This window comes from Rhopalosiphum padi, chromosome 1 (assembly GCF_020882245.1).
Source record: "Rhopalosiphum padi isolate XX-2018 chromosome 1, ASM2088224v1, whole genome shotgun sequence".
In the NCBI taxonomy this organism is placed as follows: Eukaryota; Metazoa; Arthropoda; class Insecta; order Hemiptera; family Aphididae; genus Rhopalosiphum; species Rhopalosiphum padi.
In genome coordinates, this window is record NC_083597.1 from 41,481,296 (window position 1) to 41,542,243 (window position 60,948).

The window sequence follows — 60,948 nt, forward strand, 5'->3', positions numbered from 1 at the left end:
ATAAAGTTCAACCCTTTTTATAAAATCCAATGCCAAGTGATAAATATCATTCTGCGAAGTGCAGTGTTACTTAAAGAACAAATGACATAAAGCTACAGTATCGACAACGAATTCAGTTTACCTACCTTATTAATACGATTTACAACTTAAATTGTGTTTAATAATAAAAACCTTGGAATTTTATTTTATTTTTTATTTTAGTAATACATAGAATTAATAATTTTTATGTATTTTTAATATAAAACATACAATATATGAGGGGAAAAAACAATTTCAATTTTAATCATTCCTTTTCTTACCTCTATAAAATATAAAACATGACCTTTTGACCTTACGCTAATATTATTGATAGTCCCTACTCGTATTAAATCATAAAACGTGTATATTCAAATAAAAATGTAAATTGAAAATGCCTTACAATATTAAAATGAAATATATTCGTCCATTTGAGTACGTTCATCGTTACTCTAATGAACAGGACAACGCGTATAAAATGTAACTGTTTACATAATGCAAGATAAATTATTAAAATTGTATTATTCCACTACTATAACGTCATAAACATCGTAAACACTGTAGTAGTTTTCTAATTTAAAACGTTTTACGTGTCGTCGTCCACGAGTGTCGAACAAAATATGTCGATTTCAACTCCGTTTAGACGATTTTTTTTACTTTAATTAAAATTACAATAATATATTATTCGTTCTGTGAGCAGGAAATCATTTTTCGGCAAACTAGTTAAAGGTAAATTGATGTTTTACATAATCACTGTGTAACGATAGGCTACGAATATTCTGAATATATTCTACTGTGTATTTAATTGAAATTCTTCCTTCTCTGCAAGCGTTATATTAATTACGTTTTTAATCAAATTATAATACGGCACACCCATCTGCTTCTTTAACGATCAATAAAATGTAGAATATTATTTCAGACCACCATTTTCATATTACAAACAAAGACGTATAGTTGGATAAATTATTAATTAATTATAGTCTTTACAAATTACTAGGTAGTATAAATAATTAAATACGAAGTTATTCACATGTTTGTCTTTTAAAGAAAATATAAATAGAGTTTTTAATTTATTAATAGATTTTAGACATAGCATCGTTGTTTTGTTATTTATTTTGAAAAACTTTTCCATCAAGATATATTATTGTAACAAAAACATTAACATTGATCAAAGGATGCAAGAATCATAATAGTTGCTGAATTATTTAAAACTTTTTTAATCTTTTCAACATGAAATAATAAATGATAATTATTTTTTATGTCACACAATAAATTATATTTGCCATTTTTATAATCCTTCTCTTTCCCTAATATATTACTGTTAATGGTATAACTTATAAAACATAATTCAAAAACTTAAAATACATTTTCCATTATAATGGTACAAATGACAAATGTTTATCACAAGCTCTATAATAATTAATTTCCAAACTTAAATTATATTTTAAACTAATCGATTAATATTTTGTTTAAGTTCATTGTCAAAATATTAACTAATTTATTATATTCTATATAGTTATAATATTTTTAGTATAGAAACCTTGAATAAAAACAAAGACAAATAATAAATTGTAAAAATAATTATTGTATTCATTCTTTGTCCAACTATACTTACCAAGTTATATAATAACCATTTTTCGTTTTAAGTTTTCCGCAAATGTGATCAAAATTCTTTAAAAATGGAAAAGACAAAAAAGTAATAAAAATTCCTTGTTATTATTTCGAAGAATTTTATGGTTAACGAGTTTGGTCGGCCAAACGGGTCGATAAATATGTTTGTTTGAAATTCTCGGGAAATAGTTCTCTGTGTGTGAAAATAAGATTTAAGTTTCTAGCAATACTGTATATTTGTATTAAATCAAAATACTTTACCTCAAATTATATTTATTATTCCCTTTGTAGAATTGTAACTCACAACAACTAATACTCATAAAAGACAAATGATACAGTGCCATTGACGCATACAATATTTTCTAATAATGTTTTAATACAAGTAATTTATATGAAAATGCCAACTCGGGTAATCATGAATGTTTTATTCTATTCAATTTATTTATGCAACGTAAATAAATGTATTGATTGTTGAGCCGAACACAAAATTTTATGCATTACTATGATTGTGGCCATTGTTTCGTACAATAAAAATAAAACAGATTTATTTTGACGAAAACGTTTTTCCGGTTAAATACTATTCTACTCTAAGTACCTTAAGCATAAACAATTTCTATAATTTATTTTAATTACATATTTCATAAATAGGAATACTTATTATTATTATTTTTTTAATGATTGAGAACATATGGCAATTTGTTAGTTTCACATTTAAACCAGTTTTTTTCTTTCCAGTCAATTCTGAAAATAAAAATAAACTCAAAAATCACATTTCACATTACACAACAAACCCACATTTAAATAATACTAAACGACAATCCAAGCAGCTATTACCAGCTCATTCAAGAACCGTATGCAAAATAATATCTGGGTTACCAAGATAAAAAAATCGAATGTAGAAAACCTATAAATTTAAATATTTACTTAAATTAACCTGTTTTTATAAGAATTCCTAGAATATTGGGTCATATGAAAAAAAAATCCTATGCAGAAATTAAAACTACTCCTAACTGACCATTGCAGTATTATTGTTATAGTTAAGTATTGGTGAATATTTATGTCATATAGTTATTAATCTAATTGCAATACATTAATTCCAGAATTTATATGATTGAAAAAATTAAAAATAATTTAATAGCGATATAATTTATTATAAGAAGGTTTATATTATGTGATTTTATTTTTAGTATACATATAATAAAACATACTTATATAACTTAAATACTAGGAATATTGGAAGATTGCAATCCATTAAAATGTTGAATTTTAGATGATTAATCTTTATAAAATAAGATATTATTTTATATATATTTCAATAAGTTTATTATAAAGATTAAAACAAAATTAAAAAATGTAATTAAACTCTAGATTGTGTGTTATTTAGCAAAAAAAGATTCTGATACTAAAACGTTTTATAGTAGCCCTACAAATATATAATTTAAAATGTCTTGGAATGTTTGTCAGAAAACGACTGTAAGTACGGTCGTACAAGTTTACAGGAAATGACAATTTTGGCCGACCTTTTACGACATTTCCAGATTTCTATCGTATATGCTTTTGACCGTTGGATAGACATTAAATTGAGCCACAACAGTTAATTTGAGTTCAACACAAATTATGGGCGACCGTTTAGTGCAAAGTACCCGTTCTCTTTATGTATATATTTTACAAGTTAGACATAAAATAAAAACGTGACGCATGTAATAATATGTGTGCTGAAATTTGACACAAAATTATTAGTTTTGCTACGAACCTTGAACATGGATTGTGGCCGGGTGCAAATTTTTTAATAAATACCACGAAAACGTCACGAAAAATCCACGCAATGGCTAAACTTAAATAGAAAGAGAAACCTTAGTATTACACAAAATCGAGTGAAAATTATTTGTTAATTGCGGTAGTTTAATAATGCTATCATTCCATTTTATTCACCACTTTTTCATGGATTAAGTATGCAATAAACTATTGAAGTACCTAGTAGGTACTCTAATAGTTTACTGCACATACCAGTTCCATGGTATACGAAAACCATTTCCATGTTTGATTAAAACACCTATCATCAAATTATACACTTAAAAGGGTTTTAAATATAAGTGTTTTTTAAAAATAATAGAACATAATTAGCTATTGATTAATAATATTGTTGTCCAACATTTTAATATGTTATCATATATACAATATTGTACACATATAATATATGTTGTATAAATATATATGTTTGTATAACGTGTGTTATATACTAATAACAGCTAATAGTAAAATAATTTTACGCAGACTTAAATTCGAAACTACTTTATAATTGTTGAGTAATACTAATAGTTATACTACCATATTATATTATTATACGATGCCATAATATAACATAATATATCATGTCAAAAAAATATGTGAACATTTCAAAAATTTTGTACTCCAATTATTATTAAATAATTTATAGTTGACATTGAAGAATTCTAATAAATACTAATTTAAAGACAAAAATAGTGGATTCTCAAAATAAAATAAAAATATTTTAACGATACGGACTATTATATATTATACATTCATATATGAATAATAGGCGATTCGTGTAGACCATGAAATTAATTTAAAAATATTTTTGGTAACATGAAAACACTTTAATCTTTGGTTGTTAAACAAAGCGATGTTCTAACTTTTAATTTAAATTCTAACCAAACAAAATCATTAAAAACGTAAATAATTACTATATTATAGTCTGCAATTTAAAAATAAAATATCTTATTAATGATGTAAGACTTTGAATTTCTAATCTAAAAACGCAATTACTAATTAAATTGTAAGTACCTGAATTATTATAATAACTATAATTAAGTGAACACGAAGACAAAGTTTAAGTGTAACTTTTAAAGAAAAGTATTTCGGATTTATTGGAATTGGCTGCAAAATGTAACAAGAAACAGTATTCAGATAATGTATGTCTCTACCACTACCTCTTCTATATTAATTTAAAATATCTACAGCACGTGATCTAAATAGTCGAATTTCGATTATTATTAAAGCACACAACAAACATCATTTATTATTTCGTATTCGATAAGTGGATTTTTTTTCAAAGTCTTCGTGGCAATAACTGTTATTTATACATCTGCTAAACTGAACGAACGATGAATTCAATAATAGGGATGCACTATGATGGTATAAAATGGAGCGGTTCCCGTTTCTAAAATGCAACCCCTCGGTACATAGTGTTTGCAGATAAGCGTAATGATTTCTTTTGTCAATCGAGCAAAACAGTTCAATGGCGGCAGGGCATTGAATAATTACTTACATGTTGTACAAAAGGGTTAACGAGGGGTTTCTCTAATCCAAATTATAGACGGAACTTTTCGAATAATAATTACTATAATTATATTCGTCAGCATTACTGTGAAATAAAAAAGATATTTATATTTTTTATTTTTAGTTTTATACGTATAACAAATAATTGCTTTAGTAAATATAAAAATATGTGTAGAAATTATTTAAATTATTCAAACACTAAAGACTGGACAATTACAAAAAAAAAAACAGGTAGTATAAAAATAATAAAATCAATACTAAATCGTTAGGTTTTTTTTACGAGTCATTGTTTTTAAATACATTTTTAACCGGCGAATAGCGTTTTAATGTTATCGAATAAAATATAAACTATTGATTATGGCCTAATTTTGAATAACAATCAAATTCCGCGGCGTCAACGCATCAGCGGTGCAAAAATACTCTCGACAATTACAGTAATCATTCCCACGGTTTCTTGTGTTATACGAAACCGACCAGTACACCGATGGTTCAAACATACGACTCACGATTTTAGCCTCATTAATTCATTTTAATAACAATAATAACGAATAAGAAATAATATTAGTAGGTAATGTTCCTGTATGGTTTTCAATCTCGGTGGTCTGGAGTCGAGACGGCTGGTTTTAGAGTTTTTTTTCTTCCTAACGTCGACGTTTATTTATTATAGGTATACCTATATGTGCAGATATGAACAGAGGTATATAATTCGCAGACGGTATTTAATCGCCAGCTCGGTAACGGGGTTGAAAGTAATTGGTTAACCGCCAGACGGTCGCACGGACTGTTGTCACGCAAAAACACCGAACGTGTCAAAAGGTTGATTAGATAAATCGTACAAGTACATGACATTATAAATTATAATGCATGTCATATCATGATACATTTTATATGTGTATATATCCCCTGCGTATATGTTCCTACAATAATATATCTAAAAATGACAACACAAATTAATGTTGGTACTTTTCTACAGGCTATAGCTTATAATTTAAAATTTTAATTTATAATAAATCGCATCATATTATACCTAATATTTATCGCTAATTATTATTACAATATACATTTATTATAATATGTAATTTGCATAAATTATCATTGTTCTTTTTTTTTTGTCAATAATGAATTATTTATAACGTTCTATTTTGTATTGATCGTATTAGTTCATTATTTTATTTATAGTGAAATATCGTCATTCATTGCCAAATATAATTATTTAAAACTAATGAATAGTTTCATTCAAATGTAGATTTTTTTTTTTTTTAAATTTAATTATGATATAATTAAAAAGTTAAAAAGAATAACGCGAGTTGATGTTTGACAAACTATAAATTATACTTGTCTCGCTTTCACAATACATAAAGACTTAAACAAGCACTTCAGAAAGCACTCAACAGTAACTACTTAACATTGGAATATTATAATGGTATCTTCCCCAAAGGAGATCTTTCGTTACAAAAATAGTTCATTGTTTATAATTAAAATTAAACGATAATGTATAATAATCATTAAAGTTTTATGAAAAGTAAATTTGAAAAATGTATTGGTAGTTCATAATAATTAGTAATATTAAAAACAGGAGTTATTGAGAACATCAATTAATCTATGTATTTATTATAACTAGTACAATTTTTATTATTATTACACAATAATGAAATAAAATATGTATTAAGTATAAATTTCCAAACATTTATGCGAATGGTAAATTTAAAAATCAAATACTATGAAGATATCATCAAAATATTTTCCATAAAAAGATCATTTGATTTGTTTTTACGTTAATATCACAACATCAAAATATAAACATTTAAAGAGATATTATATTCTAAAGCAAGTAAACTTTGTACAATATACAGCATACAACTATGGAATCTGAGAATAATTATGATCTAAAATTAAATATAACGAATAATTAATAATAAATGCGATATCGTCCAAGAAAATACAATATCTTCAAATTAATACAACTAAAATAGTTGTCACATTCAACCTACACGCTGTAAACTATCGTTCATGTTTGATAAACTTAATATAATTACATATGTTATGTAATGATACTCTGTTTTTGCGTTGGTGGTTGTATGCTAAAAATATCGTTAAAAAATATTTTTGTAAATTATCAACAAATTTTGTGACGAAATGACAACTTTACTATACAATCGTATTTATTAATATTATATATTGTAATATATACTGACAACAATATACAAGTATATCTTTAAAAAATTATATTAAATAAAAAATTATTTTTAATTATTATCGACCCTGCAAATACATAATCTGAAAATCTGAAACTATATGTATATTATAGATAATATATTAGTATAAAAACAAATCACTAACGTTAAAATATTTTTATAAATAATGTTTATTCAGTATATTATTTTATTACAAAAGCAAAATTAACATTTTTTTCAATTTTTTTTTTCTATGAAATCCAAACAATAATATCGTTAAATAAATATTATTAATGTAATGTATATATTGAAATTGAAAGAATATTGAATTTTCAAATCAATCTTATGATACAAATTTTATTCAACTCTAGCGAAATGGGGAAGGAGAATAACAAATAAATAGAACAAAAATATATTTAGGGTTTGAAAAATAATCCAGGCAAACATAAATATATTACATACAACTTAGCCATTGGTTAATAAAAAATTCTTATAGTATAATTTATAAGGTATATGGCGTAAACCATAACATATGAATACATTTTTTAAAAAAATGTAACCAAACACCACATTTATAATCCTCACCATTTCCAACTCGACAAAGGACACCACTTAGATGCCTCACTCGGACCAGACCAAATGAATAATATCAAAATATTAATTTTTATAAAACAAATTAATCTCTTTGACAAAATTTAAAAAAAGTGTAAATTAAAATTTAAACTAATGACCATATACTATCCAAAGCTGTATTTAGGGGTACTAAAAAAAATAAGAAATAACACACATTATTCCAGTTATATGGGATATTAATAAATAACATTGCAGTGAAAGAGTACAAAATCATAAATAACCGGTGAAAACTAATTGCCAAACACAATAATATAATTGTGAACAATATTACCAATATTACATTGGTATAACTAATAAATTATAATTAATATGGAAGACTTTTTATACAATATATATATATATATATATTTGTTTTACTACTTTAATCGTTGTATTGGGCTGCTGAAATGTTATCTGTCAAGTGACGACGGCCTAGCTTATGATAATAATAGTGTGTATAATTTTTAATTTCTTGTTTATGTATTAATTTTTTGTTTAATATTTAAAACATGAAAATAATCAACCGTAAACTACATTTTTTCTTGGCAAATATAATATAATAATTCGCGTGTCGTTGAAATGTATCATAGCATACATATTATAATTTTACTTCTTATATTATTATATTCGTATATATTATTTATGACATAGGTAGGTAATATATTAATATGTACACAAACTGATTATTTAAAAAGGTAATAGATGGTTGTCAGTATTAGTTATGAAGTGAGCTTTTCCGTTTAAAGTTTCTTAAGCAAATCGATACTATACAAGTATAATAAATTATATCACTAGAACAATCGGTTTGGTGTTATAAAGTTTTGGATCTGCCAATCACTTAAATATTTTATACCTTCAAACGTGATTGTATAAACTATAAACATTATTATTAAATTTAAGATATTATAATTTATACCTATTTAACTTTAAGCAAAATTAGGTTTATCACCATAAATATTATTAAATAGTAGACTTATTAACAATTAAGTAACCATGTTATTAAAAACAAAAATTCATTTAATCAACTACAGAGAATTAACATTCTCAATTTTATAATATTGATTTTTGTATTTTTCAATATACGTATATTATTAAATAAGATTGCGTAGAATGTTACATGGTACTAAAATTATATTTAATACAATATGTATAAGGAATTCTGAAAATATTAAAAGCAAAATAATATTAGCTCATAAAAAATAGCTTTTAATATATTAAAAAAATATATTTATGTTAAAACAGTTTTATTATAAATTTACATTTAAAGTACTTATGAGTTATACAGTACTTAAATAGTTAATATTTTATAAATTAACTTTTAATAGTTATATATTTGCTTTCATATTTCTATTTAATATTCAATGAAATATTTTTTGATTGAGTTTTATTTATATGGTAGTTTGGTAGCTGGACAAATTGGCTTCTGACTTGTGACTTATTATTTATTTTATTTTAATATGTTTTATAATGTTTGATACAACTTAATATATATTAAAATCAAACTAATTTTCACATATTTGAAAATGATATTATTGTGTTAATACTGTTAATAGTTTCTTCTTCGTGAACAAATAGGTCATTAAGTTATTCTAGTATGTCATATTTTGTCGGATTTCTTGTGTGTCTTTGTAATTTTTTAATATATGTTTATTTTATTTTTATTGTAATTTTAATAGCACAAAAAATTATATATTTATCTGGCAATCCGATAAAGTGGTAATTATCGTATTCATAATTATTACCATGTAAAATATTCGTACGTTAATATGTTATAGGAACTTACTGTAAAACTACTTTTGAATTATTTTAAAATAGAATTTATGCCAGGAATTTGATTTTAATTAAAAAATTTAAATGTCATGTAGATACATATTATATACTATTTATTTCGAAAATATTTTGAATGTATATTTTAATATTTTATGCAAATAAATGTGCCAGTTTCCTCATACATTTTATACTTCATAATATTTTCATTACGAAACACCTATAGATGGTAACCATTTTCTACTGATCCAACTACAATAAATACGTTTTGATGTTCAAATACAATTAAGTATGGTATTGGTATTGGTAATTATGATTTACAGTATAAAAATTTTAATAGGGTTTAAATCAAAGTTACTTTTATTCATATCAATCATTTTTAAAAGAAATCAATTTAAAATTATTTTTCCAATTAGATGGTTTGTCATAATTTTCAAATTTAAGTTTACAATACTAATCACACGCCCCAAGTTAATTATTCTAACTGAGGTCTTAAAGTATGAGCGACAAATATTTGTGTATAATTTTTATTTTCTTGTTTGTTTTCTGTTTTCTCCCTAAGGATATAGCCTGTGTCAAGGGATTGCTACAGTCACAGATGGTCACCCATCTTGTGACATTCAACATAGATTTACTATAACGCGGCAATGCGCGTTGCACCAGACTTGTGGTTTAGATACTTTAACACACCCCCTATTATTATTTTTTTTATGTTACCATTCCAATGTATTTAAGTACGTTAGTAATAATCTTTTTTAAACTTATAAATTAAAATTGAAAAATTAAAATTAAAACTAATATTTTATTTTACACTCTTACACTACACTCTTACACTCGAAATTATAAGATTCAATAGAAACAAATAAAAAAATTTAATAAATATATATATTATAACAGGATACATTGTTTATTATTTTATTGTAATATAATAGTGTTCTAAGAGAATAATATTGCAGGTAAAAAATTATTTATTAAAGGTATGTGAATATTTAATTTTTTATGATGAAGTGAATTATATAATATTTAATATTATATGGCTTTAAACGGCAGTTTCTAACTTCCAAAATCTAAAAAACTCAATTATTTTTAAAATAGTCACCATTGTGTTCTATGTAAATTTAAATGTTGTAATATTATTGTTTTGTAAAGCTTCAGTCGAACGGCTGAAAACTTTCGTCACAATCCCGAAAACGATTTGTGCTGTACAAATTGAAATACCTTAAATACATTCAAGAAACAGTGTTTCGTCCTTTGGTCCCTTAATATTATCAAGGGGGAGTTGAAAGTTGTGTATAACTTCAGAATGTGGAATGTTTTCTGACACATTAACGATCGGTTCCTCCAGTAAAGTAAATGCTAAGTCTCTCTTTCTCTCCTCACACCCACTCTATCACAAACTCTCTCTCAGCACAACCTCCCCTCACCCTATCTAAGAGCTTGCATGTGTGTGTTTGTATGTGTGTTGGATATATTATGGCGAATGTCTGACAGTTCTGTGTGTGTGAGTTTTAGTGTACATTTATATACATTTATATGTGTTTGGATAATATATAACACAAGAGGGTTGCTATGGCGACGAATCATATTACTTTAGAGTTCTTATTCTTTGCCCTACCCAATGCACTAAGATGAAAACTGCCTCTCGCCCTCCACACATACACATTCTACCGAACCTCACCCTTCCTCATTATTACAACAAGCAACTGAAATGGCTTTCTTTCTGTCTTTTTCCTTTTAAAAGGCCTCGTTTGAATGCAAAATGATTCCCCTTTTTAATGTCCTCTTTTATGTACAATCGTGTGTATATAGAGATTGAGAAATAAGATTACGTACGAAAATGATTATCGAAAACTAAATTTAATGTTCATTTTCATTGAATAAAACTTTTATAATAATCGATAGTAAATTAAAAATAAAAACCGATTCTAAAGTGAACTTTAGTAATAAGGGAATGGCCAACACCAATCGAAGAATATTTCACTGGAAAATAAAATCCAATTAGTGTTGTGATGTCTGTTCCAGTTTCAATTAGCACAACTTCTAAAATGAAAATTTCAATTAAAACTTCACAAGTATGAATGATTGTTGACAATTTTACGAGTTTCATTCTGAAATTCAATTAGGAACTCGCTCAAATGTAGTCTGTGATTATTCATGTAATATATGTTGCCAAACTTGAATTAAAAACTAAAATATATTTTTTCTCCACCAATTATTCAAAAAATTATTTTTTAATAATTAAAATGAGAACGCTAATTCTGCCAAATGTTATTTATTTATTTATTTATTATTATTATTATTTTTTTTTTTTTTTGTTATATTTTATAATTAATTCTACAATTTGTTGTTTTAAAGAAGCGTGTTTTAAAATTAAACCCAAAGGTAAAATGTTTTAATAACAGTGAAATAGTAATATCATAAAATAAATATAATATTTCCATCGTTATATTGTTTGAATAATAATAATATCATTAATGACGAAAAATATACATACGACGTCGTTATTATTAATAACTATTAATTATTAAATTAATGGTATTATATTATATTATTATATACATTGTTGATAACGTACGTAACTGGTAACTGTACGTATAATAATTGCAGTATTTAAGGCTTACATTGTTTCAATAATAAAAAGAAAAAAAATTATTATATATTATTTTGTGTATACAATTGTTTATACTGATATTTTTCTATTGCGGACCCATTTAATATTTTTATGGAGGGTTACATCAATACATAAAACACTGATAAAATAATAATAGGGCTCTTTGAATTTTTAACAATTTGGTCTTTTCAAAACATTGATGTAATATTAACAAAAATGAGTCACAAATAATATTTGTATTATGATTAAAATTTAGTATATTAGTATCATAAATTTATAAATTATACACACGTAAAAATATAAAATAGATTGAAACATCTTCAGTTTAACATTGTTCAATTTACTTAAAGGAGTTTCATTTTAAAATTACTATACAAAAACCTAAAAAAATTCACTTATTCGAGCATCCCGAACTATAATTGATACATAAATAAAACAAAGCTTATAGTATCATTTGCATATTCTTTTTTTTTTTTAATTGAAAATAATAAAATATGGTTTATATTTTCTTTAACGACGTTTCAAAGGATCATTAAAAATACATCATTATAACCGATGTTACAAAAACTGAAGTTATATTTAATTATACTTTGTTGTATTAAAAAATAATAGCATATTAAAATTCTTAATTATATAATAATTTTCGAATAATATTAATTTAATTTCGTATTTAATTTAAAATTATTAATTTCACAAAATTATGAAATATCCTATTCAAATAAGATTATTTTTATTTTATTTTTCATACAATTCATCAAACTCTAACATAATATATATATTATGCAATTATACTAATTGGGTTATATAATTTTTACTTTTTATATTATACCAAAATAATTATTTATTCTTTATTTAGACCTCCATATAAAATGTTGAAAAGCTCATATATTACATTCGGAAATTGGGCGATGTGCCAGACACAATTAGCCATTTCTTAGTAAATCGGCAGTTTATTGAAGTAAATAATTGCAAAAGAAGCAAGATCAGTATTTAAAAATAATTATACAGCTGAATTAAATATTTTTTTAATTAATTTTTTGATTAGATACTTAAAACGTTCATTAGTTTTCTGTTTCACTATCAAAAAATTAGATTCAATATATTATAATATAATATTATTATATACACGTGAACATTAATTAGTTAATAAAAATGGTGTCGAAATGAATATAAAATAATATTATGCAGAAAATTATACTTATACTGTTTAACACTAAATATTAATAACAAGTATCTAATGCAATTTTAATTTTCATAAAATAAACACAGATATTGGATATTTGACTCGCGTGTTCATTGCGGATCATCTTAGGGCAATATAAGTCATTATTATCATTTAACGTCATAGTGCGTGTAAATCATTTAGTATAATTGCCTATGAAATGCATATCTGAGTGGCTTAATATTGTTTTATACGACGCAATTGAAACTTAAAGATAATAAAAAATAAATATTCAGAACAGCGATTTTCGATGTTAGCAGTATTCAGTTAGAACAAAAGCTGATGAACAAACTTGATTTACATAGTCTGAAAGTAAAACTAAAAAATGTTATAAAAATAAATATATATACCTTTATATATATATTTCTTAAAATAATCATATTATGTTGAAGCAAGGATCCAACGTTTTTTTTAACCAAAATATATAAACTTTAGAATTATTAAAAATTACTTAAAATATATAAATAATTATTATCAGCAATAAAGATATTAAAAATCATAAAATGATATTTGAATTTAAAATAATAAATAAATAATAACCAATAATTACATACACATTAATTTCATCGCATATGAGTATGACGTATACCTTTATGTAAAGTTATTTTTGTGCTTCCTCACCTTTTTTCACTAAAATTTTACTCGAATGAAACTACAAACTTTACAATGAGATGGTTTAAGATGTTCTACCTATGTTTTACAGTGAGTTATTGCAGTGAGCCATTTGCGTGTATTTAAAAAAATGTAAAATTATAAGCGCAATAAAAATAGTTTCTATAAATACCTACTAATTCATGTCATGTATAGTAGCTGGAAGTCTTGAAAACCCTTTTTGTTGCAATATAAATTATTACCATGACAATAATAAATTGGAATTGATTTTTTACAAAAATTATTCTCGCAAACATTTTATATACATTAAAGAAATACGAGTTATGCCGCCATAATAGTATGAATTATGCATACAATTTTATATTAATATCATGTATTATGAAACACAAGGGAGTAAAGATATTTATATATATATTTTGTTTTTGGTTGTACCTACATTACTTCTACTTAAAGTTTAGAAAACTGCAATTTATGTATTGATATTTCATTTTTACTTATACTATTATTATTTTTTTTTATATATTATACTACAACAGTTCAACAAGAACATGCATATATTTATGAGTTGAAAATTTACAAGAAATTTAATTTAAAGCAAATGTATTTATGATAATATGTTTCAAACTATGCATACCAAAATATATATAGATTATTACTCACTTGTACAATATTGATAAATTATTCAGGGTGTATGATATTATATTAATTACACTTGCTTTTATGTTGAAAACAAATGCAAAGGTTTATTTTCCTGGATAATATTATTATGAAAGTCCTTAGCTTTGTGAAATAATATTGTTATAATTAAGAAAGTTAAAATACTTATTTGATGTTTAACTCATTCAACTCATTGTACATTATATTCAACTTATTGTATTAAGAATTGAATAATATGTTGCACAACTATTAACTGAGTCATCGAGTATAATAATATGACCGTGTGTTCAGCATATTAAATTTCATCCGCTAAATATTCTTGGAAAAATCAGCTTTTAATATTTTATTGTAATAATAATATTATACACACAGCATGCTCAAAAAGTTTAGTAACTCTATTTAAACGGCTTACCCCCTTTAAATGTTTCAAAACTTTTTGAATACGTTGTATACATGTAATGTGTTTGCGTGTGTGTATTTTAATTTAAAAGTTATTTATGTACTTAAAGCTTTTAAAATCATGAAAATAGTAAATTGTATTTTTAGGATGAAAAAATACTTTTACAAAATACTAGTATTATTTCACTATATAACCTAATACTAAAAAATATAAAGTTTAACAATATCAATAAACAATTTTTTAATTTAAATTTATATAATACACATATGTATAAATATGAATGTATTATTAATAAGTATGTTGTATGAACTCATTGTTACGTAGTTTATTAATTATTAAAACTAAAAAATACATAATATTACAGTATTTAAAGTGATTATTAAAGTTATGTATTTAAATTGAGAAAAATGCTAATAACATTTTTTTTTTCTATTATTATTAATTAACCTTTTAAATATGTTTTTGTTTTAATGTTACTTAGACTTATTCTACATAAAGTAGATTTGAAAGAATATGAAAATAAAATTTTATTCCACAATAATAATTAAAAATAATGCGTTTTGACCTAAATAGAATTCTCAGTGTATAAATATAATTTTATAACATATAATATTATTTTTGTACAGATAACCCACGCATATCCGTAATACTATATTTTTAATATAAAGAAATGAATCATCATTATCGGTGTGGGTATTAAACTGTGTTTTTTGTTTTATGTAGCTAGTTAGGTAACCATTGACACCCGGGATTTAAAGTAAATACGACACGCTAAATATATAATGATATGGCGAATAATATAATGTAAAATATGACTATAAATCTACATATTTAACAGTAAGAAAATATGGGATTATAAGATAATTCTATTTTGTTCAAAACGTATTCAGTTTTATATATATAATAAATATATATATATATTTGTATTTCAATAAAATATATTATAATAGGATAGGGGGAATAAAGGCATTGTTAATTTAAAATCACGAAGTGATTTATTCCTTTCAATTTGTACATTTAAAACAATTCCGGGGACAGTAATCGCTTAAAATTAATTTAAAAAAATACATAATATTACAATATTAGGTTTTAACTATAGAAATAAAAAAAGTAGCCAATCAAAGCAACGCTTAGACATTTACTAACGCAATTATATTATTAGTTTACGGCTTACGCCAATGACGAATGTTCTGGTCTGATTCATAGTCTATATAGTAATAGGTACCTAGCTATATTAAACTCTACAAATTATATATTTACGTTTGCTACGATGACAATCTAATATTATGTTCAGCCATTCTTCATCAATCACAGAGGTTATAGAGGGTCGGACAAAGAAGCATCGTTCCGTAATTCTATCGTCTGTTGTTAAACAACTATAATTTCGTAGTAAGAACTCAATTGCAACGTAAGAATCATTAAGTTTCTATTATATTATATAACCATAGCTGACATAAAATAACCTTGAAGCATGCATAAATAAATCAAAAAATATGAATAGAAAAATATATTTAAGGTAATATACCAATATCTTATGAATTTAGAATTTAATTAAAAATAATTTTAATTTCATGTTGGGATTTTTTTTCATTTTATCTATAGTAATATTTTTTTTAATGAATAATCGTGAAAATATAAATAAAACAAATACAGCTGCTGTTTTTCAAAAGCCATGTATTTCATGTATGAGACATGACTTTTATGTTTAACTATAAAGCACTTTTATTAAAAAATGTTTGGCTCTTAGTCAAATATTAAATGTCAAAAAAAGGTCTATTGTAAAAATAAAATGAATCTCTTGTTTATCATTCTAACCATCCGTAAATGTATATAAATATATAATATGTTATTTGGCATAATATTAACGAAAATAGCTGGTTGTATTAATTTATAGTATAAAAAAAAATAAACTGTTTTAGTTATAGATAGAAAAAAAAGCACATAAATACTATAACACTATGGTCGTAGTAATAAAACAACAAAACGTTTTATTTTTTTTATGTACAATTCAGTACAATTCAATAACCCTCAATAAACGTAATGAAGGTTACATGTACGTTGACCCGTAGGTTTTACAAACTTTATAAAGTGATTTCATTATCAAACTCGTCTTAAATGTTGTTTTTATTTATTATATCAATGTGGTTATAACTGGAACTGATTCCATAATTTCCCAATAAAAATTTAAAACCAATTAGGTGAGTTACGTTTACTAGTCTCTGAAAATGTATGTTGACGGTTTCTATAATAAAATAAAAATATAAGATACCGATACATGAATGTTTTTCTATCATTGATTATTTTTAGATAATAAAATAAAACATATATTCTTTCTGCGATATGAGACAATAAAAATATAAACTTATTATAAACGTTATCTAGAATGAAATCTTGGATATCATAATATTATAAACTATGTACTAATAAATTTAAATTTAAAACTATAAAAAGGTATTTATTTAATTTATTCATCTGAAAATTCATATAATTTACATAGGTTAGTATAAATTTGTTTTATTGTACTATTAAACTTAACAAAAGTTGTATTACATTTGTATACTTTTTACCATCATAATGACTAATATAGTTCATATTATTCTAGTTGAATAGTTATGAGCCATAACTTATTATGACTTTAATACTTCTGTACCTACCTATAATTTTATTTCACAAAACCATTGAATTCGATAATATCGTTTTATAATATACTAGTTATAATACGGAAATAGAGAGATATTATAGTTCCGTTTTATGATGCAAATTTGTGAGCTTTAATAGATATTTTATATTTACGTATTTAGTTTTATAAAGTAACTAGGTTTATAAATGAACACGATATTATGTCAGTATGAATAATTTATAACAATATATTCTAGGGATATGAGTTTATAGATGGTCCAGCATTCCTCATACTGTCTAATGGTAAAACTATAAATCATGATATCCTTGTGATCATAAATTAAATAAAGAACACCAGAACGTTAAAAATGCTTATATTTGTGAATTTGTTTTACTTTTATTTTACAGTAAATATAATATGTAGGTAGATAATAATGAAATTCATTTATTAAATATACAATAAAAATATAAAACACAGTAGGTATTACTATAGTTATGTACGCTATTATTGAATAAGTCATAGTACTGTAGTCGGTACGTCATTAACTCTGGCTCCATTTGAATCAACTGCACATGGACAAAAAAATCTATTTTAATATGAATTCTAATTTTTATTTTTATTCTATAAAACCTTTTAAGTTGCATAAAATATTAACTCCGGGTATTCATTATTTAAATTTACTGTAGATGCTGTTGAGTTGTCATAGGAATAAAATTAAACACAAATTATAACAATAAATGATCTAAAACAAATGTATAATATATATATAATAATGATAATTTAATAAAATTATTTTTCACTGTTTATACTCGTGCATAATATAATATCTATTATAATTCATTATAATAACATTCGTGTTTCATTCGTCTAATTCGGTCTAATAGTTGTATGTTTTCACTTTTGAAAATAGGGGTGAGCGGTTGCAGGTTAGGTGGTGTGTGACAGGATGTACACTAGATGATGTGCGGCAGTGATGTTTCACATCATTTCAGTTGACCAATTCGTCACGTGAATTCGAAATATTATGAATAATAACTAAGAATGGACATTCGTATCTATTCTCATAGCTGAAAAAAAATATACGAGATACATTCAAAAAAAATTTAATGCAATTTATTATAGTAGATACTTGATCAAATTAACAAATTTCAAAAGATACAAAATACATTTTACAAATATTAGAAAATATAAGATACTCCAAACTTGTATCGATATTTACAACCTTTTTGTAACTTTTAACAATCAACATAAGAAAATTTCGTTAAATGCTTGGTGACCCAAATCGACATTTTAAAACCAGAGCAGAGGTTCACTTTATGCAGTCTACTGCATTTTTTTTGCTTATTTCGGATTGTTCCGATGCCAACTCGATGTACATATTAATAGCTGGGATCAATCGATAGAAGTGATCAAAAATATTGTCTGAGCCAATGCAAGGAAGGCATTTTTATTCGTGTAAAAAATACAGGCAATACAGCATGAGCCGGTGTAAAAAAATATCACCTCACGTGCAAATAGTTGTTAAATATCGACACAATTTCAAAGCCGGCATAACAAAGTCGGGGCTCGGGGGCCTATATATGAAGTTGGGCCCTTGGTCTTAACATGTCGACTTTCGCCGCGAAGGCATGCGCTGAAAATTTGTTTATGATGTTGGTCTGTAACGCGAACGCTTACATCGCGACAACATCATAACAGGACTGTTTAAGCTCGCGAGAACTTTTAATAATATGTTTAAATTTCTGTTGAATTTAAAGCGGTTTGTGCGCGGGCAAAAAACAAATAATGCACGTAAAGGTAATCCGCGGAAACGGTGAAAAACGTCACAGAAATAAAATACGTTCAAAGGAAACAATTACTGCGACATCCGCAGGAGAACATTACACTAAACACGACCACGTGACCGGACAACTACGGGTGACGAAAATAAAATAGCGGAAGTCGGCGGGGTGGTTATCCGTGTGCACCGAACGCGCCGAATACGAACAAGTGAAAACGGCCGGCACGGGACACACACTCGTGTTCGTGTTAATCGGCGTACATCGGCGCGTCGTTGAACGCTACGCGTGTCGAGTTATTGTATACAATGATATCGTATTAGCGCTGACCAACGATGTCGACGTCTAAAGTGTTTGTGTTAGGTTCCTGCGCACAATTCGTGAATACATAAATTGTCATCTCTGATTGACTTTGATTTCGGAATAGCTAAGATTATAATATATTTGAGCTGCTTTGGAACATGTATCGGTAATCATACTTTATCACGTCGACCGGGACATTAATGATAATTCAAATCGAAAACAAATTCAGCTGTCATTTAGTGTACTAGATCATAAAGTGTGGACGATTTTTTCTAATACTTAATCGAGTCGATGTTTACTGATATGATATATTATTATGTCGTCGACCATCGCCCACCGCACTTATAATAAATAATAATAATTGTTGTAGATAAGTTTTTTGTCGCGACCCCCGACCAATCTATTATTCGGTCATACGGAGTTACATAATAATTTTTTTCTTCTTCGAAAACGAAGAAATATGAGTGTATTTGAGTTAAAATTTAACACTCAAAACGATATAGGTACTCTTATTATTAAATCGTAATCGTAGTTAAAACCATATGGTGCGCCGACTAATCGACCACTCTGTACATTATTATTGTATTATTGTGATTCTTAAACGTCATAGTATTATGTAACAGTGTGTGTGTGTGTGTGTGTGTGTGTGTGTGTGTGTGTGTGTGTGCGGAGTTATTCCACGCAAAAAGCTTAAAAGTCAAAAAGTTCCGATCGACGTCGATAGCGGTATCCGATACGACGTTTAATATTTTTACGACGGCTGCGTTTCCTGGGAACGGAAGCAAACGTTTCGAAAGCGTCGGATTACACCAATATCATTAAATATCTGCTACATTGATGGTAAATTACGTGGGTGGCGTAAAAAGTAAATCGGTATACACTAATAGCAGTTATGATGAATATCCAGTGCGCCCGGCCTTTACGACCGTCGACTTGTTTTGCGACCTTTCGATTTACCCCGTCACCCCCCCCCCCTACGGCGGCGGTTGTATTTATTACCTCAATAAGCCGCACTAACGAGTGAAGTTTATCGGGTACCTATTCGCGATTACAGCCACCGGGAGTGGGAGGAGGCATTATAATGCTGAAATCTACAAACGTTTTTACACATCGAGTACGGGTACTATAGCCTTTTATATTACTACGATTTTAGAGGCATTATTATGCTCGGCAGGCCGTTTGATTGTTTCTATATTAGTTTATTCTTTTTTCTCGTCCATGTAATAGAATTCAACATATTATTATTATAATAGGTTTAACATTTATGCACTTAACTACTATTCATTGGATAAATACCGAGTAATACAATGTCGTAGAGAAATCGATTCTCAACTATAAATTTCAATTAATTTATAAACCGTTTTATTCGTGTGGAAACGATAAAAATACAACGATGGTGAATTTATTAATAGAGCTCTCAATGTAATGGACTAATATACGATAATATATAATAATATTCTTCACGTCGAAATTTTCACTATAAACAAATACATAATTATTAAAGTAAAAACATCGATATATACTAAATTATAAAGTAATTATTACAAATTATATATTATGCAAATATGCAACATCGATTTATGATAAGTAATTATTATTATGCTTATATAATTATTTTGATTATATAGTGTAATATCATCAATTTATTTTATATTTCAACCATTTACACCCACAATTATTTAGAATTCATTGAATATTCAATTAGTTTTTTTTTTTTACTAAAAATAAAAAACCCTATAATACTCGAATACTCGTATTCAAAACGAATTTGAACTTTATTTTTAATTGTATGTATCACATTAAAACTAACATAATATTAATTTAAAATTAAAATTTTTAATTTTTTAAATTTACTTTCGTTTATTTGTTATTTTTTTTATTTTTTTTGTAAAATATACCCTTACATGTTTTGTAAAAATTGTTCTGTGTTGAAAAATGATATTTTATTCCTGTAATGTTGAATTTTTTTAGTTCAAATATAGGTATACTAATAAATAATACATTTTGTTTGCTGAATAAAATAACTTTAAAGTAATGTAGGTAGATTTTACCAACTTTAAATCTAAATTTTGGTTGTTTAAATATTTTAAAATATATTTAAATGTCAGTATCATAAAATAAATCTTAATGGCTTAAAGCACACTTATTATTGAAATTAATAATTACAAACAATATTCATATATTATACTCATGCATACATAAACACACACGCAAAGCATATTATTATATTTATTTTAATCACAAAATTCCGATTAATTTTTGTGATAAGAATACATTATTTTTTATTTATACACGATTTTATCAGTAGTTTCACAAAAAAAAAAAAAATTATGTAAATTCTAGTAATATTATATTCCTTTTCTTACAAAAAACATTTGATATACATCAGTTACACGTATTGTATTTTTTAAATTATCAAGAAACTTATGTATTTTAAACAAAAACCAATATCTCATTTATTTGTACTTTTTGAATTATAATAAAAATTTATTACACGAATAACCAATGATGAATTAATATACACCTTTTAAACATGTTTGTATCTACTTTTCTTCTTAAACATTATTTTTCAATGGATATTATACAATTATATTACGATACATCTGTTCTATAATGATGACTACAGTACAAAAATAATCCATCTACAAAATTCCTTTTCATACGTAATATAATACATGATAGTTGATTTGATGTAAATCATAATATTATTCATCAAAATATTTAATTCCCGTAATTTCGTTACTTGAGTTTGAATTTTTTTTAATAACACCCTAAATCAATCCCCTCTGCATAACTTATCCATTAAATCCAGCATACATTTACAAATTAGAAAATCTGGGCTATTTACATATATTATGAAAGGGATTTATATTTTAATACACATTATTATTCTTATCTGATATTATAGAGTGCATCTTATATATGACATTTTATCTTTCAAACTCGGTCTAACAAATGAGTTAGGTACTCGTATTTACTGTTATTCGGACTATTGAAATCTAATATACCTGTTTCGGTTAACTAAAAATTAAATTAACAGCAAAATATATTATACATGTATTACATTTACTTCAACAAAAAAAAAAAATAACCATGTATTAATCTAGTATGGTATAGTATAACTTTTTTTGTTATTATGTCATCAATATTACAATATTTTTTCATAAATTTTAATATCAAATTTAATTTTGTGCACTGACGATAATATAATATATTATATTACAGTTTGACTGACTACGTAGTATTTACTTCTTTATCAATACATATATTTAAGTGATTTATATATATTTAAAATATAGGTAATTGAATTCAAAAATAACAAAATAATCAACCTTATGCCATTGGTTGGTAAAAAAACAAAAAAAAAAACCCTGTAGGAACAAAAAATAATTACGCCATAAAATATGCCTAAAAACAATAATTTATTACTATCAAAAAAATAAAAACCCTCAAGGTATAATTTAACCCGTTTGGAAGAGTATTCTGTAAAGAGCATTATTATTTTTTATTTTATTTTTAATATTTACTAAAATAATTTGTTCTTAAAAGCACCGCGTAGAGAATAAAAACTATAATATACAAAATAAATTATGTGCTGTATACATTAATTAAACTAAAAGGTATAAGTACACTAATGATTTTTAGACGTAAGACGTCATACATATAGAAATATTATTCACAGTATACTTATTTATCAATACCTACTCAACTCGTTTTCAAAACGTATTACACCCGAATAACTACTATTTAAATATGTAAAATTAATGGATAGATATATCTGTTAGTGATTTATAATATTATACTTTATTTTTATCAAATTTCTGAGAACTGTTTTTGATAAATGGAAACATCTATTTTTTACTGAATCTGATCTATCCGTTATTTTTTGACATCTATCGTTTTAGTAAATTAAAAACTAGCAAAGAGGTCGTGCTTGGCTATACGATAGAAGTACATTCATTATTGTATTAGTTATTGATTGGTTTTGTATATGTCTCGAGACGCAGTATTTAATAGATCAAATTGAACAACTATATATCTATATACGAACAAATATGACAACGGAAATGGAATAGGAATCACTTTCATTGGACAGAAGTATGTTTGAGATTAATGGGGGTGATTATATAGGCGGGGTTCGAACGAAAAGACAAAAAATAAAAAATAAAAAAAAATTACAATCGATAATGACAAAGTGGAATTATACGTTGTATACGTATTATGTTATTATAGATCACATCACTCGTCGAACCGCTACCTAATGTTATGGCGATAGGCGGCGGTCTACGCGCGCACCTACCTGTCTCCGTACCTAATAACGGTTAGTTGTTGTAGTAATACACCTGCTTGTTAACAGCTAATCAGGAAAACCGTACGGCGCCTTTGGTAGGTGTACGCGAAATCTATTGATGTTGCGAACCGTTAGACTCGAGTTCGAGGCAATTAAACATTCATACAAAATATACATAGTAATTTCGAAACGTCCGTCCAGATTATGCTATTAGCAAAATCCTTAATGCGCGATGTCAAATACAACTGCACCACTACAATACCGGCTATAGGTAGGTAGAACAACAAAACAATAAATACCATAATAAACACTTTAATTGGTTAGGGATTCCAGTGCAACTATTCAGGGAAAATGAAACAGTAGTTTACAATTAATTATTCCAAAACTAATTTCGAATTGAACTAAATGGGAAACGGCGCGCGCGGTTTCACTCCGTCTTGGCTTTAGTGGGTTAGAGGAAACGGTTTCGCGGCAAACGGCTGCTATCGGCACCGATTGCAAAATTGGAAAAGTACAATATTTTACTCGTGGTTACAAACGTACAGCTTTTGATGCCATTATCTCGTGCCTAATAATATATCAAATTGTAATATTATATAAGGTGTACATATTTTATCTATATACTTTACACATTATAATAATATTATGTAGCGGCTAAATATTTACATAGCTTTTATGTTTCAAATATATTTGAAATACTATTAATTTCTTATTACAAAACTAAAACGTACAAGTAAACTTTTGTAGTGATTGCCAAGGGGACTTGTCTGCTGACTTTGTGTCCGTACGATTCATATTTATGTACTAAAAAAAATTGTTGAAATAACCGTATAAAGTTGTACTGTCATTTATTATTATTTCTATTGTATGTCACAAGATAATACAAAATTATTGTGTTTCTAATATCATTATGATTTTCATTTTCATTTATGGAGAAAATCATTAACGTTCATTCAAAGTTAAACAGTAGGTTAAAAAAATAGTTTTAAAACATTTTAAATTAATTTTATAATAGCCTAGACAACTGCTCTTGATCGTCGTCTCTTCTTTATACGGACTTTATTTTATCACGCACTAAAGTTTTGGAATTCTATTCATGACGTAAATGTAAATCGTCAATTTGTTTTTATTATTTTCATCTATTTCAAAAGCGGTGTAAGAACCACTAAAATCTCGATAAACTTATTTTACATGGATAAAAATTCATGAAATCACTCATAACAATTTGTTGAAAATAAATGTGCAGACATTAATAATAATGAAATAACAAATGTACAATAATATAGTCCCAACCTAAATTTAAAAAAAAAAAAATACTGAAAACGTTTACAAAACAAATATTATATTTTAGATAAACAATATCGCTATTTTACAAATTCAATATTATTAAAAAAACAAGATTAAAATATATCTGTATAAGACATCTTAATGTCACTCATTAAACTACCTTAAATTTATTCAATCTTTAAATTAGTCCTTAACCTCTAAGTATTTAAAGAATATAGATTTTTATATTTTTATATTTTCGAATAATTTATAATAAACATAGTGTGAGGCCAAGGCCACAATGTTTTCTCATTTTCCTGTATAATTTTTGATTATAAGATACTAACCACCATATTATTATTTAAAATAATAATACAGCTATTTTTTTTTTAACGAATTAATATTAATACATTTTTGACCTTTTTAAAATATCAATATAATATTACCCTGTAAGTGCATAATCTCTTTTTAATTTTTTTTCACTATACTACATTTTTATTTAGTATAAATTCCTTTGCAAGAAATATTTTATACTCATTGCACAAAACTTCTATAACAATCATTTTATCTGATTAATTTTATTTACTTTGTACAAGTAGAAATAACATTACAAATATAACTTTCATTAATGAAAATTATTAAAACTTGAAAAGAAAAAACATTTCAAAACGTTTTTAAGAAATTGCAAAAACTTTCTAAAATTAATATAAAGGAGAATTCAAGTTTGGTTTGTTTAGTAAATTTACTTAATATTTAATACATAAAATATATTAATTTAAAATATATTTGTTCATGTTATTCTTAATTATCGTTTATTAGTAAGTTATGAAAGTTGTTTTATCGAGATTCATTAAGTATTTTTAAATTTAGAGAATTTAGAATTTATACAGCAAAAATATATAAAATGTAATATAAACACCTATCTAATATACCTTAATATACTTTATCTAACATATCGTATTTAGATTTTAATTAACCATAAACAAGTATGGCTAAATTTTAATTTTCGTTTACTATTTAATTTGTATAGTCTTGTTGGTATTATGTTCGATCATATTATTATAAATATCTACGTACATTGATGAATTTTTAAAACTTATTTCTACGTAGAATATATTATTTATTTAATCCAAAAAAAAAAACTATTTATCAGTCATAAGTACAGTTGGTAATTTTAAGATGAATTATATTTTTCTTCTTTAAGATTTAAATTACCTATTCTGAAAATTATATTTATCCGCGATCAGGTTGCTATTAATGGTTTATTGAATTGAATTAAACAGATGCTGAGTGGCTAAGGAAATTTAAATGTTAAGAACTATGAATAATTGTATTTGCAGATTGCTCGTTTGTGTTAATTAAAAGCGCATTTAAATAAAATATTTTATTTATAATATATTTTTTTCTATTTAATAGTTCATTGAAATACTACGTATAATATTGTGTTATTCTCGAGTACTGCACGTGAGTAAATTAAATAGGTATTCTAAATTTATTTTAACATGCAAATTTACCTATAGGTCACTAACTCTCAGAAAATATTTTATTTTTATTTTGACAATAATTGCGCGCTTATTAGTTAATAAACACAACACAGTCATTAAATTGGTTAACCATGTAAATAACAACCATTACACAAATTTATTAACTGTGTACGTGATAAAATAGTATTTTAATTTTTTGTAAATAATAATATTAGCAATAACATATTAATACATTATGCATATGATTTTTTTTTAGTTTAAGTTGTATGTACTTATTTAATTGCAATAATCATGGGTACGGAGAAAAAATTATAAAGTTTCAGGCACATTTATTTTTGTCTCCTTTGAAATATAATTTATTATACCAATGATAAGAATTCGAATTCATTGAAATGTGTTTTTTCATTAATAACAGTGCTGTATTCATTTTAGACTAACAAAATGAGAAAATATTTTTTAAGACATCATATTTTATTATTAAAACCTCAAAATAAAATATAATGTAATATTTTATTCCAATACAAACATTCAGAAAATAAATAACATTAAGTAGTGCCATTGTCTTATTATTTCCTGAAGCGGAAAAATCCTGTTCAGGATTATTTCACACTCTTTATAATAAACACGTCATAATCGTGGACTCGAGTATCGTAAAAGCAACACAGTTTGTGATTACGAATCGCTAACAAAATGTGTTTGTTTCATTAGAATTTATTTCTGTTACGGAACAAATAAAACTCTCTAAACCGTAGCTTTTAACTTTTATTCCATGTTGTTTATTATTATAATTTATTTTATTTTTATTGGTTTTTTTTTTTTTTTTTTTTGTTCCTCAATAAACGTTGTTATTACTGCATTAAATTGTTTCTACGTAAACCTTAAAAATAAAAATAAACGATCTTTGAAAAACTTGCATTTCAATGATCCTGGTTGGAAAAACAGAAAAAACCAAATAGCGTTCATTTAAAATTTAAAAAATTTTCAATTTAGACTGAAGCATTTACGTGTACGTTATGTTCAATATCCACGGTTTAGGCATAATAACAACACTTTTGTGTTGATAATTTAACTGGCAAGTATTCCAATTTTTTTTTTTATCGTGCGTAATACGAGAAAGTATATATACTATTATATTAGCCATTTGGTATAATAATGTACTATTATATAGTGTAGAGTCATTGATATATCGACGCGTTGTGTAATACTTTTCGTATTTTTCATTTTTACTAATTTTAATTTTTTTATTTTGGGAGAGGGGGATAGGGACACTCAATTATTTTCATAAAACATTGCTGAAAGCATGCTGTTGGACTCTTATAAACATGATTGACAACTGATAGATTTCACGGGCCACTCGAGCGCCAGCCCCATGGATATATTTTTTTTTTTTTTTTTTTTTGTTCGGTGGTCGCCAAGAGTACTTAACCGAAATATCTCTCACAGTAGTTGTACCTATGTAATGTTTTAGATTTTTCATTTTTATTATTATTATTCATTATTCCATTTATATTTTATACACATTGCTAATGCCACCAGAATGATCTTTTGTATACGAACGTAAACAATGTCTGGGGTGAGTGACATAGACCTTTTTTTAAACCCGTAACGAACAACCACTTTGGTGTCAATCAAATGTTCATCGAGTGTTTTATGTACCCACCTCTCGTTTATGCCCCAACACTTGAAACAAAATAAAAATGAAAATTTTTTTGAACGGTGAATAAGGGAGAAGAAAATATTAATCAACATATTTTCAGCCATTATAGATTGCAAACGGAGTTCATAGTTTAAAAGTGTAATAACATTTTTAATTGTGTGCTTACGTGCGTTTTATTATTATCATTATCATTATGTATTTGAAAATGGTTAATTTGTTTTGTAATTTTCTGATTGTAACGATTCTATCGCATATACCTATCAATAAAATACCTTCCAATTGCGATGAGATAAACAAAGATAATATAAGCAAAACTACCACAGTTTCCTATATTGTTGGTTTATTTACATTCCATTTGTGTTTATAAAATCAATACCGTATTTGCTATTATGCCGGTTTTATGCTAACGAATATCTTTGGTTTCAAATGATAATAATTACAGTTGCACGTTACACGAACTATATAACGCTGACCCAGTTATTTTCCGTACAATAATTTTGAATTTTTAATCAGATACAAACGTTTAATTATGCTGATAGCCAAATGCATATTTTAAAATATTCTGTATTATGGAATAATATTATTTATGTATAATGTTTTTTTTCAAGTATTTATGGTTTTAATATTTGATTTATCAGTCAAACTTATTGTTTTCTAAAAAAAATTTATTTTATTTTTTCAATTAATATTTATTATTTTTTTTTTTTTTTGCATTCATTAATAATCCGTTTACATAAATAAATTATACTTTATTTGAAAAATGTTAAAAAAAAAATACATTCAATAAATATAAGTGTACTTCATATACATAGAACCAAATCAGTATTTACGCATAATAGATACTACATACCTATATTATTATGGTTATTATTCCAAGGCATAGAAGATTCAATTTATATAATAATGAGAATTAATCCAAGCCTAGTAGAAAAACGAAATTATTCTTATTGATCGTACCTATGTTTCATGTTTTAAAATATTGTCTAAGAAAAAAGGTAAAAAAAAGATGTATTTAAGGCTATAAACCATCATTACCAGTACTGTTATGTATATATATATGTATATAGAACGAGTTTACAAATTGAGTGATACGTGTAATTTATTTGGAATTGAAAACGATTCAAGACCTATATTATATAGATGCAATTTCAGTTAATGTATTTATAAAAAGTATGATATTTTGCATAATACCCATTATATTATATTATATTATATTATATTATAACTTAATTATTATTATTGATAATAAAATATTCATTATTATACTAAAATATCTACGAATATAACTGTCTATTTATTTTTTTTATTAAATTTCCTTATCGTCAAGTTATTTTTAGTAATTTTTTTTTAATATTTAATACTGTGAGTAATAAATAATTGAAAATCTTCTCGTATGCTTTTATAAGTCACATAGTAATTGACGCGAATATGGTCGTTTTTACTCATAGAAATAGTCGATCCGTTTTAAAAATCAAAAACATCAATTCACCACTCTCAAAGACTATAATGGCCGTAGGTTGTAGGATGATTATCTATACTTATCAGTAGTATACCGTTAATTTCAGAGACTAAAAGGCCGAAAACTATGTCATTTATTGTCATAGAATATAGAAATATTTACTATCTTTCTCTCTCCACTGCCTACCTACGTAACATCGTTTTAGTGCTCAGAGGGGGTATGGTTTTGGGGTAAACGAGTGCACTCAAACGTGGTACTCTGAAAAACGTTTAATATGGCCGCGGGATTTTAATATTAAGAATTTTGTGGGGCTAAACTCAACTGTTTATTACTCGTTTACTCATATTAATATCATATGCAGCAATATGACATTATAAATTATAATACTATACTGGGTCATCTGAAGTTTATGCGTAGGAGTCATATTGTGGCACGAGAAGGGGACGGGGTTTGCACGAGACTCTTATGTAATCCCTTTTGCTTTTAAATAACAATATAATAATGAACGCGAACAGTTATTATACCATTAAAATGTAAAATGATAAACATAATAATAACCATATTCCTACCTGTCGCCTAAAATTAAGCGGTACAAGTTAAATATTCCTTATACTAGTCACTTGTACCGACAGTCTATACAACATTATTAATTTTAACATTTTTGTTTTGTAAAACAAATAACATGTTCACCAAATAAAGTAGGTATAATGTCAAGTGAAAATGAGAAAATATTAAAAAATCTAAATGAATACTTCTATGTAAAGTTAAATGTAAATAAGTGAATTATTTCAATGAATAAGCCAATTTGACCGTTAACTGCTGTTTTACTTATCATAATATATAACTAAAATATTGAACTTTGAGGCCTACGAATAACTATAATATATTTCAAAGCCATAAACATCTTGAATAAAAAAAACTGACACAAATACCATTATTAAGGTTAGGCCCAACTTTTTTTTCAAAAAATATATCTACACTATATTATAATAAAATATAGTTTATACATAATGGAACAAATAAGTACTATATGGAATTAGGGATAAGAGGGCCGTGTTCGAATTTGGGAGAAGCACAGTTGCACAGAGCTTCTTTACTAATTTTTTTTTTCATACCCCAATTATTATTTTTTGCCACAGTACATTTTTATAGCAGCATAAACTATATCCATTATATGAGAAGTTAGAATATCGTGATATTATATTATGATTTAATAGATAAAAAGTGATTTCCCTTATTGGCTATTTATTAAAAAAAAAAAAAAACTATTTATTAACCTCAAATAGATTAGATACCTAATTCGTAAATTTTCAATTCATTTCATATAAACAATGTTTTACTATAGTTTCTTGTATATATATATATTATATATATATATTATATAGTTCAATAAAAATAAAGAAAGAAACTTCAAAGAAGTTTTTTTTATTAAAATCATAATTAATTTAACTGTACTATAAAATAATAAAATAAAATAGTTTTATTCTTTTTTAAGAGTTTTTTAGATAGACGTCTGGAAACTTTTGTCAGTGTTTAGGTTAAGACTAGTATATTTATTTTAAATGTATAAATTACATAGTTAAAATAATTTAATGTGAAGCATTTATTGAACGAGCAACTGGACGTGGATAATTAAGAAATTCTTCAACAGCACTTGTATTATCAGTAGAAATTATTCAAGATGAAGTTGAAATATTATAACAGACCGTATGATTTTTCAAATAATTCTGCTTTTACAAAGTCGGAGACAACAATAAACTGTCATACAATTGTTTATTTATAAGGTTTGCCGTTTTATATTAAGATATTTGTTTTTTGTTTTCTATAGGCTGCACATTTCTGAGTAAGAAAAGTAAAATAACTTTTGAAAGTCATGACTTTGTGTTTAGCCATATTTGTTTAAGGCTATCAACTAATTTTTTTTTTATTTTTTTTTTTTGTTTATACGATGGGTTACAAGTGCGTTGGTAAAGAACTCTATATCTGTGTTTTTCAACAATTTTCTACGTATATATTTTAGACTGGAGACTATTTTGATGTAGTGAGAATTGAGATTAAACATGACCGTGTACTAGGTATGTAGTCACTAGAATGATATTATTAAAGTTGTTTACAGAGTTAACAACTAAATATGGGAGCTCGATAAATGTATCCTGTAATTTTTACCGGTAAGATAAATTAACGTAAATGTTACCAATATTTTTTTTCTATTCATAACATTGATAGACGATAGTATGGTCTATTATTTGAATTATTTCCATATGTACACTAACTTTATTTTAATAATATTTGGTTCATGAGTAAAAGTTGAGTATAACATTATATTATTATTAACTATAGGTCAACTCGTAAACTAGAAGATAATATACTAGAATAATATGTGTGTTAATATTATTTAGTATATCCACTTTCACTACAATGTTTACGATATTATGAAACGAACGATTAGAAATTACGATTAGGATTTTATTTGTAATATAATCGCCATTCCCTTCATTTGACGAAAATATTATACACTATTTCCAATAAAAAAATGTGTATACAATATACATTAACGATAAAATTTTGATAAAATCGATAAATTCTTTAGTTATAACTCACAATTTTTTTTTTTAACAGTAATATTTTGTATAACATACTAATATATTATATTATATGTTACAATAATAAACATTGAATGTTATAATGTTATAGGAACGAAAAAAAAATGATTTGCATAATAACAATTATAGATCCACAGGTCCATATCTATATAGATGAAAACTCGGCTAAGAAATATGTTTAAAGTCCAATGCACAACATAATATGAAATATTATAAACATATATATATATTTCACTTAGATACCTTAACATAAATTTATTTGAAAATAATAATTTTGACTAAATCTCTATTGTCTGTGAACCTTTACATTTTGATTTAATTTATTATTTATTAAATTTGTATACCGAAATTGTACTCGAAGTTAACTATAACTAGTATAACATTGAATCCATTGTACACGTTTAATAATTTGTTTATGTATCATTGATATATTTTCATTTGCTAAAAATATAATTAGGTACATTTCCCGGTGACCCTACTCCCTAGAGATCTTTATAATTTATGCCCGCTCAGTTAGCATTTATAATATAGAGTTATGGGTATTTGTGTAGATACTTCAAATTACAATGATATACTATTATTGTTATTAAAACCTTTTGAGAAAAATAAAACATAATATTTTAATTTTAAACCGTAAGAAATACAATTCAAACTGTCTTATACATAATATTAAATAGGTAATGATAACAAACAACTAAAAGAAATTAAAAACTCGAGGATAAAGTAATTGTTTATTAAAATAAAACAAAAACATATATTTTGTAATTATTATAATTACTTTTATTCAATTTAAATTTGTTTTAACCGGAGATGAATAAAAAAGTAATAATATTATCTTATGAATAAATAAAAAAATAATTATTATTCTCTTTAATTATTGTATTATTATCTTGAAAATGAGGTTTGATTTGAACTGGTGTTTTTTTTTTTTTTCATACCAACTTACTAGATTAGTAAGTACAACAAAACCAACGTAGTATTTTTCAGAAATAATTCTTCCTAAAATGAATAATAAATATAGAAACGTACAATCAAATACCATTTTCCCTATTAACTAAAGACAACAAAGTAAACATATACGGAGAGACGAGTGTTTAACTAAAGTTATAATACATGCATCTCAAGTATCATTCTCAAGGTAAATTTGATTTTCTCTTATGCAATCGTTGAATTCAGTTGCTCTTAAACCATAAAATTAAACGAATAAATACTAACGGTACGTAATTTTTGTTTACATTGATTGCATAATAATAGATAGGTAGACTATAATATTTTAATATATACATTTATTTGCTGTTTCTTTGAAGTGCTTTATTCGTTTTTGTTTAAATTGTACGGAATAGTAATATACTATACGTTATTTTAAAATCAGATATAATGTTTTTGGAATTTTATCACGCCATTCAACTCAAACAAACGTGTACGTTTCACAAATTATGTAGTCGCCGTTTTTCGCGACTTAATACTGTTAACTGATTTTATAAAAGGCTATAACGGGTACCTATGTACTTCAAACGTCTAAAATTTAAGCAGAAATTGAATTGACCAACCCAATCGAATCCATAATAATGTCAAATCGACAAAACGGACAACACGCATTATGGATGGATAGTTACAATATGGTTACAAATTATAATTATGAAGTACCTACACCAGATGCGAAACATAATTAACAAAATACACTTCAATAAAAGAACAGTATGCGTGCGTGACTCAAGTGTAAAAAACTTTATGCGGAACAACACCCCACTTGGTACCTACATATTATTCTTATAGTCGAATGGCAAAATTGTTAGCTCTATATAAAACCTAAAAGTCTATTCGTTTTTTTATTTTTTCTTGGACATGAAAAAATTATTTCCTTTCCTTGATAATAACGAATTTATAAGAAAATGTTCATTGTCAACATTTTTGTTTAGTTATGTAAAATGATTCAGTATTCAACAATCGAATACATAAAAATACGTATCAGATACAATTCTAAAATATCTATAAATTTAGTTGTTTTATGAAAATTTAACATTTTAAATGATGATATTCAACGGTTCTTGGAAAAACATTTTTTTTTATGTTCATAATATTATGCAACATAAAATAGGTACAAAATATACAAAGCCATTGGAATTTTACAAGAGGTCAACGATGTATACTAAACGTAAATGTGTTTAAATTTTTAAAATAATATTATATTTATAATGCATTTTTCATATTTTTCATTTCATAAAATGTTCATTACAATTTCCTAATTAAAATCTCTTAAAAATGGATTGAATGTATTTCAATTTCAATAAAATCGAATAATATTATAGGGAGTTTGCGAAATTTAGTCTGTCACGGATCATCGAATCATGATGGACGAACACAACGAGCCATGCGAAAATTGTCCATTGTAATGTTGTAGGTATATTATATTATTGTACTTTATTTTACAAAATTTAATTTTACAGTACCTAAAATATAACAAATATGTTTTAATGAGGAAATTTGCTTTACAATATAATATTATTAACGTTTGAAAAGTTTATTGATTAAAATTACATTGGTTAGTGTTGTACTTGTATATCATGATTTAAATTACAACGTAACTAAAATTTTATATTACACTAACATTTTTAGTTATTCTATTAAATATTTAATGACTTGTTTGTCAATGTTCAATGGACTCTAAGGGGTCATTCCAGTTTTCATTACGTTACGTAATTGGATAGTAATAATAATAATACCCATCCAATTATTTGAATGTTTATTAATTTTAATTTTACTCCCATTTCGATATAAAATAAATAAATGTAATAATTATATAACATCTCCCTGACATTAAAACTATCAATACAGTTTTTTTCTCTTCGTAACAACCTAATGGCCAATGGTTTTCTAGTAAAATAAAAATATAATATTTATTATAACTAAAGGACGTCTTGATCGCGAGGAGCGGTCGTTTATGCAACACAACGCACATACGCGTAGAATGTAAACCGTTGCCCCGATAACTGACTATAATAATAATAATAATGTAGTGAGAATTAGTATTGTTGCGTGCTGTCAAATAATACGGCGAATGAAAAGATTTACAAAACGTTTTTAATAACTAAAAATTTTTTTTAAAAAATACACAATTTATCTTAATATATATTGTAATATTTACAAATTTTATATCTAATATTATTGTTATTTAGTAGTAGGTAGTGTTATAATATTATTATATAAGTGAAGGAGCAGCGCGTCCGATGTACCGTTTCAAAATAGGTACTTATAATATTATATAAAAATAAAAATAAAATTGAAACATATTTAAGTAATAATACCAATATATATCGTCATACCACACTATAGAATCTATGGTATAGACTATAATGTGATAAAGAGTTCCGAAACAGTTCGGCGTTGCGATGATCTTAAGTCGTGAAAAAATGAAAAAGATATTTGAAATAAAAAAAAAAAAATTAAAAAACGAAATCTGTCGTCGTTATTGGCGCTCAGCAGACGCGCAACAGGAACGAAGTGGCGACGACGGCTGCACTCACGTACGCAGCAGCGGTGATCGCGTTACCGTGGTTCGGGGCCGCGGTGTCCCTGGACGGTTGCGGCTGGCCCGTCGGCGACTGGGGCGGCTGGATGGCGGTCACGTTAGCGCCTTCGCACACGATCTCTCTGACCAGCAGGTCCCTGTAACCGGCCAGCGTTGTGTTGGCCGGTTGCCGGCAGTAGTTGTCGGCCAGCAGACTGGCGAACCGGCTGTCCACGTCCGGCTGCAGCAGGCCCGGGAACACCTGGTTGAGCTTGAGCACGCTGATGCGCCGCGGGTCGCAGTCGCACGTGAACAGGTTGTCGGCCGCGCGGACGGCGGGCCCCAGCCCGAACAGGAACGGGCCCAGGTCCACGCTTTCCACGTTGTTTCCGACGAACTCGGCGGGCCGCTCGGATCGGAGCAGCTGCATGTCGGCCGGCAGTGTCCGGAACTCGTTTCCGCCCACGTACACGGCCGAGTCCCCGTCCCATTGGACCGCGGACACGCTGTCGCCGGCCATCGAGCCCAGACGGTTGTGCGACAGTCGGACGCCTCTCCGCGCGTCGTCCACCACCACCGCGCCGGACGCCAAGTTGTCCAGCGTGCTGTTCAGGATCCTGACGGCGCCTGACCGGACGGTCACGCCGCCCGAATGCACATATTTGATCTGCAAACAAAATTATACCTTAAGACATTTGTTCGATGAGCAACAGGTTTTAGTTATGGTCGTTAGTCGTGTTTGTCGTCGTTGACGTTTATCGTGTTGTTCGTGCAGGCGTTTTGGCTGAACGACGGCATAACAAATCCGCTCTAAACCGTTTGCAACTACTTTAGGAAAATAAATTATTACTTGACACGCGTATGTAATCAAACACTGTGCGACAAACTTGGGAGACGATACTTCACGAGATTCGTTACAGTGTGAAGAACTTGGTGTGAAGTATTGATAAATTATATTTTAGATTTCGGACTTTGACCTTACCAGGTACTTCCTGTTGTGATTTATAACGAGTGTGAAACACATAATTATTTGCCATTTCTAAAAGCGCCGTGTAAAATATTATAATTAATATAATAAAAAAAATGTGTAATAATTTTATATTTTTCTAATTTTATTTTACTATAAAATATAATACATAACTACTCACTATTGTATACGTCTTATCTATATTATAATTATTTATTTGAAGATTATAGATTATTTATAAAAACAAATGTTTAGTTTGTGTTAGCTTGTTTTCTATAGTATATTCTTTAAAAAGATTATTTACAATTACAAATAATGTGTATGTCATAGACAATATAAATACTATAGTCAACGCCAAAGTTAACTCTTATATTTAATACTGAATAATCTATACTATTTAAACAACAACATATCATTAAAAAAAAATACAAATATTTTAATGTCTTTTGTACTTTTCATATAAGATTAAGTATAACAATATGCTATACGTTGGTAGTTATGGCGGTTGGTACTTTTTTTGTTTTAATAATATTTTATTTATTCTCTATTACAGTTCTTGAATTACTTCATATAATAATGTGCTAGAAAGTTTGATTTAATTTTTTTTTTTTTTATGTATTCCAAACGTAATTTTAATTTAAAAAGTTCATTAATGGTTTTTTTATAAACTCAGGTGAAGGGATGTTTATATTCGTAAACCTTCTTAATTTAAATTTCATTTTATAATGAACTTCATAAAGATATCAAGATTATAATAACTACACTTAATTAATGAATTACCAAATACCATTTTAACCTTATTTAAACTCGAGTCGTAACTTATCATTATTATTTTCATATTAATATATTTTAAATTAAAGGACATCGATAAATATGTTTTATATTATTAATTTTTAAACAAGTTTTATTGACGAAGTTATTGTTAATAAGTATAATAACACGTATTTGGTGGATATTTCTTAATGAAATGTAAACATAGAGTTTTGTAGTTGTACTCTACAGCTAAATATTGAGTTGCTTTGAGTGTAAGTTGACTAAATGAAACTGATATCGTTTTGCAAAAATTAAAGCCAAAATGATGACCTATCCGATTTCGGATTTTCTTTACAACGTAGACAATCTGAAATGGATTTAATTCATAGTTTGTATTACCTCTAACTAGATAATAAAATGGGAATTCGTATCATTTTATTTTTGCTACTACGACTACGAAATTTGTTTTTCGTTTTAGCGATTCTTAACAAAGATAGGCAACATGAGTTTTAAACGAATATACCTTTGTATTATTATTAATACAAATGTTCTAAAAAGTATAATGTTGTTATCGCGTGACATAGATATAACAGGAGATATATTTCGTAACATTATTACTGATAACTCATTTCACTCTTCCGCAGAAAGTTTATTTCCATTATTGTTTGTATGGAGTTTGAAAACGTAGTACTTCTCAACTTTATCTAAACGAGTGTAAGGGTGAATTTATTATAAAGTAAATTATCAAATAAGATAATTTCATTCCGTAAGACTAAATGATTTTAGCCATTTCAAAAACTCCTTGAAGCAAAATGTTATACGATCGTGTCTTATTCATATTGTTCTTACTAACAATTTAACTTTATTGGCTCAAAGAAAATCACTTTTACGTTTTAATGTAAAACATTTTCTACGTCTAAACGCATCATTTAAAATAAGTGAAATTCCATTAGGCAAATTGAAAACCCCGAAGAATTTCAAATTATTTTAGAAAACGAGATGAAAGTATTTATGACGCTTAAAAATGTTAAGAACGTTATAATCATAATAGTTTGGTAATTTTTTTTTTTTGAAAATGACTTATATTTTACAAGTTATATAATATATTTGACAAAAATGTAGATAGTTTATTTAAATTATAAAAGATGATAATCGTTCAAAAAAAGTATTATAATATTTTTTATAAGTTAATATATTTTTAAGCGTACATACAATAATTGTTTACAATTAATAACACATAATTATACACGCTCGATGTGATTAAAATAATAGTTTTCATAATATTATAATAATACTCATCTACAACAATATTATTATGAAAGCACCTATTTAAAATAAATCAGTAATCACCTATCATATATCAAAACGTATTCTTTGTGTCTATTGTTGTATATTATTAATATCCAATAAAATCAGATCATAAAATAAAATGCTTTTAAAATAATATTTTATAGTTATTTCATTACATTATATTGGTATACTTATATAGTTATATATATAAATATATATTACACATTCCAACTGCACATCTTATTGCTTGTATTTTTCTTTTACACAAACAACATTAGACGGATGAATGATTTTCCGGTGATTACATTAGGCCTGCACAATGAAGGTTTCATTCTTTAAATTTATTATTATAGCGGATAGAGCCAGTTTTCAAAACTTTTTAACAACACAATGTTGATGAATACGAAATATCGAGAACCGTATAGATAAAAATATTTTTGAAGGTATCTATAGAAAATGGCCTTCTAAGGGTAGATAGACAATTTATTGATTTGAGAATAAGCTATTGTTTTCTCTTACAAAATATGTATTTTCTAATCGGTGCACAATAAGTACATTATTGTTATACGAGTACCTATGTTATAATAATAAAACGACATAACAATAAAACTCAAGAAGATAGTATTATACAAATATCTAAAGATAGGTCATTGTTTATGTCTTATAATATATTAATTAATTATGTTTCTTTTGTTAATAAAAAAAAAAAAAAATCAAAGTAGAGCAACATTTGAGAAATAATTATAAACAGCAAATGTTATATATACCTACTCTGACGTCACTAAAATGTTTATCTAATCTAATCCAATAATATTGTATGTAAAATAGCTCAATCGGTTTTTAATCGTTACGCTTACAAGAATATTAATTCGTTCGATCAATTGGATAATAATTGTACTTCAAGTTTTCAGCTATGACCAGATTAACGTTTAATGATCATTTGAATAAATAATTGTTCTTATTGTCACTATTTTCTGTAATTTAGGCAATTACTTTTTTTTTCGAAGCTGATTTTTCCTTTATTTTCAACGGAAATCAATGAATCTATACACGAACGGATATTCTCACGTTTTGCCCATAAAAGTTAGAAATTTTACATTCACGACGTGTTGTTCGAATTCATTCGATACTATAGTTTAATTATTATACAACAGAATTATGTATTCCGAAGGTATTTTGTATGTATACCTAACCTACCCATGTCTATACTTCGCGTCGTTATGGGTAGATGTACACTATACACACAATACAATAGTATAAATACATTTGCTACGACAATGTCACAAATGCATAACGACATGTAAAATATGTTGATTATTAATCACGAATTGTGACAATAGTGATGCATACTGAATAGCAACCTAATATATATATTTTTTCTAATGTAACATTATTTATTAACTTCGAAACAACAACAAAAACTATCGTTTTAATATTATTTGATATCTAACCTTACAACGATTTTACTGTTAACAGTTTAAAAAATAAATTAAGTTTATAGATATATTATATTGAGTGGTGATACTATAGTCATTCTGAAGTTAACTGAACGCGAGAATGAAAATTATTGTTTGAAATTTAATAATTTGAGTTTCAAAATGAATAAACGTGTTTGTATCGTTTTAAGTAATTACTTTAGAATTTGATACAACGTATAGGAATTATTTTTGTATCATACGTTATTACTATAAAGTAGATTAAAATATTATTAATAATACATTATTTGCGAGTATGATAGTACGTAATGGTTATTCAAAGCATCCCGAAAGAAAACGCATTATAAAAAAAAAAGAAGAAACACTGTTTGAAACCATATTTAAATCAGTATACAAAGTAAGTTACACGAACCGAGACCTTATCCAGAATATTAAAAGGTTTTTATTCAACTAAATATATCTCGTGTACAGACATAAAAATGAAATTAAACAATACACGTCGTAGTAATTTATAGGAAAGTATTAAAAGTTTGTTTAGGGAGTTTATTTCCTTTGGCGTGCTATTGAATTCAACAAAAAAGAAAGTAAAAAAATAAAATAAAATCTGCCGTTTACTTCGGTAGTAATAATATAATTTTCTTTCATCTTCATAAGTTTCTTGGTAGACCCCCATGCATGTATAATGCATTCGAGCCCTAAAAGACCCACTGACGCAGAAATAAACGCGTGTACTCTCATTCCACGATGCACATATAATATAATATATAGTGATATGTATATAGTGTTGTAAATTATTATTGTAAATAGGTTCTTTTTCTCAAATGTCGGGACGGTAATAATTTTTTTTCTTTTCTCGGCTATTCCTGTCCGATATTTAGATAACGCGTTGTGCGCGTCTCATCGTCCATCTAGTCCGTTTTGAGTGTACACGTTATTATTCCTGTACTAATATTGTCATATCTAAATATCGAAATATTTGTCGCCATCGCACGAGATTGCCGTTTTATTATTTGCCAACTTTATTATTATATTACCTTGTCACAGTCGTGGAAAAACCTATACAGACCAATGACATTTCGAAAACAATAGTGGTCGATATATTATGTAATATGTATATGACATCAAACGTCACGCGCGTAAATCGTTGGTAATTAAAACAATACATGCAAAACCTGCAGTCTGATCGTGTCCTATATTAGAATTCGTTGACCTCTCTGTCATATAATAGACGTAAAGGTAAAAATAAGTTGGAAAAAATAAATAGTATTGTGTATATGTGCCGTCTTTTAAACAATGGGTTGTCCAGCAATGCGACCCATTTATGTGTGTCATAGTGAATAGTCATTATTATAAAAATTTTAAGTCATTGTGACAAATGCAGTTACAATATTATACTCTGGTATTGAGAAAAAAAACTGTTTAATATGACAACGCGTACACCCACACCACACACAATATATAACTGTTATTTTCTCGGGAGTATATTATATATATATATATGTAATTTTTTTTTCACTTTTGTGGAGTACGCGCAAAAAAATATTTGAAACCCATTTTCTCTCAAATTCGTTTGAATATTATTATTCTTCAATTCCAACACAGAAATGCAATACCTACCTAATAAATAAATCATAACTCGACAAATATCGTAATAATATTATATTTTAATATTTTATATTAGCCTTTGAGTATTAAATAATATACTATAGTATAGTATATTACTACGGATACAATTATTCTAACTGTCATCTCAATTCTCTAAAGTATTCTGAATTTTACTACACTTGCAATGCGTCATATATAATACTGCTAGTAAAAAGTTTACAAATAACATCTAAACACATTATTTTTCTATTAAATTATTATTTTTGTACTTGTTATTTGTTGGATTTAGATAAAATTCTTCTAGTATTGTAGCATTTAACGTTCTAAGTTTGACATTCAATTTTTTAGTTAAAAGAAAAAACTTTTTACTTCTTAAATTTTACATTTTATTAAGATTGTTTTGTTCGTCAAACTTTTCCACCCTTTTCTTGTGAACTTCTCTGTTGAAAACTTCTTGTTAAAATATATTACCTACTTAGACTGAAATATTTTATTATAACACGTTTGTTAGTAGAAAAAAAACAAAAGGGGTATAACATCTTAACAACAAACACTTTTATGTATTATTTTAATGTTGCGTTATCTTTTTTAACAGTCGTCTTTACATTGTCAATGTCAATGTGTGTGGTCTAGTTCGACCTTACCTATATCGATGCATTATTCATCAAATGTACTATATGTGTGTACAGTATACACATATTTTATATAATAATGCACTTAAGTGTTTTTTTTTTTTATTGTAATACTATATTATTCTAAAATTATTCATATTTTACAACAAACGATAGAAAACCTATAGTTCTAAAATATTCAAATGCGCATATTTTATTATATATTGTAGGTATCTTTATTACTATATTAATCAATTATACAAAATTGGTAAATTGTATTTGTAAGACAACGTAAAAAAACAATAAAATGTAAGTTACCTATATCAAAACGTATATTATATATTAGGTTTATTTATTTATTCTTAATGTAAATATATTTGAATTTATGTTTTATAAATTGTTAAATTTTAGTTGAATAGATTATTAAATATTGATTTCTAAACTTTTAAATTCTATTCTTTAATAATATTATGAACTTTTCTAACCGTTTTTTTTTTAAATATATACAATTTATTAAATATAATCAACGAATTACACTCAGAATCGTATTATGAATGTAATAATTCGACTTTTCATTTTTTTTTTTTATGTAATAAATTGAAAATACACTAGCTTTTATGGCCACTCAACCCTAAATCAACCTATACAATGACTTTCCTATAGTTACCCTACATGCGATAAATTTCAGTTTTCTTAAATACATTTTTAAATGAGATTCAATTTATATTGCATAAATAAATCATAAATCGTTATATATAAAAAAAAAACAATGTTTAAAAAACGAAATTCTTAGAAACTTATACGTGCTAGTAAGTATTTTGTATCGTTCTTTATATTATATCATTTTAAATGGGTTATTCTTAAACAATATTATTTTTGGGATTATTTTTAAATTCAAATATATCACAAAGATTACAATTACTACGAAAATGAAGCACCCGTCATTGTGATTAAGATTAAAATTAATTATTACGATTTGTTTACGTCTACGTATATCGGTATAATTTCATTAAAGCAAATTTAAACAAATCCTAAGATATTTAAAGAGGAAACTCACAAATAAAATAAAACGAGAGGCAAACAAATCAATACAACCAATGAGTCATGCGTCATTTTTCTTGGATGTTTGATTACTTATGTCAAAATACATTGCAAATTAAATTTAGTGCTTAATTTAATATCTGAACTCATATATTTCAATATTTAAACTTTTTGATAAAATTCATTAATTTAAAAACTATCAATATCATACTGTGGAAGGAAATTAAATTAATAACTACTGGTTTTTTTTTCTTTTATCTTGGATGGATTTATTAATTAAATTTACATTTTGTTTATAATACCATATTGAATCAATAACAAAAACTGAATTACAGCGAAATGTTCAAAAACAAATAAAAAGTGTTTTCAATAAATAAAAAAAAAGTGTTTTGAATTCCTCTTCCACTTTAATAAAGCAAGTCTCTTATTATAATTGTAATTAAATAATGCAAATACGATATAAATTATGTAATTAATGATTATTATCGGTTTGTTATTAGAACTGTTGCCCTATTGAATATATTTTATGGTTTAGCAACATTTTAATTATGCGATACTCGATAAGTAGTAATCAGTGTCATACGTCGGTAAAATAATATTAACATTGATAATTAAATAATGATGATATTATTGTAAAATATCGCAAGCATAGTGCAATACTTCAGATGAGGTTTTCGCGTTTAATTGATATTGTACTCATTAAGCCAATTTTACACGAATATTAGTTATTGAATTATTATTATGATCTTTAAGTTCAGTGAAGCTGATATTTATTACCGTTGGACAGTTTTAAAATTTTTTTTTTTTTTATTTATACAATCTATACAATGTTAAGTATAATAAGCATAATAGATATAATTATAAACAGTTTTAAAATTAAAATAAAATATATTGAACTTAATCACTGCAGTCTGCAGTTTTGATTTTTGATGCAATTAGTTGGAATATTTTTATCAAATATATACATTAAAATGACATATTACTTCCGCCGATAATATTATAATATACAATATGCTTATACATATAAAATATACATTATGTCCATCTGTTCGTGTAGGTACGAATTGTAGTTACAATTTATCGTGTGTGCAGTAAAAGTGCGTAAATATCGGAAATACGACGTGTTTTAAATGCAAATAAAATATGTTTCGTAGGTAGTAAAGAAATGAGGAATATTAATATTCACTATGTACGATAATAACCGAATTTTAGTATTCCATTTTCCTCCCTATACAACATTTTTAATTTATTTTTATTGTTATTTTTTCAATATCAGCAAAGTTTGTGTAATTTTTTTTTATTATTCTAAAATATAAAACTCGTTTCAATTATTTTAAAATGTTTTATGAATGTTGTAAACAATAATTAATATTTATTACTAAAACACAAATAAATTATAAAATGATGTTGTTTTGAAAACTGTTTTCACCGTAAAATCAATAAACCATAAAGTTTAAATTAATAAAACATAAATTTGAAAGAGTATTCTCAACGTTCGAAGATAAATAAGTCAAACAAAATTCACTCATTTTTAGGCAGTAATATAGAGAATAGTTTGTATTATATGTTATAATATTAATTAAATATAGCAATATAAATTACTACTGTAGTTTTTAGAGGATACAACTTTTTCAACAAAACAAAAATTATTAAAATATGTAAACTGAATAAATATATCACAAAAAATGTAAAAATTACAAATATAAAAACCTATAATTTCATATTAAATAACACGTTTACCAATAATTTAAACTTTATCGAAGAAACTATTAATAATAATTGTTACGTAATACATTTTTTTTAAGGTAATTTTGTACCATACTCATACCTAACCACACGATTAAAATCGTTTTTCATTAAATCACTTATAGACTATGGCAATAATTATTAAAACACATAATAAACAATGTGCTTACATAATAGTTACATACTAAATTAAAAATAGAAAAAAATATAGGTATTAAAATATAATATTATATATTAGTGTAAAATACGTAACTATTATGACACGTTACATAATTTCATCTGATAAGTAAAAAGCTAATGTCAACATTTTTTTTATTAGTATTTTAATTAAAAACTCGTAACATTTTTAATATATGGCCACAAAGTTAGAACAAAATTGAAAATAGTTAAGACACAAAAACAATAATTTCGATAATTGGTACAGGACATCACCTGTCATATTCAGTGCCTGACAGTTGACACTGAACATTTCGTGCGGTGGCATTTACATAATAAAAAAATGTATATAGATTGATAACAGTTACAGTTTTAACGATCATTTGATTTGTATAAATTTTCAGTAATCGATTTTAGATTTATTCAGCTTTTCTTAGGATAATTTTTTGTAAATTCTAGGCCACACAAAAAGTGTTTTGGTGCCACATATATCCAAATTTTATTTTTTTAAGCCATGTGTTTTCAGCTCTTGCTAATAATTATAATTAGTAAATTCTAGTAAAATTCAAGAGTCCCGTTTACCTAGGTTTCGACCGGTTTTCGCGCTAACATATGATCATCATACATTGACGTTAGCAAATATTTCGTCGATCTATATATTATAGTCTATATCTACCCACAGTTTTTTTTTTTTTTTTTAGTACCGCGTTCGGAAGAATCAATTGATATAATTTTTTCTAAACGTTATAGGACCATAACCACGTGTGATCGTTAGACACGTAATTCTATACTGTTAAATGAATACCTATTACGATAAGTTATGATGGGTCACCAGAGAACGTTCCGAAATGCGCCGTTGAAACCATAGTGGTTTACTCTTCTCGTCCTTATAACAAGTGTACATAATTAATCTCTCGACGCGAACTTGTTATTTTCAGTTACGAGTGAGATCTAAAGACGACGGCGAGCGGCGTATAATAATAAAAAACAACGTCTGTGCCTATGCCGACAACAACGAGATAGTTTTTTACGGTTTTAAATAACGCGCATAATATTATATTATAATATAGAACATTACCGTAGAATTGACGACCGTGAATCCGTCGGCGGCCGCCAGCTGACCGTTGTCGCCGTCGCCGACGAACGACATCTCCAGCGCACCGGACTCGATCTCGTCCACGTCCACCCGGTCGAACAGGACCCTGCGCAGCGGCGCGGCCGTCGTCACCGTGCCCTTGACCAGCTTCACCACGGCGGTGCGCCGGAGCGTCAGGTGGCGGAGCGTCCGGCTGGCGGGCCCGAAACCGTCGAGCACCAGCTCGTCCACGTTCTCCACGGACAGGCTCTCCAGTGCCGGGAACAGGCCGGCCGTGTAGTGGAACAGTTTCATGTCGCGCACCGTGACGCGGGCCAGCGCCGTCGAGCTCGACAGCCCGGACGGCGGCAGCGACACGAAACCGCAACTGGCCAGCGTCAGATCCTGGACAGACGACAGCACCGTGGTGTCCTGGTCCCGGACGATTAGCAGCTGCGGAACAAAATACATTAATATATTATGATATTTTCGGTTAATATTATTGTGTAACGATATCGTCTTTGGACACCACTTTCACTTTTCAATTTCATCGCAATTTAACCAATTTAAACGAGTCGAGTTTAATTTTTTTGACCATTATATAGGTACTTATTACTCGCTATCCTTAATAACTTTTTACTTTACAAAGTCGAAAAACCCATATCGACCTGAAGCCCCGAAAACAAAATCGGCCTTGAGCCCCCTTCCCCCCCAGTGAATTTCGTCCCCTATATATTCTCCAACTATAATTCTAGCACTGTCTGTTGTGTGACGAAATCTCTGCCAAACACATAGATATGAAAATATCTTCCGGATCGACGGAACGAATCACCCGTTTCGCGAGGACAACGCGTCAAGGTAAAACGCGCATCATTAATGTTTTCACATTATTCCTCGTAGGGGCAGACAGTTTATTTTTTAAATAACTGCTATATTGGTATTGTTCATTGTGGATACCAATTTACCGTGGCCCGACACCGTTTCAAATACTAACGGTTTTGTTTATGGTTTTTTGACATTATCGAGTTACGTTTTGGTATTTAACATCAGATTTGGCATATTTTCTGTTTTGGTTTGGGTTTCGCGGGATTTTTAAATTCTCAGGTTACAGTGACGGTTTTTTAACCTGAGTTTGAAAGTGTTTGGTTTCGGTTACAGTTGCGATGTCGATAAATGCAAACCCGTAGTTTTTGAGTGCAAAAAAATACAAACTGTTACGTCTAAGGGTATATTATAATTATAGTATAGGTTTGCAGTAAGACCCGAATAAAACATTCGTGAAGTAGCCGCAGTTTGTCTATTTTTAGAGTATATAATTTATAAAATAGAATTTAATGAATTGGTAGTTCAGACATAGAAACAGGATGACTGCGGTTAAAATCTCAACCTTTGTGCAGTATAGGTATGTACAAACATATAATTGTATCACTTAATACTTGAACCCTGACAAAGTACGTGTCAATGAAGATACCTACAATAACCTAATGTTAAAAACAGTATAAATTGTTTTTCTATTCAAAGTTAAAAACACACAGAATACAATAATACCGAATTCTAAACTTATTTTTACTTTTCCAAAATGTAATGTATTTATTTATGACTATATCTAGAACTATCTAATTCATGACTCTTTAACAAATCTATATTTCTATTATTATACTTTTTTACTTAAATTTTTTCATTATAAATATATTATAGTAACTATAATTCATTCATTTTAAATGGTTATTATAATATTATTTACATACATAGTCTCTTTCAAATACTCCAATCGTCATTTCAAGGCTAATTTTATACTTATCATTTTATCTAGACAGTTGTTCACAAAGAAACGGCTTTTATCTACACCCTTCACGTAAGAAGAAAAATGTTTCTTTTAATATTTTAATGTGCATGTTGCCTGCAATCCGGTTCTTCACTCAATACATTAAGCACACAAGAGTATAGTGATTTGTCTGTATACAATGGTAGGTAACGGACAAAACGATTTTTTAATAACAATATATCAAATGAAACATAAAAAAAAATACTAAACCGAATGAGACACTAAAATGATTAACGGTTTAAAGATCTAGAGTTATTTTCATTATTATTCTTGACAATCCATGATGATTACCTATCATATACTTCGAACGACATTTTGTGTTACCGAAATCTATTAATCATATAAGTTGGATATAAAAATGTGATGAAGGACTTCGGTAAAAATACACACGTCTTATATTATTGGCAGTCAAATATTATTATGATCTTACTTCATTTAATATATTAAATCAACAATTCCTTTTAACTACTTGTTTATGTGCGATTCGTGTATTCAACTTGACATATTAAACAATAGTCAAACTAAATAAAAAAAAATATTGTAAAGCTCAAATTAAACTAAAACTTTGTTTAGAAGTATTCTGTTCGTTTCTAATTAAATCTTACGTTATTTTAATGGAAATAATTAGTAACTTTTCATTATAAAAGGTCATAAACTTTAATGTTGTTAGCTCTTAAAGATAAGACGGTTTCTGTTGAAGAACCTAAAACAATTACATGGATATACGAGACGAGGGTATATATGCTGTTATCAAATTCAAAGAACCCAAACAAATTTTGTAACAACATTAATTTAGATTAGATTCAATCTTTAGGAAAACATTGATCTAATGAATATTAATATATTCATAGTTTGTTCTGTGAATTAGTATATTATTTTACGTGTTAGTAAAGTCATTAATTATAATAATATATAAATGAATGAAAATTGTAAATTATATTTAAATTGATAAATTATTTGAACGATTGAAGAATTGCCGAATTCGTCATTACATCGAACTTTTATTATTTTTAATATTATTTATGTAGGTATAAATAAAATCAATATTCATCAAAATTGTATTGAAAATGCATATTTTGCGTATCGAATTGTAATTGCAAACAAAATAATAATAATAATAATAAGCCTGAAGTATTTTATTTATGAAATATATGGTAGATATCTTATAACAGTTAAATTAATTATTTGTTTAAACAAACATTATAATCCTAGATCCTAGGAAGTGTTACATCTTGAAGATATTATCAATAAATAAGACATTTTATTTTTTTGAACAAAAATAAATAAACCAAAACATAAAGTAAATTTAGTTAAGTATAGAAATCACTACCTACGTACATATTATAAGTGATAAATATTGCTTCTATTAACTTAAATACGATTTTATATACTTCTCAGAATATATTTTAAGCTTATTAATTTTGAATATACATTTATTTTAGTAGTTGTACTTTGGTGTTTTATAAAGTATATTTCATGTTTTTTCAAATGTTCTACACCATATTATCTAATAAATAAATGTTGAAAAAAAAATATAAGCTTACGGAAAATTGGCAAAAACAAAATATTATTGGAATTTTCTTAAAGACGCGATTTATTTATATACATATACTAAGCATATATTATTCATACTTATGTTTATATTTAAAAAAATAAAAGGTTTTTTTTTGTTACTATATTTAAAGTTATTACTTTATAGGTTCATAAATACATATTATTAAAGCATAATATATAAACTTGATAATAAAACTTTAAATGGACTTTTAATTTTTATTCGTTTTTTTTTATTATTATTATGATATTCTTTATCTAAATTAATTGTTTTAATTTTAAAACCAAATGTATTTCATCCTTAAATATTTACGAAGAACCATTTTCGTTAATGTTTTCTTTTTAAATTATATAATATTTTTATACTTTTTAAGTAATTAACTCTGAGTACCAATTAATATTACAACTATTCAAGGACCATTGATTTAACACGACAAAAAAAAATAAAATAAAAATTACAGTCGTAAAATTGATAGTGTAACAAAAAGTGATGAACGAAATAGTATGGTTCCGGAATTATGCAACAAGGCTTTTACGATCTTGAGATTTTAGACCTCGAATCAAACATCAGCTTTCAGTTTTCACATAAGCAGATGATATTATAACTCATATTAAAAAGTATTACTAATATACAATGATCGATAAATAATAAAAAGCATATTATTAATTGATCTATGTAGTAACGAATGTGTATTCGTAAAACGCGTATTAATAATGTAGATAACTGCGAACCGGAAGACAGATTATATGCATTCGGAAGTCAATATAGACTTTATAGCATGATGATAATAAACTAAATTATGAACAAATAAAAATGCACACGTACCATTATATTAATATATTATTATAGATTGCTGATCATTCAAAATAATAACTACTGTATCATAATTTTTCAGAATATTATTATTCGATAAAATAGGTTTGTATATACTATAGGTAGTTACTTAGGTACTATAATACATACACATTATATATTCAATCTTACCTCGATGTCTACATATATGTGTACTAACTATCGACACCTTAGTTACTACATTTTCTGAATAATTATAGAAATCATTTTTAAAATATTTATTACGTTTAGGCTGCTTGTACACATAAGTGTATCATGATTTTTTTATCTTTAATATTTTATTCACTTTCAATTTTATTTAAATCCATCACATACAATTTTATTTTATGATATAGTTCAACATTCAATTTATAAACTATACTCTTAAATATATTATGATTAGAAACCAGGATGTTTACATGCTCGATGAATTTGCTTTTCCTTATATACTTATTTCTGATAAGGAAATTCAAGATAAACTCGTATTTAATAAACTCTTTGATATTTGCATTGTCGAATGATAAACAAACTAGAATATATATATATATATATAACGCTAAAGGTATAGAAAATATTAAACTATGCTACGAATAGTTTTAATCAAAAGTACACTGAACAGTAAATTTATTATTTTTATAAGAAGTAATTGTTTAAAAAATGCCCTACATAAATATTGAAGTATATTCATACAATTCTAGTTTTAGTTTACTAAACTATATTATTATTATAGTCAATTATTAAAACAAATTTTAAAAAAAGGGAATAAAATAATTTTAATATCCACTGTGTATTAATTAAATTATAATATAATGTTATAATATGCAAATAAATACATCTAATGTCTAATTTCACGCAGTAAATTAAATGTATTTAGATACGGCCGAATACTGCGTATTTTATTTTTACTAAATGTACTGAAACATAAATGTCAAAATAAATAATTAAAACCATTCGAATAATCCTGAACCCTTCTCGTTATAGTTTAAAATTGAAATAAAGTAATTTAGTAAGTTCTAAGTATAGTTGTTAATATAAAAGGCTCGTTTATTATTAAAAATAAACTGTATCAAAGCTCTAAAAAAAAAATAAAGATTAAATCTTCTCTATTGTATTTTTAAAATTTAATTATAGCAACTAATTTACTGCAATCGCGGTTTTGGATTTACTATATTCACTAGGTATATTGTCCAAAATGTGTGGTTATCTTTACAACGAAATTAAAATGTATGGAATAATAATAAGTACCTAACATTATTTATTTATTTACAAAATTATAATAATATATATTAAAATTATTATATTTTATTATTTAATCAAGTCTACTAGACCCAATCTATGTTATTTCAAATATAAATTCTCACTCAAGTTAAATATTCTATTCGTGTTTTAATATATCTAAAAAATATTTTTAATAATGCTAATGTGTATTAAAAATAAATTAACTGAGAAATCATTCACAACTATTTTAATTTGTGCAGTGATAACTGATTATTGTTTATATTCAATAATAATTATTATTATTATTATTTTATATTATAAGACCTCAACTACTATATTATGCTACCTAATAATATAAGAATCAATTTTATTTTTAGAATTACCTTTTATTACTATTTGCAATCAAATAATCTTACATATTATAATGGTTTATCTACCTCCTATAAGTATATATTGAGTTAGAGATGTAGAGTTAATAGAGTTATTTAGTTACGTTTTACTAATATTATTTACGTCTATTATACAATTATAAACAAAATATAACAGCAAAAACAGAGATAGAAAATAAAATAAAAGCATACATTTGCCATTTAGCATGTTAAATCTAAAAATATAAAAAAATTAAAATTCAATATTGACCAATTTTATCTTTTCAATCAAACATTTAATTCCATAAAAAAAATATTATACTCGTATTAATCGTTTTAATTTTATTTGTACTCAATTTCGTTAGACGATAGAATCGCAAAGATGCTTACCTCTATCTTATAGTGCACACCATAGCCTTTTCTATAGTAACTATTGTACCTAAGTGTTAATTGAAACCACATATTGATGTAACATTTTACATTCGGGACATTTCTTTTTTGGTTATTTGGGAGTTTATTGATTAGTCAGTATAATCATGTTTTATATAATTTTTTCTAACTGTACACAATTATTAATACGAGTTTATTAGTTTTAAAATACTTATATATAATGTAAAATATAGTAATTATTATATTCTGTACTGATTAAATAGTATTATCTGTATTGGATAAAAAAAAAATGAATATAACATCAATGACCTCAGTTATAATTATTTATCAACAAAAGGTATTTGCTTTGAACAAATAATAAAAATTGGTTTGTAAGCGAACTTCTAAAATTAAAAAAAAAATCAAGTAGATATGACAATAATAATATAAAATCAATATATTAGGTTAGGTATATATATAATATTCTGTCTATTGCTGTAATATTATGCCAAAGTTTAAATAAACGTTTAGAAATCAGTTCGTGTAAATTAATATTAAGCTATCCATTTAAATATAACTACAGTGCACATTAATGGATAAAAAAACATTATATTATGTAATTATAATTTGTTTTACATCGATATTATCCGTATCAGTAGTTTTCCAATAAATAACGCAATTTATTAATTGTATAATACAAACCTATAACTACATAAAAAAAAAACTGTTAAATAATAACTGAGAGTTTCATAGCTAAAAAATATGTCACCATGAGAAATATTAACGATAATGCTAATGGATAAAAACTTTGAATAAGTAATGGGCAGGTGATTTTTGAAATGAAATTACAAAAGTGTTATACATCATAATAGTTAGGCCGGTACTTTTACGTACCTACTATAATGTTTCCCCGGGGAGAGATACTCCTGAAAACTTTAAAACTCCCATAAGTCCTATTTAATTTACCAAGAAAAACACCACCATGACTCTAGTTGAATTGTTCGCATGGTAAAATATATAAAATAATACGAGCCTATAAAATACAATTTAACAAATTTAATGACTCTGGCCGTATATTATTGACTTGGTGTGTAAACGATTAATTTCCACGTTATTTTGTTACATATATAAAAAAAAAAGGTCGCCGCCGGAATTCCTCAGCTCGAAAGTGGAGAAACAACTCAATAAAACAATCGTCGTGGCCGATCGACAAACGCATGTGGTCGTTAAATGTAAACGGTCGGGGACTGATCAATGCGGGTAGTACCGATCATAATATACGACACCGATTCGTCGTCCTATGGTCAGAGGAGCATTCCGGCAACTTGCCGAGAGACTCGTGAGAAACGCGCGTGGAATGTAGGGGAGGAAGAGAACGAAAAACAACCGTCTCCACTCATAACGCGACGTCTGTTTGTCAAAAACGGTGGAAACGGCGATGGAAAGATTATAATATTTTTTATAGGCACCGTCGTCGTAAAACAGGTTATTCAGAATAAGCCACCCCGCCAAACGCATGACGGGATCGTCCGTTTTTTTAGATTTCCATTACGTTCGTTTTTATTTTTTCAAAAACTCATTGCACACACAACAACAACAACATCAACAATAACAACAATAACAACAATACCGAAACAGTGTAGAGTTTGCTTACTTTTGTCTTCGCACACGTGCAGTTGACCGTCACGGGCCTGACGTTGTCGGGAGAGCACGCGCAAGTGTCGCAAATGCTCCGGCCGACCGGACCGGAAGACCCGGCGGCGCCGCCGCGGGATTGGGCCCCGGCGGTACCGTAGAGGGCCAAAAACGTCACCGTCCACAGTAGAAGCTTACGACGCGTCGTCATCGTGGACTCGGCACGACAATAATATTATTTACGTTGACGCGTACGGTTCGGTCGCGGATTCCGATGTAAACGCCGCACGTGTCTGCGGAGGAGTGTCGACGAAGACGTGTGTGCGGAGTGGTGCGTTGCGTTTTCGGCTGGCGAGCTCACTTCTTCGGGTGTCGACCGATAGGATCGAGAAGAGTGGTGACGTGAATACCTCTGGTCGCGGACGCACACGTGCGCGCGGAGAAAAAATTAATAAAATTCGACCGACGATTTGTGTTCTTCTGAAAACGGCGGGACGAGCGCGCGTATAGGACGCGTTTTGGACGGAGCTCGCGGAGGACGACTACTACTACGACGACGACTACGACTACTACTACGACGGATACGTCGAGCGGATGTGTGAGTCTCGAGTCGGGTCGAGCTCGCGACACTTTTCGGGATTATTATAATGACGCGGCCGAAACGAAGAGAAAAAAAATACCGTATACGATCTGTATAGTTATATATATATATATATGTATATCTCACACGCGGTGCGTTCGAGTGTGTGCTGCGTGTGACGACGACCAAACAACGCGCGCGTACATGTGCTGGGATGCCGGAGGCTTATCACCACCGGCGGTGAGGTACCTATGGGCTACACGCGCACACGGTCCCCTTCCGTCTCATCTCCTACTCCTCCACACGCCAATGGGTCTCTCTAGCCACAGCCGTTTCGGCTCGCGGTCCGCTACCGAGAGAGCTACTCCCACCAGCCTCCCCCGCCGCCGCCGCACAGTTTAGCAGCAGGGTACCTGCTTCTACCATAATGTTATCCACTGGGCCGATTATCATCGGTTCGTGTTGTTGGTTTTTTTTCCTTCTTCTCCTGTTCTTTCGTTTTCTATTACCACTTGCTTGCGTCTACCCGAAAAACCGGTATACGATGAGAGGGTTCCGAACGACCGAATAATGTGGCCCCGGCCATAATTATTATAAGCTGCATATTTCCTTGTCGTCTCGTAGGGGACGACTATTATAATAAGCGTATGCGTACGACGCGTTTAATCTCCGGACCATTGTGATCGTGTTGTGTGAAAACGGTCGTCAGTAGATATACCCGCGCGCCGACGAGTGAAGATCGAACAACGATTTTAACTACGAATTCGATACGACAATGCGATGTATGATATTATATTTCATACCCGTAATAATAATAATAATAATAATATGATGTATTATATTCACGGTGCTGTACCGTTTTTAAGCTCCTATAATGATATTCTGGTTTGTCAGGTTCGCGTAAACGGAACCCAACGTTTCTGCCTTCTAGAGAAAAATATTTTATGAGAATTCGTTAGGTACAGCCATGCAATTCAACAATAATACATATTTTCGAAAAATCATTTCAACAATTATTTTTTTCTCTTCGAGTATTAAAAAAACGACTGTTCAAATCATATACATAAACTTGGATTAAGACCTTTAAAATGTGTATTATAATAGATATGACGCGTGCAATATGCTTAAAAACCGATATTTGTATTTACCTAAGTGAACAAAACGTACGGTTATTGCAGTGTAAACTTAAAAGTTACAAGTTAAAACCAAGGGAATACCATAAATTAAAATTAGGTACCTAAACAAAGATAGAATAGTTTGAATCGCAGAATATTTGAAATTAGCTCGCTGATTAATTATTATGCAAAGTTACAACAAACATTATATTTCCATCTCTTTTTAGCTTAATTTTAAGTCACACATTTTACAAATTTACAAAATTAGACGTTCTGTACGTTTAAGTAATGAATAATAATACAATGACTCAAGCACTGCAACGTTGTAAATTATTCTTATTTTATTTATTTATTTATTTAGTTTTTTTTTTTTTTTTTTGTGATTATAACTAGACATTTTTAGAACACTGTGTCGTAATTTATTAAATTGTGGACGGTAATTTTTTTTTAAGTTTACTTTGAGAACTAAGTTATAACTTATAAGTTAATTACTCTTGTGTACTTATTTGTTTTGATTACTTTCAAAGCTTTATAAATGCAGCAAAAACTTTACTGTAATTTAAGATAAGAATCTTATCAATTGTATGTAATTAGTCTGGTTGTCAATTTTAGTCCAGGTGTTTCTTATAACAATCAATTTATTTTTTTCATAATCTACGATTAAGATTATTTTAAGGGTTGTTGTTTTACGCAGTAAATATATCATGAGAATGACGTTGATTAATAGATTTGAAATATGGTCATATATCATATAGGTAGTATTTTGTTAAATCATTTAAAGTTTAGTATTATAAATTATTACTTAAATTTATACATTAATATAATTTAATTATTTTTCATAATTTACATTAATCATGCCATAAAAATAGTATTGTTGCAAAAAAATAATAAAATATTGAAATATTGGGTTGCCAAAAGGTTATTTGGTACAGTTATATTATTATTTAGTAAATTTAGCTTTATAATATTTCATTTATTCAAACAATAATGAAATGCTAAAATGAAATTAATCATTCAATTAAAAAAGGTGTACATATACTTGTCAATATAAACATATTTAACATAGTGTAAATAATATAAATAATACTCACACAATTTACTTTGGAAATTAATTCAACAGAGAAATAATTATCATTAATAATTAAAATGCATTATTGATTATATACAATATTGTTTATAACATTCATAATTTAGATTATTACAGATAAGTATTATATTAATCAGTATTATTTTGTCTATTTTTAGTTCAATTTATCAAAATAAATAATGTTGAAATATTTTACTTAGGTATTAATTTTAATATTAATTCATAGCTTTTTTGCAATCGTATTTTCTTTGATTATTGTGATTATAATAATGGCTATTTGCAATACTGTAAAATCAACAACTCGAACGTGTAATATTTTATCATCAATAAAATATATTATGCTGTATTTCTAATAATTTTCAATTAACTGCCAATATTTAAAATAATATTAAAGTGATTGTATATAGTGTATACGCATGTATATTTTATTTGATAGAGTTTCAATGAATTGCTTTTTATATTATCAAATGCAAATTCGATAAAAAAAAACGTATTAATTTATTTTTATCATGTTATTATTTACTTAAGCCGAATTAATGTATTTTGTTTGACCTTTTTTTAATGAAATGCCATGTACTAAGAATAATTTATTTACGCTTTCAAATAACTTATATTTATTTTATATAATCTTTTTTTTTTTGCAGGACATGTAATTTGGTTTATTATTTTTTAACTATTATACTTTAAATTCCGCATTTAAAAATATGTACTTATTACGAGTCATGTTTTTCCAAAGAAATAAATAGTGGGTGGTTGGGTGGTACCTATAGTTCAATCAACGGTTTGCACAGCCAAGTGTTCGACAAACAAACGACATAAAAATAGACTTTATGTTTATATGTGACAAATGTACACAGACCAAGTGCTTATAGTAGTGAGCATGCTCTCAGACTCACAATTAAATTCAATGGATATATTATACTGGTGTAAATTAACTTTTTTACTCGAATTTTGAAGCGCATATTTAATTCAATTCGAATCCGAAACCCTATTAACTCGAGCACTAAAGAGTGTGATATAAAATATGGTAATGCAATTAATGAATGGTTGGACTATAAACTATATATTATATTATGTACATATATGTATATTATATAATATGATGTGTGAGCGCGTGTATATGGTAGTTATATATATATATATATTTGTAGCATCGACGCAGACTGCAGGGCCGGTGGGTGCAAATATAAAAGCTCGGCGGAAATATTGCTATGGATTAATTCCGAAGCTATGATGGTAATAATTTCCGCGATGTGATGCAGTGCCTGAAAACAGGACAAGAGCAAAAATTAACGTGCAATTAGTCTTACTGATTTCCGAAATATTATATCGCGCCGTACGAAATCGCATAGGCTGTTTTCCGGCCGTTTAGCGACGAACGGCAACGTCCTCTCTTAATTTATGCCATTGAAGACTATAAATGAACAACGAATTCCAACACAGATGTTCGGTAAAAACAGTTTAGCGCGCAGCGTGAAGGGCTCCTCCGGCGAACCATTAAAACTCGACACGACGGCACGTCCCATGCCTACAGCATATTATTATTTTAAAAACACACGCGATCGTGTAGTCGTATCATCCGCCCGACAATATTGTCGAGTCGTGATATTATTGTTTGCGATCATCTGTTGTACAGGCACATGTAGAATTTGAACGCGAATCTTTTCTTTTGAAAAGGGCTCGACTGTTGACCATTATTTAAACATTTTGAAACAACCCGTCAGAGACCAGATGATCACGGCATGTTTTAGCGTACGGTGTGATACACTATTTCAGTGCAAAAAATATAAATGTGCGATAAAAATATAATCACAAACAGAAACAAGTATTTCAGAATTTTAAAACTAGCTGTGTCATACAGTAGATGCCAAATGGACCTTGTTATTGGAAAGCACACTGAAATGGACGTGTTAAATTGTAATTCAATAATAAAATATCATTGTACTCGAAAAACAATATTGAACGGAGACTGTCTAAATTCATATTATTTATAAAAACTAATTTCGACAAAAAACAAATCGCATGTACTCTTATATAATAATTATTAATAACAAATAATATAATCAACTCATATTCTCGTATAATATTACTAGTTTTTATTCGCTTTAAATCGATGTTGTAGAATGGAAGTAAATAGGTTTATGGTATAAATAGCTTAAAATTAATCACGATATTTTGGAAATTTATTTATGTACAGTAAAAACAATAATATACTAAACGACAAAATGTTTCAAGTTGCTGCAAAAAATATGTTTTTGAATAACAATAAAATAACAAATTTTTCAAATGTCCGATGTCATCAAATTTTAAAGTTTCATTTAAAGAAATTTAGAAATAATTGTGAACAAATTGTTTTGACATTTTTGATTCTAAAAAAAACTTATAAACGACTGTACTAAATTCTCAAACATTTTTTCCTTAAACATATTCAAATTTATATGGTTTTTGACAAATTTTGTAAACATTTAAAATTCAAATGCTTATAAAAAATTTTATACAAATACTAAATTTCTGTAAGAAAACTTCTGTGGGATATTGAATTATATTTTAATACATTTTTCTAATATATCTAAATAGAATCTTCAGACACAAAAACACATGCACACATCATTGCAGAACCAGTAAATTCATTGTTTTGCTCAGAATCTAAAATATATATATTGTGCCATAAATCAATAAATTGGTTTCAACTGTTTTAGACATTATTACAAACATATTGCATATTACATACTTGTAAAATATTAATATATTTCAAATATATTGTAAATTTTTAAACATAAAAATATATTTGACTATAATGCATGTAATTGCATTATTGATATTGTCGATATTAATAAAGCACTAATAAAGACATTAAGTGTATTATTTACCAGTTCTAACTTTTGAAAATGCTTATTTTTTTTTTAGACTGTGAGACAAGGCAAAAATTGTACAAATAGTTAACTAAATATTTAATAATTTTACTCGAATCTAATTAGGAGTGAGGATTAATTCTTGCTCTATATGCACGTATGTAGACTAGCAGTTATAGGTAAAGCCTTGAATGATGCGTATATGAAAATACCGGAAATTAACAATGTTTACGGTCTTTTCGTTCATTTAAGTCTTACAATTTGTATTTATAGTGTATATTCGTACAGAAAATAATTATATAAAGTCAACGCATCACAAGACTGAAATCAAAACATGTAAAGATTCCTAAATAAATATAAAATTTATTTTTACACAAATAATGAATACATTTAGCGATCTAAATGTAATAGCATATATAATATATATAAGTACAATAATAGTCAACCTTTAATTTTTTTTTTTTTTGTAATTAATTACTATTGAAGCAAAAGATGTACTTTGGATCGATAAAAAAAATAAAAACTAAAATACATAAATTCTTTTCTACGCTGATAAACATTATGCTAAACAACTATTATCTGTTTGATATACTATAATATTATATTATAGTTTATTGTATGCTTTAGAAAAAAAAATCAAAATGAAAAGTCCATTATTCTTTATTGATTTTAGAAGTTTAATAAAAATTAGGGTTGCTATTCACAAGTAATTCAAACAATTTATAATGTACATTAATTTCAAAATACTGATTGTAATACAGGTTTAATCTTCTGAACTTTTCTGAGAACCGTATCATATTTTTACATGTTTGTTCAAATATCTCTAAAAGCAAAAAATACAATAATAAAAGTAATATACCATAAATTAAGGTTTTTATTATTTAAT

At 26.9% G+C, this 60,948-nt stretch overlaps 1 protein-coding gene across 1 annotated transcript; it reads right to left on the reverse strand.

Moving 5' to 3' along the window:
* Positions 1 to 35,501: 35,501 nt before the first annotated feature.
* LOC132932124 (uncharacterized) lies at positions 35,502 to 55,262 on the reverse strand. The gene is made up of 3 exons (XM_060998349.1): positions 54,448 to 55,262; positions 46,634 to 47,083; positions 35,502 to 36,617 (listed from the first exon to the last, which is right to left on the reverse strand). The coding sequence occupies exons 1-3, from the start codon at positions 54,637 to 54,639 to the stop codon at positions 35,919 to 35,921; spliced, it is 1,341 nt and encodes a 446-aa protein (XP_060854332.1). The 5' UTR covers positions 54,640 to 55,262; the 3' UTR covers positions 35,502 to 35,918.
* Between the last annotated feature and the right edge of the window lie 5,686 nt (positions 55,263 to 60,948).

What these genes read in the sequence shown, in the direction of transcription:
- LOC132932124 (XM_060998349.1), bottom strand. Translation starts at nt 54,639, where the DNA reads ATGACGACGCGTCGTAAGCTTCTACTGTGGACGGTGACGTTTTTGGCC. An exon ending in GCACGTGTGCGAAGACAAAA is followed by an intron (nt 47,084 to 54,447) that starts GTAAGCAAACTC and finishes TTTGTTCCGCAG; the next exon opens with CTGCTAATCGTCCGGGACCA. An exon ending in TCACGGTCGTCAATTCTACG is followed by an intron (nt 36,618 to 46,633) that starts GTAATGTTCTAT and finishes TTTTGTTTGCAG; the next exon opens with ATCAAATATGTGCATTCGGG.